This window comes from Micromys minutus (assembly GCF_963924665.1).
Source record: "Micromys minutus genome assembly, chromosome: X".
NCBI lineage: Eukaryota > Metazoa > Chordata > Mammalia > Rodentia > Muridae > Micromys > Micromys minutus.
This window is the reverse complement of record NC_137970.1, coordinates 111,316,241-111,387,869: the sequence shown is the minus strand read 5'-3', so window position 1 is coordinate 111,387,869 and position 71,629 is coordinate 111,316,241. Positions and strand designations below refer to the sequence as shown.

Here is a 71,629-nt window from a genome sequence, read left to right as displayed (position 1 = left end):
CCTTTCTCCTGTGCAGGCATGAAGACCTGAGCTTATATTCCTTGAATACACAGGCACGCACACACCACTACCACCACCACCACCACTATCAACAACAACAATAAACCAGCAAAACAAAAAACAAACCACCACAACAAAAAAAAAGCTGGTGTGGTGGTGAGCATTTTGGAACCCCCAAACTCAGTTTGGATCAGAGATCCTAGCTACCAGGTCTAGCCTAATGGTTGAGCTCTGGGTTCAGTGAGATCCTGTTTATAACCAAGTGGAATGCAACCAAGGAAGACACCCAGTATTAATCCTTGGTCTCCATATGTATGCATAAGCATGTTTTTTAAAGGTAGACTTAGAAATGTTAAAGTCACTGTACTTAGTCGGGATGATTTGAATGGAAATGTGGAGTACCAAACTGATCATAGTGAATAAAAGACAAAATAGGAATATAGTAGCCCAAGGAGAAACGTGTAAAAGGCTTGTTTTTAATTTTAAAGCAGATTTCTCTTTAAAGAGTGCCTCTTTATTTTTATTTTTTTTAAAGATTTATTTATTATATATAAGTACACTGAAGCTGTTTTCAGACACACCAGAAGAGGGCATCAGATCCCATTACAGATGGTTGTGAGCCACCATGTGGTTGCTGGGAATTGAACTCAGGACCTCTGGAAGAGCAGTCAGTGCTCTTAACCACCGAGCCATCTCTCCAGCCCCTTAAATTTTAAAAATGAAAATTACCATGGTTGTACTCCAACATAAAGTATACAAAGAGAAATTTGTTTACAACTTCCCTGTGTTACTTGAGATCGGAACCCAGAGAAAACCAATCTACCACTAAGCTTTGTCCCCAAACATCTTTTTACACTTTATTTTGAGTCAGGGTATCTTTAAGTGATCAAGGATGTTCATGAATTTGTGCCCATTCGAACTCAAACTTTATAAAAATTAGTTTTATAGGCATTACACTGATAGGCATAGCTGGAGTCACAAATTTAAAATAACAGTTATAATTGCTGAATTTCTTGACAACAGTTGAGACAAGTGAAGAAGTTGGACTTAGTAAAGAACAAGTATAAGGCATCCTTAAGAAAGGAAGAGAAAGGAGAGGAAATGGCATATATTACTTAGGTGGGTGCTAGAGACAGACATGAAGTAGTGAACCATCTCTTGGGATTGCTTTTGCTGTTTAGTAAATCAGGGTCATCCTATGGTAAAAGCATTAACAATAGTTATTGTTAAGCTTTCCAGGCCTAGGATTTTACCAAGTTCATGTTTGCATGGTGCATGCCTATAAACATAAATACTTGGGAGGCTAAGGCCTGCCTGTGCAGCATGGCAAATACTTTCTCATAAAAAATGTCTTTTTACCCTATGATTTGTAGGATAATTGTATTTTATGTTACTGTAAAATTATAAATGAAGTATACTTAGTCATAATAGTTGTTAAAAATTGGAGATACATTGGGGAGTTGATTGTTAGCCTAGCATTCATGCTGTCCAACAATAACAACAAAAGAGAATAGAATTATAATTGTAATAGTAATGCTTTCCTTTTATATTTGTAGAATAATTATCAAAAACAGCAAAAAGCATTTAAACTGTCAACAAATAGTCAGGACCAGGCCCTGCAAAGAATTAGGGAAATGCATGAGAAATTCATAAAGGTATGTTACATGTGGTCTATAAAATGTCCTTAGAAAACTAAATATGTTTTAGGAATAATAAAGTTTTAACTACTTAATATTTTGAATTATTTATGAATGAAGTGACTGATATATCTGTAGGATCCTAATGACTTTGTAGGAATTATTTGAGACATGAAATGATAAATTGGAAATTTGACCTCAGATGTACATCATAGTTTATTAACACTATAATTATTCTGTTTAACTAAATATAGCACATCTATACATCATTTCTACAGAATCTTTCATCTTTGTATCCTTGGATATTTGTTTCATAAGAAGTGCTTTTCTGTTTTAGGGTTTGATGAACTTGGAGACCAAGAGCTATAATTCACTTTTAGAAGCAGACAGTGAACTGAGAAAAGAAATGTCTGTGTTTAAAAGAAACCTCATGAAGCATACTCTGAAGTACTCTTTAGACTAATGAAAGCATGTTTATTTTTCACTTGCTGATACATATATAACAGCAAACTAAAAAAAAATGCTAACGTTTTTACCTCCTTCCATAAAACAGCAGTAGGGAATAGTTGCAAATGTTTGAAAGACTCTTTAATCCTTGTTATTCTGATGATTCTAAGAAAGAAGTTGAACCTGAGTGATGTAATATAATTACAGTTTTAGCTGGGAGGTATCCCTTTAGAATCAAATAGAATTCCTTTACTTTTGAACATCTTTAATCATTTTCTTGTTTAAGTGTAAGAACCTCTTTATATTAACTTCCAAATAAAATCTAAATGACTATGTGAGTGGCAAATACTCCTTTGTACTAAACTTCCACACACTATTGTAGTGATTTATTTGTTTATTTATTTATTTATTTATTTATTTATTTATTCATTCTTTCATTCATTTATTTATTCATTCTTTAACCCTTTTTTTTTTTTTTTTACAGTTCAGACTTTATCCCCTTCCTGGTCAACCCTCTTACTGTTCCACATCTCGTACCTTTTCCCTGCCATGTCCAAAAGGATGTCCTCACCCTACCAAACCTCTAGACTCCCTGGGGCCTCCAGTCCCTTGAGGGTTAGGTGCATCTTCTCTGACTGAACCCAGACCCAGCAGTCCTCTGCTGTATATGTGTTGGGGGGGGGGGGGCTCATATCAGCTGGTGTGTGCTGCCTTGTTGGTGATAGTGTCTGAGAAATCTTGGGGGTCCAAATTAATGGAGACTGCTGGTCCTCCTACATAGTTGCCCTCTTCCTCAGCTTCTTCCAGCTTTTCCCTAATTCAACCACAGGGTCAGAAGCTTCTGTCCCTTGGTTGGGTACAGATATCTGCATCTGAGTCTTTCAGCTGCTTGTTGGGTCTTTCAGAGGCAGTCATGATAGGTCCCTTTTTGTGAGTACTCCATAGCCTCAGTAATATTGTCAGGCCTTGGGGCCTCCACTTGAGCTGGATCCCACTTTGGGCCTGTCACTGGAGCTGGACCTTCTTTACTTCAGATTCTTCCCCATGGCCATCCCTGCAGTTCTTTCAGACAGGAACAATTCTGGGTCAGAGTTTTGACTATGGGATGGTAACCCCATCCCTAATTTGATGCCCTGTATTTCTACTGGAGATAAATTCTACAGGCTCTCCCCACTGTTGGGCATTTCATCTAAGGTCCCTCCCTTTGAGTCCTGAGCATCTGTCTCTCACCTCCCAGGTCTCTGGTACATTTAGAGAATCTCCCCCACCTTCTACCGCCCAAGGTTGCCTGTTTCCATTCTTTAAGCTTGCTCTTAGGGCTTCTATCCTGTCCACCCCAATACCTAATCACGATCCCCTCTTTCTTTCCCTGTTGCCTTTCCCACCCAGGTCCCTTCCCTCCCCATAGTGTTTGTTTTTTACCTTCTTAACCTTTCTAATTATTTTTTATTCATAAAGATAATAAAAATTTATATTTTGGATTCATTATCTTATCAATTCCCAAAGGTACGAGATACAAATATAGAAGGTACATTGGTTTGGTTTGATGTGATTTCATTTGATTTTTTGAGATAGGCACTTAATATGTTGTGTGTTGTCCAGGAGGGTCTACAATCTCTAGTTTCTGGGTGATCTCAGCATTCCATGTAGGTGCTATTACATACCTGGCTTACAATTTTCTTAAGAAACCAGTCCCACAAAATCTCCCGTAAACACTATATAATTAACCCTGTCAGCTTTGAGAAATGAAAATATTTCCTGTTGACTTGCAAAATTCATTAAAAGAAAGTATATTTGTGTCTTAAAACAAACTAAACTTCTAACTGTGAGCAAACAGGCGATTTTGCTGGCCAGCACTCCCTAGCTATTGTTTAATTTCATGACCTGCCACCACTGATAGGTGTGACAGATGTGCTCCTCAATAAAAGGACTGCCCAGCCCCCTCTCTCTGTTCCAGATGAAACCCTCACTCTCTGTTCCCATTGTTCTTGTTCTCCTGTTCGCGCGCCCCCCCCCCCCCCCCCCCCCCCCCCCCCCGTTCCCAGCTTCCCCTTCTATCTGTTCTCTGTCCCATTTTTTTTTCTGCCTTCATGGCTCTGCTTCTGTCTGCCTATCTGTCTCTACCCCTTCCCCAGTTTCTCACTTCCCTCCCCTCCTCCAATAAATCCCTTTTACACCACATCTGTTGCATGGTGTAATTTCTCAGGGGCACACCTTGGCATGGACCCACCAAAAGGTACCCCCTTGCCACATTATATTTCATAACACTAACACAATGAGTGCAACTGACAAAATCTGTAAGTATTAGTTTGAGACATGGATATTTGTACTTAATGTAAAGGCATCAAAATGTCATTTCATTGGTCTTGGCCTTCAGGTAAATGGCACCTACCCTTACTTAATGATTAAGAATACTTTACACGCATCTTCAAACAAATGATCAAGAATGACTTCTACTTTGATGTCTAGCAAATATATAGAAGTTTGATTTTTAGATTTATTCTTAAGCTGTTAACTTTTATTCTTCATTATTCAAAAATATTCATTTATACATAGAAAGAATTAAATGATTTTTTACCAAGTATTCAGTATTTAAACATTTCTTTTAAACCAATCATACTGTTTTTCTAAAATTACTTAAATGAATTAATCATTCCAAATAAGCTTTCAAGTGTCTTCCTCTCCTGCTGTCCATCTTATTTGAGATAGTGTTCCTCATTGAACCTGGAGCTACACTGGTACTTCTGCAAGTCCTGCATCTGCCTCTCTCCACCCTCCAGGGCTGGGTTACAGACAAGTGCTAATACACTTTTACTGTGAGTGCTGGGGATCTGAACTCAGGTCCTCATGTTTGTGCTGCAAGCATTTTACCCAGGTAGCCAAGTCCCTAGCTCCTATCCAAGTATTTTTAATTAACATTAGACATATTTTTAAAATAAAATTAATACCCTACTTTATGCTGTGAACTACAGACTTGTTTTTCTCCTTGCAATAATGTATGTCTATCTTTGCCCTTTGACTCACATAAATCCACAATCTTGCTTCAATGGCCATTGTTCATTTAATCCAGCGATAACAAAAGAAGAAGCAGCAGGAGCAGCAGCTGCCACAGGTCTTATCTGGAGCTCTAGGTGTTTATACCCTCTCTAGAGCTCCTAGGATTTCAAACTTAAACTATAACATTTCTGGGTTTTTAAAGAAACCAAAATTCTCGAACATTCCTTCCTATAGGGAGGATGCAAGATCCTACAACTCAGAACTAAAAAGTTTCAGGTTTTAGGAAGCTCAGAAAGCTGTAAAGTTTGCTGGGGCCCTCCCAAAGGTTGGAAAAGTGGCAAACAAATGCTGGGGTGAATAGATTATCTCTTTGGTGGAGCTGCCTGCTGTTTGAGAAGGGAGCTCCTGGGGACAAGGGTCACATGAGTCAGCACTCATGCTGGGGTGGCTTCTCTGTGATGCAGCAGCATTTGGAGTCATCCAGGTTCCTGTAAAGTACTCCCAAAAACTTACTGATTCACAAGGGAATACTTAGGTAGAACTATTTCTGTCACTGGTATTAATCTGGAGTCAATAGGCAGCCAAGTGGACTTGTGAAAGTTTCAGGTACATGGCTACTACTTGCTGATCTGGCCCTGCTCTGTAGGCCCAACCCCCTTGTTCTGTTATCTACTGTATATTTGTCTGACTCAGTTGGGCCAAGGAGTTACTTGGACCCTGCTTTATTTACCACAACCACTTTTCAAGTATAACAGAATCACCTAGTCCATCTGCCAACATGGGAGACACTATGTTTTGATACACAGTGCTCCCCAACAGAGGGATTATTAAAAGTCCAGAGCCATCCCCCAGGACAAGGGACAAATGATCCAGAAGATACTACTCTCTAGCCTAAGACAACCAGTGCCAGTATTTGTATATGTGTTTGCAACCATAGTTTGTGGCTGATAACCTTCACTGAGCCATTGGCATGACTCTAGTGGGAGTGGGGATAGAGGTTAAATGATAACTACATGTGTGAACATCCTTCAACTCGGGCCAGATGCTCCCTGAAAGTCCACATTTACTGTTCCTACTGGGAGCACATCTTATGAGCCACCTGGCAGAAAAAGTCCAAAATGGTGCTCCTTCAAAAGGATCCTGTTGCATCAGACTCTCAACTAGGGACCGGGTAACCTATTTTCAGTTAAGAAACCCCTAACTTATTAAACCCCTGATGGGAGACTGGCTGGGAGATTGGAATGGGCATGAACACGGAGAATGTGTTATATTTCAAGAGAGTTTCTATATAAAAATAAAGCCACATCCAGACCTTCCAGCATCTTTTTATGAGGAAATAAAAGTAACCCACTTCTCATCCCTGCCATAACAAGAAATCTGGGTTTGGTCCTGGTAGACACTATAGCCCAGAAGCTTAGGGTCTATTTTGGTCATGTATGTGAAGAAACTAATATGGAAGATCAATGGCCTTCTGAAATGCTTATTATGATATAAGGAACCCCATTCCTGCTACGGAGGTTTGACTCCCTAAAATTTCAGTTATTGGGGTTAGGTATGGTAGTAGCACATGCCTTAAAACTAGCACCCCAGAGGCAGGGGCGACTGAGTTTGAGGCCAGCCTGGTCTACACAGTGAGTTCCAGGTCTCCCAGAGCTACAAAATGAGACCCTGTCCAAAATGAAAACCAAACTAAAACTTCAGGTATTGGGGAAAACTGTCTTACCTAGCAGTAGTCTGATTTGACACTTCTGTTGGAAGCCCCATGTGCCTGAGCCAAAGATTCTCTAATGCAGTCACTTAGGAAACCCAATAGTGTGGATCTCCAGACCACTTTGAACCAAACATTGACCCCTTGTCTGATTCTCTCATCTCTGACAGGCCTGAAATAATGGCAATGCAGATATCAAGTACCATGCCTTCAATGGATGGACTATACTGAATATGTGGGAGCACAGCCCGGACTATACTTCCTCCCAGCTCATTAGGATTGTGTGTTTGGGGTCTATTCGTATAGCTTTCTTCCTGTTCTCACCGGAGAGGATCATATGAAAATCTTAAGTACTTGGAGTCTCAGCGTAAATGGTGTACCCTACAAATTGGCAACTAGAAAGGTAATGAGTGGCCATCTGAGTGTAAATCCATGATTGTGGCCCAGCCACCTGGAAAGAGGATGAGTCCTGAGACTACCATACTCTCATGTATATGTAAAACCATGGTACCAGAGTAAGGAACAGTTAAAATGATGATTATAATATATTGTGATATATGAAATTATTATTAACTGTACAGCACAGGTACAGTTGAAATTATTACTAATACAATCCCAAAAGCTCTTAGTATATACTGTTGGGTAACAGTTCCTCAGAGGATTAAAACATTCCACCCTGCAGGAAGCTCCTTAAGCAGGCAGATAAACAACTCAAAAGAGCTTCAGGAAACTCCTTAAGCAGGAAGGTAAACAACTCAAAAGAGGTTCAAGGAGTCCCCCAAACCGACAGCAGTCACTAGGCTCCTCCCTTCCAGTATCAGGAATAAAAGCTGAGAGTCCTCGGATGCAGAAAGCTGAGCTTCAAAAGATGAGTCTCTGTTGCTTGCCTGATAGAAGCAGAAACCAGCCAGCTGCCTTGCCGGGAAGAGGTTCAGACTCCCTGAGCCACGTGGAAACACACTCTCCAACCTGTTGAGCTGCCTGCCAGCTGTGCAGTGTGCTCCAGGTCCCCAGCTTTGTGAGCTCTCATCCACGCTGAGTCATTTCTGTGCCTGTAAGTAACTCCTCACCCATATTCCTGTAAGTAATCCCAATAAACCTCTTTGGTCCACCAAGTTGGCCTTCTACTATAGTCTGTTGTGGGTTCTCTCTGGAGTGAATAGATGAATATTTTGGACGATGGTGGGATCCCCACTTTAGTCTGCCATAGAATCTCTGAGGTGAGGAGGCAAGTGTCTCCCCAGGAAAATCTTTGTCATAAAACACCCATTAGCCTTACAACTTCAGTACTCAGTTTGCCCCAGAATTTCTTTTTTTCTGAGCAATAACACATATGCTGTTTGAAATCCAAACATCAACATCAGTTCTCTTCTACTGTATGGATCCCAGGACTCAAACTTAAGTTGGGTGGTAGATACACATGAAATCATTTAGTCAGGCCCAATTCTACCACAGTGGATGCAAGAGCCAAAATGTGGCCATTATTATTCCAGATTATTTATTCGCTTGTTTATTGTGTGTGTGTGAACAACTTAGTGAAATTGTTCTCCCTTTCTCCTGTCTGGATTCAGGCCTTGAACTCCAGTTGGCAGGCAGGGAAACAAGAAATTTGACTTGCTGAGCCTTCTTGCCAGCCCTGATTTTACCATCTTTAATGCATAAAACAGAAAATGGCTTAAAATTCAAATTATATGTATGGTTGTATGTATTTATTTTTATTTTCACATACACACACATTCTCATGCACACATTCTCAGTACACCTGTGTGGAGGTCAGAGAACAACTTGGAGAAACTGATTTTCTCTTTTATGTTTGCATACTGGGGATCAAACTAAGGTCTTTAGGCTTGGCAGTAGGCACGTATACACGCTGAACCATCTTGAACACCCTAATTTTACCACTTTGGATGTGTGCAGCAGAAAATGGCTTTAATTGTTTTTCATTTTATTTATTGGCAGTAGTGGGGCACATTTCACTTGCCACTGCACAGACATGGCAGCCAAGAGAACTTATAAGAATGGGTTCTGGGACTGGAGAGATCACTCAGTGGTTAAGAGCACTGACTGCCCTTCCAGAGGTCCTGAGTTCAATTCCCAGCAACCACATGGTGGCTCACAACCATCTGTAATGGGATCCCATACCCTCTTCTGGTGTGTCTGAAGACAGCTACAGTGTACTCATAAAAATAAATAAATAAATATTTTTTAAAAGAATGGGTTCCATACTTCTACACCATGAATTCAGGGACTCCCGCTCAGTTCATCAAGTTTGGTGACAAGTGTCTTTTTACCCCCCTCAGCTATCTCACTAGACCTAATTCTACTATATTGAAAAATATAACTGCCAAATGGTTTATTTATTTCTCCTCTGTGTGTTTGTATGTGAGTACAAGGGAAAAATGATGCCGAGGTCCAAGGACAAGTTGGAGAAATCAGTTCTCAATTTTCACTGTGGAGTTCTGGACTAAAATATAGGTTGTCAGGTTTTGTAGCGAACCCCTTTACCCACTGTAGCATCCTGATGACTGTAATTTCACCTTGAATGCATACAACAAAATTGTATATTTCTAAATGACATTTCCGTGTTGGGGTGTGGGGAGGTGTATTATGCACATGCCATGGCACACACAAGAAAGACAGTCAAAGAACTGGAGGAAATCGGATCACCTTTCCAGACTGTGTGGTTCTAGCCTTCGGTTCGGCAGCAAGTATGTAGTACCAGCTGAACCGTAGGGTTTGCCGGGGTGGCGGGTGGGAAGGAGCGTGGGGAGTATAGGGACATTGACCGGACTACTGTTTACTAGAATAGAGTTGTGGGATTCTGTTGAGTCTAGTGATTATATTTCATTGTTTTACTCAAATATTAGACGAACAAACACAAAACTCTTGAGGCTGATAAGTTAGAATAGAGCCCTCCCCCAGCAGGAGGTCGTGAAAAGCGGCTTTTGCCCTCTTCTTAGTTCCAGCTGCTCACACGTCTCCAGGTATGTGTCACTCTACAGAATGCGGGAGCATGAGCGAGGCGCTAAGATCTCTGCTACTATTGTTCACCCTCCACTTGGTGGCGTACCTGTACATCTTATGTCTGCCTCCCGAGGCTTCCACCTTTACCAGCCACTCCACCCTCCTGCTGGGCTGGGACTCAAACTTTTGGCTCCTCCCAGCTCCTCCTATTTGCCCTTTTTTGCCTCGTGTTTCGCGATCGCTGGCTCTGCCTCCCACGAAGGTGTCTCCGGGCCCTCCTTATTTATACTTCAAAACGGCACAGGACACAGGACAATGTCCACACCTCTATGGACTTCTTACAATAGAGACGGCGCGCAAGACCGAAACAGCGATGGCCAACAACAACCTTAACCGCTGGCTCAACGCTGACGCGGCTGATCCTTCCAACTCCAGCTTATCGCCTGGCACTACTCCGCCACCATCTTCCAGCAACCCCCAAGTGCTCGGCCACCAGGCTCCCGGTGCCTCCAGCCGCATGGAGGACTTCTCGTCCAGTTCTGCGGGAGAAGCGAACGGCTGCAATAATGGTCAGTTGGGGGCAAGTGGCTCGGCGGTGTCCCGTGAAGCTCCCCAGGAGCCTTTAGGGGCTGACGCGGAACTTCAGGTCCACCCAGGGAATGGCGCACATAGCCTGCAGCAGAAGCCTAAACAACAGAAGGCGAGCAGCTCTAGCTCCCAGGCCACTTCTGAGCGCTACAAGACTGAGCTGTGCCGGCCCTTTGAGGAAAGCGGCATTTGCAGGTACGGTCACAAGTGCCAGTTCGCGCATGGCTACCACGAACTGCGTACCCTGTCAAGGCACCCCAAGTACAAGACGGAGCCTTGCCGCACCTTCCACAGCGTTGGCTACTGCCCCTATGGCACTCGCTGCCACTTTATTCACAACCAGCCTGAGCAGCAACCTGTGCTTTCCGGGAGCACCTCCGAGGAGCCTAACTCCTTCGATGGCTCCAGTGCGCAGCATTTGGGCGTTAACGGGGAACAGCAGCCCAGACTGCAGAGTGACAGCCCTTCAGGCTTCCTGTCAGGCAACAGCCATGCCCTCCAGTCACCTCTGCTGCTCAACCAGCAGGCGCTGAACCCAGACAGGCTTCTGTCCTCATCGAACCCTGAAGCCGACAACTCCGAGATGATGCGCTGTTCCACTTCTATGTTCTACGATTCTGGCAAAAGCCCGAGCACCAACCACGACAACAATGTTTTCCGCCAGGAGCTGGGTGCCTTCTCGCCTGTGGCATTCCAGAACCCTAACTTTGCTACCTCGACTCCCACTGCCTCCTATAACAACCAGCAGCAGCAGCAGCAGCAGCAGCAGCTTCAGCAGCAGCAGCAGCTTCAGCAACTTCAGCAGCAGCAACTTCAGCAGCTTCAGCAGCAGCAGCAGCAGCTTCAGCAACTTCAGCAGCTGCAGCTCCAGCTGCAGCTTCAGCAACAACAGCAGCAGCTCCAGCTGCAGCTTCAGCAGCAGCAGCAGCAGCAGCAGCTTCAGCAGCAGCAGCAGCAGATGGGCCTGACGACTTCTGCGCAGTTCCAGATGCCCCTTACCGGACCTCTGTCTTCAGCCACCATCTTCGACCAGGCTGGTGTTGGCCCCGCAGCTCAACAGAATGCTGCCATGGCTCCTGGGAATGCCCTCGCTCCTGGTGCTGCCGTGACTCCTGGAGCTGCCCTCGTTCCTGGGACTGCCATGGCTCCTGCGGCTATCATAACTCCTGGGGCTGTAATGACTCTTGGGGCTGCCATGGCTACAGGGGCTGCCATGGCTGCTGGGGTTACCCTCACTCCTGGAGCTGCCATGGCTTTTGGGGCTGCCCTCGTTCTTGGGGCTGCAGCCCTCACCCCTAGGGCTGCCATGGCTCTTGGGGCTGCCCTCAATTCTGGAACTACCATGGCTCCCGGGGGTGCCCTCGCTCCTGGGGCTACCATGGCTTCCCGGGGTGCCCTCGCTCCTGGGGATACCATGGCTCCCAGGGATGCCCTCGCTCATGGGGCTACCATGACTCCTGGGGGTGCCCTCGCTCGTGGGGCTACCATGGCTCCTGGGGGTGCCCTCGCTCCTGGGGATACCATGGCTCCTGGGGGTGCCCTCGCTCCTGGGGCTACCATGGCTTCCCGGGGTGCCCTCGCTCCTGGGGATACCATGGCTCCCAGGGATGCCCTCGCTCGTGGGGCTACCATGACTCCTGGGGGTGCCCTCGCTCGTGGGGCTACCATGGCTCCTGGGGGTGCCCTCGCCCCTGGGGCTACCATGGCTCCTGGGGGTGCCCTCACTCCTGGGGCTACCATGGCTCCTGGGGGTGCCCTTGCTCGTCGGGCTACCATGGCTCCTGGGGGTGCCCTCGCTCGTGGGGCTACCATGGCTCCTGGGGGTGCCCTCGCTCCTGGGGCTACCATGGCTCCTGGGGGTGCCCTCGCTCCTGGGGCTACCATGGCTCCGGGGGCTACCATGGCTCCTGGGGGTGCCCTTGCTCGTCGGGCTACCATGGCTCCTGGGGGTGCCCTCGCTCCTGGGGCTACCATGGCTCCAGGGGCTGCCCTCGCTCCTGGTTCTGCCATGGTTCATGGGTCTACCATGGCTCCGGGGGCTACCATGGCTCCTGGGGGTGCCTTTGCTCGTGGGGCTGCCGCCCTAGCTCCTGGGGCCACCACCCTTGCTCCTGGGGCTGCCGCCCTAGCTCCTGGGGCCACCGCCCTTGCTCCTGGGGCTGCCGCCCTAGCTCCTGGGGCTGCTACCCTCGCACCCAGGATTTCCCTGGCTCCCGGGACTGCCATCACTCCCAGGGCTGCCATGGCTCCTGGAGTTGCCATTGCTCCTAGGGTTGCCACCGCCTCTGCTGGCGTGGACAGTGCATACACAACCACTACCACTGCTGCAGAGGATGCCGCACCACACTTCGTCTTCCAACTGCCGGTTGTCGAGTCCGAGTCTGATTCCGAGTCACTAGAGTTCGACGTGGTCACCAGCACTCTGGATTCCCTGCTTGGCACAGATGACGATGATGAAGACGACTTACTGAGGGATTCCTCGAGCGTCTGCAGCACCGATGGCTCCGAAAACGGCAACAACTCCAGCCACCGTCTGCCCATCTTCAGCCGCATCTCAGACTCTGACAAATGAAGCAAAAAAAAAAAGATGCCAGTGGTGAGGAAGAGGTGGTATTGGGGAAAATCTGTCGCTGTTTCTCTCTTGTTGAAAGCAATGCGGTTGGGGGGAGGAGGTGTGACAAAACCACAGGCCAATTTGAAGGGCTTGCTGAAAGCTTAGACTCAGAACTATTAAGGTTGGGGAGAACTCCATTCCTGTTTTGGTTTTCTTGTCTTGGTTATTATTTTCGTTGTTATTATGGAGTTTAATTCTTGTTGAAAGAAAAAGGGAAATGCAAGGAACTTTTTGTGTTAAGCAATGTGTAGTTGTGACGAAGATAAACACAACAACACAAAAACATCATGTTTTTGTGAGACACAATTTTTAAAAAGTCAGCCTAGTAACATTCTTTTGCCTTGATAACCTTAGTCACATCCCTGATGTGGGAATTCTTACCTTGAAGTGAATGGCTTAGAATTGTCTTAGACCAGCGTCAGCAAAGCAAGTGCCCCCTCCCTTGCTATAGTTTTAGAATTTGACAATTGATAATAACCCTTAGCTCCTCCAGAGTCTGTTGTTATTTCTGTCTGCTTTTGTAAACAAGGTTAGAAATATCTTGGTGGGGGAGAGAAGCTTGCCTTCCAAAGTTTGATACTAGTTTCCTTGCAACCACTTGGTGTGGATGATTAGCTTAGAGCCATTAAATGGGCTCTCTGGAAGCATGGAGAAGAAATTAGCTTAAGTTGTCAGAGAGTAACTGCTCACGTGAATGTTTTAGGTAGATTTCCACTGCTGTGCCACAAGCCAATATAAAGAAAACCGTTTATGAGCTTGTGAGGAATATATGCTGAAAGTTTTGCTGTGCTGTGACCATCTAGCTGATGAAGAGCAATAAATATATTCTTATATTATCCTTATCATTATTAACTGATAGGATGTAAATATTATGTTCTTTCCATGGTTATATACATATATGTGTATATATGGGCAGAGTGGACCCATTAGAGTTAGTATAGGACTTAGGCAGACACCAAATTCTTCAGTTACAAGTAACACTATGCACAGGTCCCTTTCCTGTGTTCAGGTGTTTTTGTTTTGTTTTGTGATACAGCAAACCTAACCAGGGCTATCTCTGTGGATACATATCTGATATTGACTCTCCTTCCCTTAGACTCCTTCACTAGCTGAATTGGTGTAGGATCAAAGGTGTAGGACCCCACAAATCACTTCCATCCATTAACTTAAGATATTGCATCATTTCATTAATTTCCTTCCATGTTTATATAAATTTCAAAATAGCACTATTTTAAGAAAATTATTTATTTGTGGTGTGAGAATGTGTGGAGCCAGAAGGCCAGAAACACTGTTTGTGGGAATAAGGTATTTAAAGATCTTGGGGATTGAACTCTGGTCATCAGACTTGTCAGCAGGTACCTTTACTCTGTTAAATGAAGTTAGTAACCATTTCTGCTCCATCAGATTCTTGTCACTACAGTTTCAGGTCTAGGTGACTTGTTCAAATAGGAATGCAAAGATTTATGGGCTGAAGAGATGGCTCTGAGGTTAAGGACACTGATTGCTTTTCCCTGGCACCCTATAGAATCTCCACGGTCACACAGTAGCTCCCATGGGCCTGTAACTCTAATTCTAGAAGATCAGATGCCCTCTTCTGCCCTCCACTAGCACCAGGCACATGGGATATATAGATATATATGCAGACAAAACGACTATACATAGAAAATACTTTTTAAGTGCTAATGTGATCAGTGCTGCTTAGTAAGCAGCATCATTATCCTTATTTTGATGGGAAGGACAGGGTCTCAGTGTGTAACCTTGACTGACTTGGACCTTACTATTTAAACCAGGCTGGCCTCTAACTTCTAAAGATTTACCTGCCCCTTTGATTGTTTTCTCATTTGGGAGGGGGTGCATTGGTGCAGAGGGCTTAGCACGATCTTGGCACTACTAGCACTAGCAACATTAGGTCATCCCAATGAATTATGAGGCCTCTTTTTGCTGACCCTTAGAGTCTAACATCCTGTTTCTCTCCCTTGGCCCATATTATTCACTGTCTGCTTATTATTCAAGCCACTACATTCTATTTCTTGGCCCACATAGGCTTGTAGCTATATCATAATGCAAAATGTATTTAGTCTAACTTTAAAAATCTATACAGTTTCTATTGTCTCAATACTAATTAAAAGTCTCTCCCTCCCTCCCCCTCTCCCTCCCTCCTTCTCCCTCCCTCCCTCCCTCCCTTTCCCTTCCTCTCTCTCTCCCTCCCCCTCTCTCTCCCTCCCTCCCCCCTCTCTCCCTCCCCCCTCTCTCTGTTCTTTTTAATTTTTTTTAATTTTATTTTTTATTTATTTCCTTTACATCCCATTCACTGTTTCCCTCCCAGACACCCCCTTCCACAGCCCTTACCAATCCCTCCCTTTCACCTCTGAACAGATGAGGGCCCCCTGGGTATCTCCCCACCCTGGCACTTTAGGTCTTGGCAAGGCTAGGCACTTCCTCTCCCACTGAGACCAGCTGAGGCAAACCAGCTAGAAGAACATATCCCACAGACAGGCAACAACTTTTGGGACAGGCTCCTAGCTGTTCAAGACCCATGTGAAGACAGTGTATGGCAGTTTTACTAGGACAGTTTTACAGAGAGCTTAGCTAGGTAATGTCTTGCCCTGAAGTCACCACTTCCTTTATTCTATTTAGTGCTGGGGACAGCATACCATGACAGGGACTGCCAGCAGTAGGTGGAGATGGAGACATCTCAGAAGTCTGAGGCAGCTCCTTGTAAAAAAAAAAAAAAAGATGGTGTCTGGGACCCTGAGAAGCAGGAGACACATCCTTCCAGGGATCTGCCATCTGAAATAAGGGACTGCCTGCAGTAGGACAGGATGGAGACATCTCAGTATCCCGAAGCAGCTCTTTGTAAAAAACAGTTGTTCCCATTTCTCCTAACCTTAGTCCTGGACAATGGCTGTATAGATTTCATTTGTGTGTGACTGCTTTTCCGTTGGCCTTGGTGTGCATAATTATTCTACTATATCTGACTTTCCTATTTCTTTCTACTTCTGCTCTGGTGGATTTTGTGAAACTAGATGCTACTTGATGTAATGATTCTTAAACAATTAAAAATTGAGGCACAGGGGCACAGCACAGCACAGTCCTAATAGCCCATGTGCATGCTGTGTGTTCTCATCTTAGAAACAATGTAAAATCGTACTATGGTAGTTCCAGATTAATATGACTTGCAAAGAAAGTTTGAAGATGTTATTAGAAAATGAATTAGAGCCAACATTGGGACCCCAAGAAAGGAAAATTTATTGAAATTATAGAACAAGTTTTGCACAACATTTGAGAGTGGTTTCTGGATAAGAAAGAATAGAATGCATGAAATTATATACTAGTAAAACTAAGTCAAAACACTGGAATTCTTAGGATCGTCATTGTGTACAATGTACAGGAACAGAAAGCTAGAGGAACTACTGAGTTAAGAGTTAATGTGATTGTCTCTGGCCACAGCCTGGCAGATTTGCCCATGTCATTTATCATTGGAGCTTCACAAGAAAATGCAAGGAGCTGACATCGGAGCTCTGAGCTCTGAAGTATAGATAAGTTAAAGTTTAAATAATGACAAGCTTACAATTATTATTATTATTTTGGCCACAGGCCTGGGAATAGGGGAAGCTTGAAACTTTGGGGAAAATTTGTAATTCTTTTTTCTTTTTTCTTTTCCTTAGATATTCTCTGTATTTACATTTCAGATGTTATCCTCTTCCCCCCACTCCCAGTGCCTCCATGAAGATGCTCCCTCTCCCAACTACCCTCTCCCCCAGCGCCTTGGCATTCCCTTACACTGGGGAAACGAGCCTTCGATGGACCAAAGGCTTCTCCTCCCATATATGCCAGAGAATGCTATCCTCTGCTACATATGCACCTGGAGCCATGGGTCTCTCGTTGTTTGGCATTCCTCAGAGGCTCTTCCAGATCCATACTGATACAGAGGAGGATGCTTGCAGCTAATCATCAGACTGAGCAAATGATATTCTTAATTCTTTGTGAGAAGTGGTTATTCTTTTAAATTTGATTTGCCAATGATTATACAGTGTATTGTTTATCTGCATGCTTTTGAAATATCAATAAAAGACTGGGGCAAGAGAAAGGCAAGTAAATGAATGAGCAAGAGAGTAAATGAAAAAACAAGCAAATGTGAGAGCATGTATGAGTGTGTGTGTGTGTGTGTGTGTGTGTGTGTGAGAGAGAGAGAGAGAGAGAGAGAGAGCATATGAAGAGTGAGTGAAGAGAATGTGAGTTGTGTATGGAGAGTGAGTGTGTGTGTGAGTGAAAGGAGAGTGCATGTTGTGTGTGTGAGTTCTGTGTGAGGTGTATATGAAGAGTGTGAGAGTGAAAGGGCAACAAACAGGTGTATGAGTGTAGAAGTTCAAGAAAGGAAAAGCACAAAGAAGAAAAGCAGAGATCGCAAGAGAATGCAGAGTGTGTGCAACCTTAGGCTTCGGGTGAGCAAGCGAGAAAGAAAGAGAACACACAGAGAGAGACAGGAGAGAGAGTAACTTTAAGCCTTGAAAAATTGCCTGTCAGCTTGTACCCAAAAAGTAGTCTGTTTATTTATTATGCGCCTTCCACACATCCCTGTTTCCAGTTGAGAACTCCGATTCTGGGGGTGGGGATTTAGCTCAGTGGTAGAGCACTTGCCTAGCAAGCATGAGGCCCTGGTTCGGTCCTCTCTCTCTCATGAGCTCTCCCTCTTAGCTGAGGAGCTATTGGTTGTTGATAGCAACTAGAAGAGGGAGAAACAGATTTCCTTAAGGATGTAGCCCCCCCCCCCATAGGTCAGTCATGCTTCTGTGGATGTCTCTACACCTATGAATATCTAGGTAGTCCAAATTAGACTGTGTTTTTGACATTAGGACGTCAACTGTATTATAGAAGAGGGAGAAGAGGAGGGGGAGGAGGAAGACATGAGGTTAGGAGGGGTAAAGAAAGTAGGGGGATGAACCTGGGGAAAGTTAGAGGGAAGGGTAGGTTCAAATATGATCAAAATACATTAGGTACATTCATGAAGGTTTAAAAAACTTATTAACACATTATACTAAAAAAAATCACATTCCATGGTGGGGCAGAGTAAAGCCATTATACATCCATGCCAGTGGTAAGTCCCTTGCTGAATCACTCGTTCTTCCCTCTCCGGTGGATTGCCATTTACAGCCTGTAAAGCTGGGCTGAAGAAATCACTTCCAGCAGTCAAGCTTCCTCAGTAATGCTTGCACTTCCTTCATTTGTTTTTCAATTCCTGATAGTAGTGGGAAGCTCAGCTGGTGATAACCAAGGGTCACTAACAGGTTGTATAAGCCAAGGATTTCATTCCTTCATATTGCCTCAGGCTATAAAGCCTTTATCTTAAGGAGAACTTAAGCACATTACTTAATTTCTATTTCCACATTGCTCAGACGGATTCCATCCATCCTTACGTCCATCAAGAGATAGGTTGCAAGAAGCCCTTTCATTGTTTGTTAAAAATTCTCCCTTAAAGAAAGCAGTTCAAAAACAGAGAATACCCTGAGCTAGGCCAATACCAAAGCCAGGCCTGCATGCTGCTTTTCATCTCCCCAGTGGTAAAAGTTAGACCTAAAGGATGTCTTCTGTCACCCTTACCTTGTTCTCCCCCCTACCCTCAGCCCTTACTGTCTACTTCATCTCATGGGTTTCAAGTTTTGGGTCTCCAGAAGTGCTCTTTAACACAGATCCATTTCGCACCATCATGCCTCTAAGTCCAACTGATTTTATGAAATGACAAGCTGATACCTTCATGTCATCTCCCCACCTCACTTATCCTGCCAAATCAGAATAATGATGACAACCATATCCACATATCTTCTCTCTGTCAAGGTTCTCCCCTTAACAAGTGCAGCTACTTTATGGCTAGAGAATGTTCTGTTGTGGGGTGAAAGGTTCTGAATGGACGGTGTCATGGAATAAAATGTAGGAAGTATGTGGGTGGTATCATAAAAAGCAAAGGATTTATTCTGGGAAGATTAAGTAGAACAGATAATTAGATTTAATGGACTGTTCTACGGTTATATTGACATAATCTCTTGTGGCTAGAATTGATATAAAAGCTTAAACAGACACTGGTGGGTATTTATAACCACTACTTCTAGCTCACTGAATTCCATCCAAAAGAGAAGGAAAACCAAGTTGTGTACTGTGATTTACACAAAGCTACCTACTTACAAATCTACTCCTAGCAAAGTACTAGGCAAAGAACTGGCTACAAAAGCCCCTCACCCTCTCATGGAGCGGCAAGATGTTTCATCATAACAGGCTTTGCACTGTGCCATTCTATGGAATTTAACACTATTAGCAGTTCACTGAATGTCTGATTCCCAAACTTACCATTCAGCATCTGGTGAGAGAAATTGCTCCAGACCTAAAAATAAAACTGAACTTCCAGAGTGTGGCTATTGGTACTTTGCTGGAAGCAAACCAGTGACATCTTTGGAAGTTACCAACCTGTGTACTATCCATGCTAAACATGTGATGATTATGCCAAAAGCCATTGAATTAGCTCTGTATCTAGTGAATGTCTCAAGACTGCACCATGAAGGGGAAAGTTTCATAGTCATATTTTTTTCCATTGGCTTTTTTTTTCACTAGTACTAAATATTAGATAATTTCTTCCCATGGAGTGCAAGGGTATGTAAGTATATGGTTTGCTAGGAGAAAAAGTAAGGGAGAAAAATCAGATAGCAGCAATTCCTTTTTTTTAGTATAAATGCTGAATGAATGTAAAGCATAAATGCACATCAGAATGTTAGAGTGAAAAATTTAGCTGTTCAATATTATAATAATGATAAATAAGCTTGTGAGCTATTGAGATGGCTCCACAGTTAAGAGCACTGGCTAGTTTTCCAACATCTATATGGTGTCTCACAATCATCTATAACCCCTGTCCTAGGGAATCCAGTGACCTCTTCTAACCGCCACAAGCACCAGACACACACATGGTACATGCATATATATGCATGCAAAACACTTGTAGGCATAAAATAACTAAATCGTAAAAAGTAAATGTTATCTTTAACAAAAGAATGCATCAATTAAATTTATATTTTAAAAAAAGACTAGAAAATCATGGACAGAAATATAGTGGTAAATCTCAGAAGGAGAATTGTTCCTCTGAGAACGGATAGGTTCCTTTATAACAGTTGAATAAATGTATCTGGCCTGACCTCTTAGGCTACTTGAGTAGGATTATATTTTAACAGAATTCAGCATGTTAGACCATTATGTTGGGATAATAAAATGTATAATGTCATGTGCTTCTTGAGACTATTTAAAGACCAAATTAGAAGTTAGTCTGCACATGTTTGTACATATAAATAATTAGATAGGTTCCAAGCATTCCAGCTCTAGACAATGAAAAATTTTGTGTTTTAAAGTTTTTTTGATTATTTTGTCTCTACATAATCTACACCTATCTAGAAGTCTAATAGTGATCACAATGGACAACAGAATCATAAAATATTCATAGACTAATTAATCTAATGATATTATTACTACAGAAATGAATACATAAGTAGTAAGTAGCCTTCAGAAGTTTTGAAGTTTTGGAATAATTAGTTCTAGTGAAATTCTACAGAAGAACAAAATGTGCCTTAAGCCATTTGTGCTACTGTACAAAAATATATGAGACCAGATAATGTTTGAAGGATAGAAATTTCTTTAATCATACACCTGGCATCTAAGGACCCTAAATTTGTTAGCAGTACAGTTGTCTAATAAGGGTTGCTCTACTTCTTAACACAACATTTTAAATAATGTGCCTTCTGGATGGGAGGAAATTCAGGTTCTTAAATGCTACAAGGCAGAATGGTAAAAATAATGACTTCTCCCCATCTAGCCTTTTAGAAGTTCCATTCACAAAGGTTCTACCCTCATGAGTTAAATCACTCCCCAAAGGACTCACCTCTTTACACCATTAGATCTCTGGCTAAGTTTCAACACGAATTTAGAAGGGAACAAAACTATAGTGTCCTTTGCTACAGAAGAAGGAATGTTGCCCATGTTGCCTAATCCATGAAATCTCCAAACACACAGGGCCTGAAGGGAGACTTTGAAAATAACTGTCTTAGCTGGGCAGTGGTAGTGTATGCCTTTAATCCTAGTACTCAAGCAGAAGAAACAGGCAAATCTCTGAGTTTGATGTAAGCCGGATCTATAGGCTGAGTTCAAGAATGTCTTGGACTCTAAGACTTGATTTTTATCAGTGGGACTCTCAAGGCTAAGATGACGACTCTTGGTTTGATAGCCTGTTAGAAAAAGAGATTTAGGTTGGGATTCAGATTCTTCCTCCCTTCACCCTGTGTGTTTCTCCAAGCTAGTTTATCTCCATATGGAAGTGTCACATGTTTGTTGTCATACTCAGAAGCCAGACTACTGCTTATCACTTTCTAGTTCCTGCAAGATGCTGTAAGACTTATCTTTCTCTTCTGAAATGTGGGAGCCAATACTGGAGGCTGTTCCACTGGCTTTGGTAGAATCAGATCAAATGTTTTTCTCAGCTATGTATAAAGTTTGAGGCTAGTCAGGGCTACATAAGATCCTATCTCAAAATTCAACAATATAAACAGAAACATTTGTAAAGTTATTTCCAAATATACAAAAAGAGCTTGCAAATAATGGCACGGGGAAAAAGGACTAGAAAACAAAGTATAAGCACTCATGAGATTAAAAAAAATTAATAAAACTGTGGGGAAAAATCAGTATCCATCTAATAGCCTGTAATTTATTTACTGAGGTCAACAAAATTGTAGCAACCAAGCTGACATCAAATAGAGGACATACAAATGCATTGTGTGTGCCTCATGAGAAACAGAAACAAAACTAGCAAACCAATTCAGTTATTTCAATTATCCCCACAAATAGCTTCTGTGACCAAAGTAGTTTGCTCCAGGAATTATTTCATTTTCTTCATTCTCACATAATTAGTCTCTTGTGTTCTTCCTTTTTATTTTGGACCTGACTCACAAAATCATTTTTATAGACATGCTATATACTTTGAGCATATTCCACAATGAAAATATGAAAAAGCCTCAATATAGAAAATCTCAAGGAAAGAAAAAGGAACAGCATTGTTCAGAACTTAATCCTAAACTAAACAAAGAACAAAATAAGAAAAAAGATCCGTCTAGTTTCTGACACAAATATAGGCACAAAATAATGAACAAATAACACTAACCCACATTCAAAACCCACTAAATTATGGTCAGCACACATTTACCGCCAGATAGTTCATTTTCTTTAACATGAGGAACACACACAAGTTTTATTCAGCATATTACCTTCAGGGGAAAGGCATATGATTATTCACATATATAGAAATACAATTTAATACGTGGTAATATATTTATGAATTAAAATACAACAAAACAAAGAACAAGCAAAAGTCTCTTAGAAGTTAAAAATAGAAGGTAAACATTAAAAGGTGAAACTATCAAAAACCTACATAAAGCATCATTAACAGAACCCACAGAAGCATGTTCTTAACAATGGCAGTATCAAATATTGATGGTCTATCATTTATAATAAAGCATCTTGTCCATATAATCAAAAAATGGAAAAAGAGAAAGTTACATTTTCCAAAGTAATTTACAGATTAATACAAGTCCTCATCTTAATGACAGTGACATTTTAAAAAGAACCAGAAAAACATTGCCCTAAACAATGTCTCATTTAACATATCCTAGAACTACAAAAGAAAACTTTCAAGGCAAACTAAAGAGACAAACAAATTAGTAGGCAATAACAAAGAATCACAAATCCCACAGCTATGATGATGCCTGAGTGGGTAAAAGCACTTGTTGCTTTTGCAGAGGACAAGGGTTTGATTCTCAGCACCTAGATGGTGGCTCACAATTATATGTAATTCCAGTCTAAAGGGAGCGATTCTGATGCTAACTTCTTGTTCTGTAACTGGGTCTTGATTTGTCAGTAAAGAGAGTCAGGGACTAATTGCTGGACAGTAGGTGCAGGTGGGACTTCCAGGTTCCAGGAGAGAAAGGCAGACACAAGGAAGGAGAGATGGTTTGTTTCTGCTATGCTTTAGAGGGAGAAGAACACGGCAACTATGAGAGGTCTCAGGGGGAGCTGGGGCTTGTGGCTACTACTACAGGCCGGTGGCCAGGGATATTTGACAGGGGCTAGGTGGGACTAGCCACTAAGTTTAGGGCAGGTGGAAATACAGAGATAATAAATAGATAAGGGCACGATTTTCCGGGCAGGAGATATCTGAGCTTAGCAATTATTCCAAGAAGGCAAGTTGTAAAGTAACAAACTGTGTGTGTGTGTGTGTGTGTGTGTGTGTGTGTGTGTGTGTGTTTTATCCTCAGATTCAAGGGAAGCTGGGAAGGGAGTGGTCACCTCCTGGAGAAAAGGAGAGTAAAAACAAAAATAGAAGTTGTTTGGGGCTGGTAGCATGGCCGATCCCAGAACAGAAGGCGCTAGCATAAAACTACATGCAGGACCAGGCCCTGTGGATTTGATGTCCATGGGCATCTGGTCCATATGTGGCACACATGCACACGTGTAGGCAAAATACTTATATACGTGAAATAGAAAATAAATGAACACAAAATTTTAAAGAAGAATCACAAATACCAGAGGGAAGAATGGACAACTGTCAAAAGAATCATGATGGCCTCCAAATTACCTGGTGCTCAGTGGTCAACGTGCTTACCCAGCATGCCAAGACCTCAGTTTTGCTTCTAGGCTCTACAAGAAAACAAAAATAAGATATATAAATCAGTAAGAAGTTTAATATCAACCAAGTTTAAAATAAAAAAAAAAAACACAGAAGCAGATATTTTGACAAAATGGAAAAACATATGGTTACTACAAGTTATCAGAAGCCAAAAGTGTGCGTGATGAGAAAAATGAAAGGACTCCAAGAAATATCACTTCCCCAAACATTAAAATAGCAAAATTTAGAAATTCGATCAATACCAAGTGATCATGAGTACAGATAACAGTGTTCTGGTTCCTTAAATTATATTCTTTATCCAAGGTGCCCCCTGCCAACTAAGCAGAGTACAGACTAGGAGGAGGAAATAGCCCATAAGGCCAGGGAGGGGTACGTCATAGTTGTCCCAGTTGTGCCAAGGGGAAAAGTGATAGTTCAATTCCAACCCTGTCCTTCTCAACTAGTTACTTTTATACAATTGATGAACCTAAACCTGTCCATTTTCAGAGAGGGAGGCTGCAGGTCTTTCTCAGCCTGTTGGAAATTGTTTAAAGGTAATGGTGCCTGCTGTCTGGCCTGGCAAGGACCAAATGATGGATAGAAATGACTGACTCCCTCAAGGTATCCTCTAACCTATACGCAATCGCTATATGCGTCACCACAAATTAATGTAAACTTTTATTATTTTTTTAAAATTTACTTTTCCAGACAGGGTTTCTTTGAGTAGCTCTGAGTACCACCACTGCCTGGCTTTTTTTTTCCTCTTTAATTTTTAAAATTATTTTTAATTATATGTATGAGAGGGTATGTTCACATGAACACAGGTGCCCATAAAACTCCAAGGTGTCAGAATCTCTCTGGAGCTGGGGTTACAGGGAATTAATAAGTCCTCTGATGTGCTAGGAATCAAACTCAGGTCCTTAGGGAAGAATGGCTTGCGCTGTTAACCACTGAGCTGCCTCTCTAGCCCCAAATGTAAATTTTAAGCCAGTTCTAACAGGCTGGTTAATAGCCACATTCATTCACCCAAAATGGTCTTTTCCCATAAGCTGTACCTCACCCTGTACCAAACCACATAATCCATGTTGCACCCAGTTGGACTTGTACCTTCTCCTGCCTTCTCCCGCACATCCCTCCGCTTGTTGAGGGGGCCTGCCTCCAGCTCACAAAGCCCTGACTCTTTCCTGCCCAGCCACTGTCCACATCCAAGCCCCGCCCCTCAAAGAGCAGCCCCACCACGGGTGCCCCTCCCATACCCGGATTTTTGCTACACTCACGAAAGGGCCTAGCAACACACACACACGCATGCGCGTAGCATTCATCCAATCAAAGAGGCTCCCAGTTGAGCCGTTCCTGCTTAAATTCGGCTTACCTCAGCCTTTCCTCGCAGTCGCGAAGCCGCTCGTCGGTGGAGCTGACCGTCTTCGCTTCTCCTCGAAGGCCGCTGAAGCTGACCAGAGGTGTGAAGGTGATTAACCTGGTTCAGCCAAGAGGGTTAGTTTAGCCGGGAAGGGGGGATGAAGGTGAGGAGGGGGAAGAGTGAAAAGGAAGGATTCTGAGGAGAAAAGTAAGAGGGAAGGAATGTGAGAATGCAAGAGAAGGAAGTAGGGGAGGAATGGGCGCCCTTGAGAGAGGACTTGTCCCGGTCGCCATTTTGTCTGTCAGACAAATCCCCTTGGCGTTACTCGAGGCCGCCAAGGTGGTGGTGGATGTAGCCGAGGTCTCCAGTGGCAGAATTGAGGCAGTGGTAAACCTTGCCAAAGTTGCCGAGGGGAAAATGGAGGCTGTGATGAGCCTTGCCGAACTTGCCGAGGGGAAAATGGAGACCATGGTAAACCTTGCTGAGGTCGCCAATGGCAAAATGGAGACCATGGTGAGTCTTGCCGAGGTCACCAGTGGCAAAAGTGAGGCCGAGGTAAACCTTGCTAAGGTTGCCGAGGAGAAAATGAAGGCCGTGGTGAGCCTTGCTGAACTTGCTGCAGGGAAAGTGGAGGCAGTGGTGGACCAAGCCGAGATCGCCAATGGTAAAATGGAGGCCGTGGTAAACCTTGCTGAGGTTGTGGAGGGGGGTGGGGAAGGAGGTGATGGTGGACCAAGCCGAGGTCGCCAATAGCAAAATGGAGGCTGTGGTAAACCTTGGTGAGGTTGCGGAGTGGGGGAAAGGAGGAGATGGTGGACCAAGCCGAGGTTGCCAATGGCAAAATGGAGGCTGTGGTAAACCTTGCTGAGGTTGCGGAGTGGGGGAAAGGAGGAGATGGTGGACCAAGCCGAGGTCGCCAATGGCAAAATGGAGGCCGTGGTAAACCTTGGTGAGGTTGCGGAGGGGGGGTGGGGAAGGAGGTGATGGTGGACCAAGCCGAGGTTGCCAATGGCAAAATGGAGGCCGTGGTAAACCTTGGTGAGGTTGCGGAGGGGGGGTGGGGAAGGAGGTGATGGTGGACCAAGCCGAGGTCGCCAATGGCAAAATGGAGGCTGTGGTAAACCTTGCTGAGGTTGCGGAGTGGGGGAAAGGAGGAGATGGTGGACCAAGCCGAGGTCGCCAATGGCAAAATGGAGGCTGTGGTAAACCTTGCTGAGGTTGCGGAGTGGGGGAAAGGAGGAGATGGTGGACCAAGCCGAGGTCGCCAATGGCAAAATGGAGGCCGTGGTAAACCTTGGTGAGGTTGCGGAGTGGGAGAAAGGAGGAGATGGTGGACCAAGCCGAGGTCGCCAATGGCAAAATGGAGGCTGTGGTAAACCTTGCTGAGGTTGCGGAGTGGGGGAAAGGAGGAGATGGTGGACCAAGCCGAGGTCGCCAATGGCAAAATGGAGGCTGTGGTAAACCTTGCTGAGGTTGCGGAGTGGGGGAAAGGAGGAGATGGTGGACCAAGCCGAGGTCGCCAATGGCAAAATGGAGGCCGTGGTAAACCTTGGTGAGGTTGCGGAGTGGGAGAAAGGAGGAGATGGTGGACCAAGCCGAGGTCGCCAATGGCAAAATGGAGGCTGTGGTAAACCTTGCTGAGGTTGCGGAGTGGGGGAAAGGAGGAGATGGTGGACCAAGCCGAGGTCGCCAATGGCAAAATGGAGGCCGTGGTAAACCTTGGTGAGGTTGCGGAGGGGGGGTGGGGAAGGAGGTGATGGTGGACCAAGCCGAGGTCGCCAATGGCAAAATGGAGGCTGTGGTAAACCTTGGTGAGGTTGCGGAGTGGGGGAAAGGAGGAGATGGTGGACCAAGCCGAGGTCGCCAATGGCAAAATGGAGGCCGTGGTAAACCTTGCTGAGGTTGCGGAAGGGGGAAAGGAGGTGATGGTGGACCAAGCCGAGGTCGCCAATGGCAAAATGGAGGCCGTGGTAAACCTTGCTGAGGTTGCGGAGTGGGGGAAAGGAGGTGATGGTGGACCAAGCCGCGGTCGCCAATGGCAAAATGGAGGCCGTGGTAAACCTTGCTGAGGTTGCGGAGTGGGGGAAAGGAGGTGATGGTGGACCAAGCCGAGGTCGCCAGTGGTAAAATGGAGGCCGTGGTAAACCTTGCTGAGGTTGCGGAGTGGGGGAAAGGAGGTGATGGTGGACCAAGCCGAGGTTGCCAATGGTAAAATGGAGGCCGTGGTAAACCTTGCTGAGGTTGCGGAGTGGGGGAGGATATAATTAGGACTTTAGGCCAAAGTATTTCGATCTGTCCAGCTCTCAATCTGGAGCGTCAGATCTTTATTTATTAATAACTTTCCTAATATATGTCTATATTCACTCTGTCTGGTGTACAGATGTCTATTGATAAGAACCTAGCTCTGTCAGTAGAGCATCAGACTCTTAATTTCAGGGTCGTGAGTTTTTGATTGGGCATCACCTGTTGTGGTAAATATTAAAAAGTAATCTGTTGCCACCAGTCCTGCTCCATCTCTCTCTTAGTCTGGAACTTTGTCTACTGGTTCCCGCACGGAGCCATAGGCCACCATGCTGAAACTGCTCACCCCAGCTGCTCCTCTACCAGCTGAGATCTTAGCTCACATTCTCCACACTCCAATATAAACATGACTCCATAATGATTAACTTATCAAACAATGTTTATATGTTAAATTCTCAATCCATGAACCCTCTACACAATAAGCTTACAACCAATAGACAAAGATATAAACTGCCCATCTATATGAGATAAATTAGACCCATAGAAACCCTTAGGAACATTCATAGCAACCTCATTAAGCTAGAGATCTGCTGAGAGAAACATACACATCTGCCTCCAACTCCTCCATCAAGCTCTTCTCCTTCCTCTTCTTCTCCAGCCTCTTTCCCCACCTACCTCTCCACTGTCCAATCATGTATTACCTTAACATAAACCTACACCCCAGAGCTACTGGAGCTAAGAATTGGGAGGAACTGGGTGTGAGTTGAAGCTGGGAAGGAGTTGGGGGTGAGTATGAGCTCAGAACGGGCTGGGGTGAGGAGCTGGGGAGATGTAAAAAAGGAAGAACCAGATTTTGGGACTGGGGAATCTAGTGGTAAGTAGTTGGGAATGGGTTAGGAGGTTAGAGTAGCTAGGAAGGCATGGTGTAAGGAATACCTGGGGAGAGACTAGAAGCAAGGGAGCAGCTACTGGTGAGGATGAGTTAGGAGGTTAGAAGGAGATGGAGAGAAGTTAAGGGTAAGGAGGAGCTGGGGTAAGGCTAGGAGGAAGGTGGAACTATGATGGGAGGATGATCTGGGGAGGGGCTGTATGTGAGAAAATGCTGAGGAGGTGTGGGTAACAAGGAGGAAATAGAGGAGGGAGGGGCATATAGCCAGGACCTAGGGAGGTCTTAAGGATTAGGTTTCTAGGGGTGGCCTGGATAGTGGATACAGGTGAGGAAGAAGTTGGGGGGGGGGCTTGGAAAGGGTTAAGGGAAGGAGCACCTAGAAGCAAGGAGGACCTAAGGTGATGAGGAGCTAAGGGTTTGGGAAGAGCTTGTGAGGATGAGAACCTGGGCGACATGAGATGTAGAAATGAGGAACTGAGAGTAGTTAGAAGCAGGGAAGAACTAAGAGAAAAGTATGGTCAGGGAGAAATTACTGGGGATGGGTAAAGGATGGGGAGGAACTGGGAAGGGTGCGAGGTGAGGTGAAACTGGAGAGATGATAGACGCAAGGAACACCTAGTGGTTTAGGGGAGTTGGGAAGAGATTGGAGGGACAGAGTCACTGGGGAGAGATGGGGTAGAAAGAAACCAGAGGGCAATGATAGGCTAGACTGAGTAGGGAGTAAATCCTTAGAAGTTGAAGAGGATTTGACAAAATAAAAGAATGTAAGAGCTAGTGTCAAGGAGGAATTCAGTGCTAGGAAAGAACTAGAGGTGAATCTGGAGTATGGGGCCCCAAAGCTACTGGAGCTGAGTAGAATTGGGTAGCTAGGAGTGGCAAAGGGTTCCAGGGAAGGGGGTCCTAGGGGCTCTGGTAGAGTTTGGGAGTATGGAGGAGCTGTAGAAAAGGTGGAGTCCAAAATGAGACCAAAATTTAGAAGGGGACAAAGAATAGCAAGTGAATGGGGAGGGTGTGGCCTAGAATGGAAGAAAGAGCTCTTTACTGTATAACCAAGATGGATTCAAATTGGTGAGTCTCTGGCCTAAAACTTCTGCATACTGGGATCAGAGGAATGTACTACCACACTGAGCTTTTTTTGTTTTACTTTTGTAAGATAAGCCTAGGTTGGCCTAGCTTGGGTAGGCCTTAAAGTTACAATCTTCTGTCCTTGCAGTCTTTAGTATCTCAATTTACTAAGACCTTCCTCCACTTTAGAGGTAGGGTTGTACTTGGGAGAAACCAAGGGCTTCTTACTTGCCAGGCATGAGCTGTACTTTTAAGCTACATCCCCAGTGCTGAAAAACTTTTTGCTTTTAATATTTATTTGGTTAGGAGCAGATTTTTTGCATGCTCATGTTCTATTTTCAATCAGCATATATCTTTGAAAATGATACACAAACTATATACAAACTTACATATTTGCTCAAATTTATCAAGAACTGGTGAAGGGGTACAAATGTGGTCCAAGTTAAACCACCATTCTTTTAACTTCTTTTTACATTGACAATTGACAAGTTGTTTACCTGAGATCCACTAAAGTAAAAGAAAAAACCAAAAAAACAAAAAACAAAAAACAAACAAACAGCATTATTCAAATAAGAACATCTTGATTTATATGATAATTTTCTAAGTTAATTTAAATAATGCCTTTGGTTTAAGATGGCTTGAGAAATTTGTTTTTCTTTGTGTGCTTTAAAACAGAAAACATACAATTATGTTTCCCTGTGGATGTGGAGGAAGGGACCCTGAAGAATTTGAAAACACTCCAAGAAGGGACCCTGAAGAATTTGGAAGCCCACCAACAGAGGAAGAACCTGTAGGAGTCTATCACTTTGATGATGACTCTCAGCACCCCAGTGCTTCACAGAGGAGTGACATTGAAGGTATAAGGTGTCAGATGTTGGGGGCTAGCAGGCTGCCTCAGGGGATGAAAGTGTTTGCTATGCTAGCTAGAGAGGACCTGAGTTTGATCCCCAGAACCCACACAGTAGAAGGAAAGAATCTACTCCAGAAAACTGTCCTCTGATTGCCACATTGATGTGTATGTATGCATATAATATTATTTTTTAAAAAAATGAAAGCTTCTAAATGTTGAGTATTGATGACACCTTCTAGTTCTTTTGTTTTGAATCTAATACACATAAAATTTTGTTAGTTTTTTTCCATGTACTTTGCTTTTATCTGATCTTAATATCCCCATATCCAAGTTCTAGAAATCCATGTAGTCTTGCCTTTGAAGTTCTAACATGTTAATCGGTAAGTAGTATATAACTTGCTATATAATTTTATTCGAGAAAGACTTGGAAATTTGTTTCTATGAATGGGCATTAATTGAGGTCTAACTTCATCTAACTGTCAAAGAATATTTTATATTCATGTATCCAATACAAAACCTTAAGTTCTCAAATGTCTGTGAAAGAACATAAAATATAATGTTTCATCGCAATTTCTATTCTCTTTTAGGTTTTCCAAGACAGGGTTTTTCTGTGTTATAGCCCTGGCTGTCTTGGACTTCTTTGCAGACTGGTCTCAAATTCACAGAGATCTGCCTGTCTCTGCCCCCCCCCCCAGCCCAAGTGCTGGGATTAAAAGTGTGCACTACTGTACCTGGCTTAATTTCAATTTCTTAAAGTAACATTTAATTTCAAAAATGTTTTTCTTTTCCTTGTCAACAGAACTGAGTTCAACAGCTGATTCACATGGGAAGAGAAGTTCTATAGAACTGTTTACAGATCCGGGGTAAAATATTAAAAATTATGTTTGTTGAATAATGTACATAAAAATGTTTGCTTTGTTTATGTATCATGTAGCATATATAAACAATTTAACATAAACATACATAAAATATTTGATATTTGCCATTTACCCAAACTATTCTCCCTTTTTAACCCTTAAACAGGGTTTGATATCCACCAGAGGGTTTTATGCATGCTTAGGAAATGTTCTATTACTGAACTACAGTGCCAGCTTTAATATTTTTTTAAATGTGGTTTCTTCATAGGGAAAAGGTAGAGGTTATTCTTGGAAAAATTGGAGGTATGTTTTTGGATATCTTTATATTTTTATAAAATTGTTTAAAACTACATAAAATTTGCAAAAATATGTTAGCCAGTGTATTATATATCTGCTCTTCAATGTCTTGTTTTCATAATATTTTTCATAAATCTTTGTGATGAGCATCGTAGATATTCTTTGGTAAATGTTTCCATGATGAGAGAAGTAAAAGCGATGTTTTTAGACATATGTGACTTTAATGGAATTTTAAAAGAAGAGAAGAGTAAAAGTATACTTCCTTGAACAGATGAAGTGATGTACAATTACTGTGTATTTTCTTTTACTGTCTATATTAGGTTTTTAAATTCAATTTATTTCCTAGGTTTTATACTGTATTCCTTTCTTTAGGGTAGGCAGTATAAAATTGAAGCTTCTAAAATAATTTCTTATTATTTTTGTTCTAATAAATTAAAGTATAATGTGAAACTTTTATAGACGGTAAGAAATTTAAAATATGAGCCCAAACCCCTTGTGTTTTAAGAACAATGTAAGATCAGTTATACTAGCTTTCTTGGAGAGAATATTCACTGTTCTACACTGAACTACAGCCTCAACTCCTCACTGACAGTCTCTTACAAGTAATTTTAGTAGAGAAATGTCAGTTTGAACATGTTAAACACTTAGATCTTGCTTTCTGCTAAATTATTGCTGTGCCAAAATGGGGAGTGGGAAATGGCCTGGAACTTGGTATGTAGGACAGGCTGGCCACAGATTGAATTAGTGGTGTATACTACCATTCCTGGCTACCACAAAATATTTGACATTTAAATTTTTGTATGAAGTGCTTGCCCGTACATCAGGGTAAAAATGCTGTATAGAAGCTTTATGAAATATAAAGGATAACCAAAGCATACTAAGAAAACACAATAGGCAAGCATTTACTAACTGAACTAAAGCCCCAATTCCTCACTGACAGTCTCTTACAAGTAATTTTAGTAATTTAATTAAACCTGTTTTTGGTTTTAGTGACAGGGTTTCTCTGTGGCTTTGGCTCTCCTGGAACTCACTCTGTAGACCTGGTTGGCCTGAAACTAACAGAGGTCTACCTGCCTCTGCCTCTCAGGTGCTAGGTTTAACCATTTTTAAATCTATTTTTTAATAAACTATTTTTTTCTCTCAAACAATAACTCAGGCAAGCATGCCCCTCCAGTATAGAATGTTTTATAATTTTATTTAATTATTTTCCCCCTTTGTTTTGTTCATTCGTTCATTTTTATCATCTCTCCAAACATTATCAGTTAGAAAAGGCCTAATCGTGATGTGGTTGTTCAAAATGATTGGGACTAGAAATATTTCAAATTTCGAAGTTTTAAATTTGGAATGTTTTCATAGAACTTGCTGATGGAACAGATCCGGTCAGAAAATTCAAAATAACCAGATGTTCAAAGTATGAGATTTGTATGCTATCATGTTGACAGTATTTTAAAATTTAGTTATAAATGTCTTTGCTATTGGTGAGTGTACATTACTCAAATTTATAATTATTTGAATGTGTAGGAACAAAATAATTTTTGATGTTGAATTCTAATCAACATTAATTTTAATATAGTTGACATTAACAGTGCTCTTAGTGCTAAGAGACTAAGAATGGAGACAACTGCCAGACAATCTTTTGAGGGAGTTGAGCAGAAAATGAAAGAAGTTTGGAACTCACATGAAGATGCAATGTAAGTTTTTTTTTTAAGAATCATGTTTATATCAACTTTAATATATACAGATATAAATCACTCAAAAAAGCTATCATCTTTCATTTATTTGGGAGTCTAGTGAAAATGTTTGACTTTGAGTTTTCTCTAGGAAAGTACCTCTGTGACCTCCTGCTTTATAGAGCTGCTTCATAGAAGCCAGTGAAGATGTTTTTCTCCTTTAAGTAACAATTGAGGTTTATTACTCTGAGGTATTCACTCTTGAAATTAGTTGGATAAATTTTAGATGAATAGAACCTAATATTTGTTAGCTAGTTAACCATGGCTGACAGTGTAGAGAAATGTCAGTTTGAACATGTTAAACACTTAGATCTTGCTTTCTACTAAATTATTGCTGTGCCAAAATGGGGAGTGGGCAAATTGCTGAAATGTTTGTACTTGTAAATCATTTGATATTTTTGTGAGAATCTATATTCAGAAGAAAACTGAAAAATGAACTATTTAAAGATAATATTTTTTGAAAATTGATATGTGTGGTAGAACTTCCCTAGTTTTCAAAAGCTCCTGCATGAAAGGGACATTTATGGTAGGAAAAGTATTTCTGGAATCAATATAAACCTAATTTTCTTTCTGAGGTTTCCATCAAAATATTCAACTATTATTTACCCTTTATACTATAAGTGTGTCAATTCAATTTTTTCTGAAATTTTGTTTTTATGATAGTATAAGTAAAAACATTATTATTGAATGTTTTTATAATAGTATGAGGTGAAACACTGCTATGTTTTATAGGACACGGCTTAACGAAGAATCTGCCCAGGCATTTGCAAATCTGTTTGAGCAATGGAATGAAGATTTTAAGAAATTTAGAGAACAACATCAGAAACTGGTGGTTAGTATCTCAATTGCTATTAATCTATTATAAGTAAAGCTCAAGTAAGAATAGTAGAGCTATTTGAGTTGAATGAAATCCATACAGGCTTGTTTAGAGATTGAAATGTCTAAGAATGAGCAACTTCTTGAAGATTATTTCCTACCTTGTGTGGGGGTAATTTTAGGATGCTGAGGAAGGGGAAATAGCATGTGAGGAGTAAAAGAGTAGCTTCACATAGACATAATGCTCACTAAAGGAAAATAATAAGGGCAGTAATCTTAAAATGTCTTTTTCTGAGCTCAGAATAGTATTGCTTTCTAAATTTATAGTTTTAGTGTTTAAGCTAAACTTGACAGAGGGAATGTTTGCCTGCATGTACACAGCCCACTGCAACAACCAGAACTTATCAAATTGTTAATACAGTTTTTTTCTTTTTTATTTGTAGAATGATTTTCAGCAACAGGAGAAGATTTTTCAACAATCTAGACTTATTCAGAATCAAAGACTGAAAACAATTAAAGAAGTACATGAACAGTTCTTACAGGTGAGTTTATATGATAATATTATGTTCCTTTAAAAATTTCAGTTTTCCTTACCAGAATAAGATAGTTTCCATTTTGAATGAATTGTTCCTAATTGATGTGATAATTAGATCTGTAGCATTCTAATGGTTAATATAGTGAGATACAGTCTTATAAAACAGAAATATAAATTTTGCTATTAATTAATTTAAAAAAATCTCATTTTATAGATTATTTTCTCTTTTAGTAAATTCATATCACATTAGATCACACTGACTTTTGGTACTAAGTATACTGTAGCCTGATGTTTGAGAAAATTACTAGAACTATTCACAATTAGGATGTTTGCTAAGAAGACCCTGCTTTGTTTCTATATTTCTTATTTTCTTTTTCTTAAGACAAAGTGTATGTACTGCAGAGGCTAGTAGCTTTCAAGCTCTCAGTCCTTTCAGTTGTGCTTACAAGCTTTTTGATCCTGTGCTCAAATCTCCCCTCTCCTCTCCTCGTATTGACCTTAGTATTCCCTCAAACCATTTCTTGAGCAGAGAGTGCCCATGAATCGTCTATAATTATATTGACTGACATCTGAGTTATTTTGCATCTCAACAGTAGGAATTTAGGTATTTTTGTATAGGATTGTATTTTTTAATTTGAAATAATGTGTATTCAATGTTTAAAACTCACTTTTGAAATTTTATTTGAGAATTTTAAAACTTGAGGTAGAAAGGTAATGGCATAGGGATAAACTAGCCTTTTGTATTTTAGAATTTGGAAGAACTGGAGAGAAGGAATGATGTTCTGCTTACTGGGACACAAAGTGAACTTAAAGAGGAAATAAATAAGCTGCGGAGAAAAATTATGAAAGAATCTGTAAGTTGTATTTCAAACTAGAAAAATGAATTAATGAAAAGTACTTCCTGGTAGGTAAATATGACTAAAAAATTATCCTTGTTCTCTCTTTTTTTCTCTTTTTGTATAGTAAAAGCAGGAGATGGTGAATGTCTGTCAGTCTCTCCAGTGCATACTCTTTGGATGGGAAGAATATTTGAAGAAAGAAATTAAACTGGAGCGATACAGTTTAGATGCCAGCTAGGAACCATACTTTAAGACAAATATTAGTATAAATGATAAGATCTTTAGTCATTAGTTTGTTTCTCTCATCCTTTATTTAGAATAAAATCCAGTTATGTTAGTATCAACTATTTCTATATGTCAAGGATTTACCTATTTTGTTAAAATACAGTGAATTTTTCTTTATGATGCTGTTGAGTTTTTACCAATAAAAATGATTAAAGTTTAGATATTAGCTTCAGTATATTTATCACTCCCAAAGGAACAACATTCAGGTATAGAAAGTTACATTGGTTTTATTTCATTAATGTTTCTGGCATGGTCTTAGCATGTTTGTCATGATGGTGTCTAACACTAATCCAAAAAGAAATTTAGATATAATCTCAGATAATCCCCAAACCTCAGCCTCCAAAGTACCTGAGACAACAGGCAGGCACCACTATACCTACTTTACATGGTTCTTTAAAGAAAACTCCTTCAATCAGTTTTATGTACTTGTTAAATTGCTTAGCCCATTCTAAGAAAATGTATTAAAGAGCATGAGTTTATGTCTTAGCACTAAACAGTTAAGACATTAATCAAGCTGACTATATATACTAGGTTTTGCTTTTCTTTTTTTCCCTCTTATTATTGGATATTTTATGTATTTACATTTCAAATGTTATCTTCTTTCCTGGTCCCCCCAGACCCCCTCCTCCTGCTTCTATGAGGATGCTCCCCCTCACACCCACTCCCACCTCACCACCCTGGCATTTTCTTATACTGGGGAAAAGAGCCTTCACATGACCAAGGGCTTCTCCTATTGATGCCAGACAATACCATCCTCTGCTACATATGTGACTGGAGACATGGGATCTTCCATGTACACTTTTCGGTGGTTTAGTCCCAGGGAGCTCTGGGGTGGGGTTGGGGGTCTGGTTGGTTGATACTGTTTTTCTTATGGGGTTTCAAACCTCTTCAGCTCCTCCAATCCTTTCTCTAACTCCTCCATTGGGGTCCCCATGCTCAGTATGATGGTTAGCTGCAAGCATCTTAATCTGTATCAGTAGGGCTCTCTGGCAGAGTCTCAGGAGACATCCATATCAGACACATGTCAGCAAGTACTTCTTGGCATCAGCAATAGTGTCTGGGTTTGATGACTGCATATGGGAAGGATCTCCAGGTGGTGCAGTCTCTGGATGGCTTTTCTTTCAGTCACTGCTCCATTCTTTGTTCCTGTATTTCCTCCTGTAAGTACTTTGTTCCCCTTTCTAAGAAGGACTGAAGCATCCACACTTGGTCTTGAGCTTCATGTGGTCTGTGAATTGTATCTTGGGTATTCCAAGCTTTTGGGCTAATATCCACTTATCAGTGAGTGCATACCATGTGTATTCTTTTGTGATTGAGTTACCTCACTCAGGGTGATATTTTCTAGTTCCATCCATTTGCCTAAAAATTTCATAAAGTCATTGTTTCTAATAACGAAGGAGTACTCCATTATGTAAACAACCACATTTTCTGTATCCATTCCTCTGATGAAAGACATCTGAGTTCTTTCTAGCTTCTGGCTATTATAAATAAGGCTCCTATGAACATAGTGGAGCATGTGTCCTTGATATATGTTGGAGCATCTTTTGTGTATATGCCCAGGACTGGTATAGCTGGTCCTATATACTGGTAGTACTATACACAAATTTCTTAGAAACCACCAGACTGATTTCCAGAGTGGTTGTACCAGCTTGTAATTCCACCAACAATGGAGGAGTATTCCTTTCTCCACATCCTCGCCAGCATCTGCTGTACTGTAACCTGAGTTTTTTGTAGACCAGATTAGCCTCAAACTCATATACTCAAACTTCCTCTGCTTTCCAAGTGCTAGGATTAAAGGCATGTATCAGTATGCCTTGCCTACATACTAGTTTTAAGACATTCGCAAATTTCATTTCCACAGGGCATCAAAATGTCATTGGGATTGGTCTGCTGTTAAATAGCATGTCCCCTTAGTAGTGATTGGGTAGTGATTATCATGATTCTGAAATAGTAATGATTATCATGAAGGCAGGGCACTTCCAGCACTCAGGAATCAGAATCATGCTGATCTATTGAGTTTGAGGCCAGCTTGGTCTACCTAAAGCAATTTCTAGGACAGCCAGGGCTACAAAGTGAAGTCCTATCTCAAAAAGGATATCATGAGCATAGCTACTTTTTTAATGTTTAAGGATGTTATACCTGTCTTCAAAGATGAAATTTCAACTCATGGAAACAGATATAGAAACCCACAGCCAAATATATACAAAGCTTGAGAAATCCTGCAGAAGAGGGAGAGGAAAAATTTTAGGAAACGGGTGAAGGTCACCACAAGATAACCCACAGAATCAACTAACTTGTGCTCATAGGGGCTCACAGAGACTGAGCCTACAACTAGGGAGCCTGCATGGGCCTAACCTTGGCCCTCTGCACATATGTTACAACTGTGTAGCTTGATCTTCTTGTGGAACTTCTAACAGTGGGAGCAGGGGCTATTTCTAACTGTTGCCTGTCTTTGGAACCCTTTCTTCCTACTGGTTGCATTCTCTAGCATTAATAGGAGATGGGGTACCTAGTCTTAGTCTAATTTTATATACCATGGCTTCTGGATATCCATAGGAGGACTGCCCTTTTCTGAAGAGAAATAAAGTGGATTGGAGGAGGGAGGGGTAGAGGAACTGAGAAGAAAGGAGGGAGGGGAAACTAGTTTGGATGTAAAATAAATAAATTTCCTAGAATAACATTTCAAAGACTTGAATATTAATGTTATCAAATATTTACGTTTTGTTTTTAAAATTCATCAAATATGAAGTTTCATAACGTGCTTTTTAAAATGTGCATGTTGTGCCAGGAGGCCTTGGTTTACACCTTTAATCCCAAATCAGTGGGGGAGGCAGAGGGAAGTGGCTCTCTGAGCTGTAAGGCCAGCCTGGACTACAGAGTAAGTTCTAGGACACCCAGGGCTACATAGAGAAACCCTGTCTCAAAAGGACAAAAACTAAACAAAACAAAAATCATTTTTCCAGAGAAACTTAACAAAAATGTAGTTTAATAAATGTGAAACTTTAAACATTTTTTTAATTAGTAGGGCTATATTTCAAGTTTTACTAAGTTACAGAGGTAAAATAAGTACATAAGAATGCTTTTCCTTATCCAGCTATCCCACTTCTGGGCATATACCCCAGAGACACTCCAATATACAACAAAGATATATGCACCACAATGTTCATAGAAGCTCTATTTATAATAACCAGAAGCTGGAAAGAACCCAGATGTCCTTCAGTAGATGAATGGATACAAAAATTGTGGTACATTTACACAATGGAGTACTACTCAGCCACCAGAAACAATGACTTAATCAAATTCTTAAGAAAATGGTTGCATCTAGAGAATATCATCCTGAGTGAGATAACCCAGTCACAAAAGAACAGACATGATATGCAGTCACTGATAGTGGGATGCTAACCCCAGAGGCTCGGACTTCCCCAGAAACAACTCATGGACTGTGTGAAGTTCAAGGGAAAAAAAAGAAAAAAAAAACATTATGCTCAATCTTTACACACCAAGAAAACGTTGACTAATTCTGGGTTACATCCTGTTTTACATGTACTTTTTGCTCATTGTAACTAGTACGACCTTAATGCAGAGTATCAAACCTTAAAAAAAAGTGCCAAGCACTGACAAAAATGTATTTGTATACATTTATGCAAATATGCTTAAAATTTGTTCTTTTATCTTTTTTTAAAATAAAGTTAAAAAAATAAAAATAAAATAAAATAATATTCTCCGCCCCCCTCCCAAAAAAAGAATGCTTTTCCTTTTAAGGTATATTATCTTTCTTCACTATGCCTGTTCTTCCTATGTATAAATAACATGCTTCTTACTCCCCTAATTTATCAACAGACATATGGCATATAAGCAGTCCATGCCTTTGAAAATGCTCCTCACTTCAGCAAATCCACCTTCCTCTTTACCTCTACTGAGTTGACTTAAATGGCAACTTTTAAAAATCTGTTTGCTATATCCCTACCACACCCTTCTGTGACATTGCCTGAAAGGTAATAAGGCCTTTCCCAAATGAACCCCCAGACATTTGTGTTGTGTGCTGGAGACATTGCTGTATGGAGTAAGAGTATGTTGTAGCCATTGTCTGTGACTGTCTCATTGAATAGTATGCCCTACTGCAAGAATGGAGCCATGTTAATGATAACACCACAGTGTAAATGGCCAGTTGTTATCTGGGCAGCCAAGCATTCAGCCTCTTAAATCTCCAAACCATCCAAAATAGCAATTTAGGGAGTAACTAAATAAAGGGGTACATATTGTGTAGTTTAGTATACTGGTTCAGGATATAGGTGAAAGTACCTGGGTAGGAATAGCTTACTGCTAAATATTCCTGAAGTCAGGAACCTAAGAAACAGTGATGTGAGCCAAGTTCCATTAAAACCTGGACATTCGTGCTTTTGATTTCATTCCAATGTCTAGATTACATCCTGATACATAATACACAGTTATTAATAATTTACTCAAGATTGAACCAGTTCATGCCTATGATCTTAAAAGCCCATAGAACTATGGGGAGTGCCTACTAAAAATACAAGGCAAATTCATAATCAAGCTCACTCAGGGCCAGGAGTATACAGTAGAATATTGACTCTTAGGACAGTATTAGAGTCCACCATTACTGTCCATAGGCTTCACAACACGGCAGTCACCTGGGTACATGCTGTTAAGAGAAATCAAGGAATCTCATGGTGTAGACCAGTGGGATCCTGAGAACAGTCCCCAGCTTGACTAAGCAACTTCCCTTCCTTCATAGTATTTGGATTTACTCCAATTCTTGTCCATGGATAGGCAGTACCTACCTCTTTCACAAAGGGGATTATGGAAAATGATGCATACCCCATACAGCAATGGTTTTGTTTTACAAAAAACACCAGCAAATAAACAACTAATAATATACAGAACAATTTCATTCCTAGAGACTGAACGGCAAATTAATCACAGGTAAATAGTATTGATGCTCAGAAAACAGCTTTATTGAAGGTATTAATGGGCAGTCTGCCTCAACCACCATACTTCCAACAAAATTACAGGGCATTTCCAAGGAAAAAACGTATTGAACATGTATTTTGGCTTACTATTGCTATTACTATTCCACAGACTATTGCATTAAATCATGCCCTTCACTACCCATACAAGTAACACTGAAAAAGGAACACAGAGGTTTGGTTCCTACTATGCTTGTACTGGGGTCATTGAAACTGCTCTCCAGAAATAGTTGGATTGAATGCTCTGCACTGCAACCACATTGACAACATCATCTGGTTGTGGCACATATCCAGAAGGAAGTTTAAGAGACTCCAAGGTGAAAAAGATAGTGTCTTCCAACACCCCAGTTCTTCCATCTGTCTTGGTAACATGGACCTGTGATTTAAAAAAAAAAAAATGGCAGCAATGAGTGTAGAAAATCATAATCCATGGTCATAGACTCTGCCCGTCTCTCTGGCCTTAAGCAGCAGACTCCTGCATTTCACCACAGATTCCCACCTTGCTTTCCATGTTAGCAATATCTAGGTGCTATGTAAACCGAGGACCCCCCCACTCCACCCAACCCCCGCCTAGGTGCAACCTCTTAACAGTCAATCAAAGCAGTCTCTGAGAATGAGCACCAGAACAAAACTGACCGAATTTTGTTCTAAATAGTTACTCACAATGGTGTTATTTTGTAGTTAAAGCTTAAAAAGAGTGAGAAAGTAATGCAGTGGTAACATTTACCTTTGCTTCCACGGTTGCCTTAGAAGCACATTCCTTCATTTTTCCGATGGTGCAAAACAAATGTCAGCCAACTTGTTTTCAGGTTTTACTACCCATATCATAGTCACATGTTAGTGAGGAGTTCAAGTGACACTCCACTCATTTTTCTTAATAATTCCAAGAAACCTGATTATTGGTTTTTTGTTTTTGTTTTGTTTTGGTTTTTGGTTTTGTTGCTCTTAGAACGTTCTAATGCCTCCCAGATAAACCATACAAAGTTCAATTTTTATCATTATGTACTATGTTAGGCTTATCATTTCCTTGTAGAATTACAGTGTTTTTATTCGCTTTACATCCTGACCAGCACCCCCCTCTCCTCCCTGTCTCACCCTCCCAAATCCCTCTACCTATTGCTCTTTTTCTCAGAGAAAGGGATCCCCCACTCCCCCACCCCCTGGCTACCACCCTACCCTGGGACATCTGGGACCAGGGACATCAAGTACTAGCACCACCAGGAATATCCTTTCCCACTGAGGCCTAACCAGACAGTCCAGTTAGGGGGAAGGGGATCCAATGGCAAAGAACAGAGACAGTCCTGTTCTACTTATAAAGGGAACCACGTGAATACCAAGCTGTATATCTGCTACAAATGGGGGACCTAGGTCCAGCCCCTGCATGCTTTCTGGTTGGTGGTTCAGTCTCCGTGAGCCCCCATGGGTTCATGTTAGTTTCTTCTTGTGTCTTTGAGCACTCCAACTTGCTCACTTCTATTCCCCCCCTCCCACCATACTCCCCGGGCTCCAAGTGATGTTTGATGATGGGTCGCTGCATCTGCCTCCATTCACTTATTTTGACCACTCATTTATTTTTGGTTTCCTAACACTTGTAATATAATCACAAGCAGCCAAAAAAAAAAAAAAAAAAAAAAAAAAAATCACTAAATGAAAGATAAGCAGAAACAAAAGACAAGTGGAACCCACACAGAGAAAGTACCTCATTTACATGACAATGTTTCAGAGGCTTCACCAAGACTGCCCTTCTGCTCTGTGGGTCTTGCTCCTCAGAAAACTCAATTTCTACCAGGTCACCATTATAAGGCTGAAAATCTGTAACAGTCATGGAAGAAACTCAAGTTAAAGGAGGGAATGTAACATTTCACCATTTCCTGGAATGTTAGCCCTGACACAGTTTCTGTTACACATAAAGTATATTTTGAACATTTAGAACCCTAGGGTTGGAGAAATAGCTCAGAAAGTTTTACTGCTGTTGCAGAGAACTCAGGTTTACCTCCCAGTGTCCCCTGGGTTATCTGTAGTTTCTTCGGGTTTCTGCGGGTACCCAGATACACGTGGCATAAGCTTGCACCAAAGCACACATACATATAAATAGAGGCACTGTTTTGTAAAAGATGAGGGCTGGAGAAGTGGTTCTTCGGCTAAAGGTTCTTGCTGTTCTGGTAGCACATCTGGGTTCAGTTTCCACACCCACATGAAGGTTAGAGATTCTTGGAACTTCTAGTTCCAGAGCCTCTGTAGGCATTCGAACAATGCCTACACATAACATGCAGTCAAACTTCTCACATACACATAACATTTTTAAAAGATTAAAATAAATAAAAGTATCTGGAATATCATGAGGTAAAATACCTGCAATACAGGAACAGAAAGGAAATAACATTCACCACTCAGCATAGGGTAAAACATGATTGTTTTTTCTTCTTTACATTCTTTTGGTTTCTCATTGAAGAAATTATTGAGGCTATAGCTTAGCAAGAACCAGGATTTGATTTTGAGCAACAAACAGATAATAAAAAATAATAATGAAGAACTGTTTGCCATTTTCACTGGGTTTCATGGTATTTATTTAATAGCACTTATTCTGACAATTGTAGATATGACTGGCTGAGGCCTTTAAGACTAGTTCCTAGTGCTAGGGATCAGCAACACCTTCTTTTTGACACTGTCTTTTCTTATCCTAGAACAGCCTGCTACTATGACTAACCCTATTTCACAGAAGTAAGCCTTTCCGCCTATGCCTTGGGTCCTATCCTCTATTTATAGCTCAGAGACCTGACTCCATCATTTCTTCCTGCTCTCTTCATCACCTTTAGTCATATCCTTTGCACTACAAACAAGTCCAAGTCCCTTTCATTCTGAGAAGAGTATTTCTAACATTCTTCCTGTTGTTGACAACTTCCTTGTTGGCATAGTGGCAGGCTAATAAACTGTCTTTGGAACTTAACAATCACAGGGACCCTTTTTTCTCAAAACTGTTCCTTCTGACCTATCCTCAGATGGTTCCACAGACCCTGGACAACAAGGAAACAGCCAACTCTAAGATTGGACAAACATCCCTACTCCCACTTTTCTAGATTCTCTAGAAACGTCACCCCAAAACAAGTGTGAAGCAGTAAGAGATTACAATGACCCTATTTCTGTTCCACCATTGCCTATAATTTTTATTTTTAATTAAACCAAAATAGAGGAATGTTGGGATTCTGTAAACCCCACCCTACAGTTACCTGGCAACAGCCAGATATATCCCATCCCACAGTTACCTGGAAGCAGCCAGGTATGTTCTGCCCCACAGTTACCTGGCACTATAAAAGGAGCTGCTTGCCCCCTCCTCTCTTTCTTGCCCTCTTGCCCTCTCTCATCCTTGCTTTCCCCCCTTGCCCCTCCCCTCTCCATTCCCTTCCCCTGCTCCACATGCTCATGGCCAGCCTCTACTTCTCTACTCCTCCTCCCTCTCTGCCCTACCACCCTCTTAACTCCCCTCCCCATGCCCTGAATAAACTCTATTCTGTACTATACTGTCATGTGGCTGGTCCCTCAGGGGGAAGGGATTCCCAACATGGATTCCCAAGAGGCATCCCCCTTGCCCCCATGCCTCACCACACTTCCATGGGCAATATCGCCCCCCCCCCACCTGCCCAACACACACACTCTTTTCATGTTTTTCCTAACATTGGTGCCGAAACCCAGGACTTCTTTTTTTTTTTTCAGCACTAGTAATTGTAATACAAAAACCCCTCTCATCAAATAAGCATGTTCCAAATTAGACCCTGAAGATGATGGCCACACCCAATTGGCGATATTTCAAATGGGTGAAACCTAATTTTACATTTAAAAATGTGAGTTGTACCTTTACAAGCAATGTCTAGAGAGAAGGACAATTCGTGATCATTGTAGTCAGTGTCACCCAGTAGAGATGTAATACAGCCAAGCAAGACTCTCATGTGAGATTCTGATGGTTCTCCGCCATGGTCATCAGAGAAAGCATCCACCTGTATAATAAATAAACTAATTTTAAAATGTTACTTCAAACAAGTCAAAGGTAAAAAATTAAATAAATAAAAATTCTGAAACCCACCACCCTAAAAATTATTGTTCAAGCAATAGTTCAAATAATGGTCATATACAACTGACACATATATTGGCCTACACTATCAAAATAATGCTTGAGCTTCATATCATCTTTACTGTAGTTTTAGAGTAGACTAAGAGAATTGAGAAGAAAATACAGAGAGTTGCCACACACTCATATTGATTATAACTGATAAGCCAGCATCAACACTCTTTATAAAATCCAAAGTTTACATTAAGGCTCAGGCCTTTGTACTGTACAATCATAAATTTTAAAATTTTCTTCTAAAAACATTATTTGCATGTCTGCCAGACTTAAAGTAAGTCATGGTGTGTGATAAAAAAAATTTAAATTGGTCCCTGGAGTTCCAAAGGAAAAGAATTAAGATGAAGAATATTAAGAATACAGTAAAGGTTTTCCCAAAGTGATGTCTGACCTGGGCTGTGAAAGAAAAGATTCTCTGGTAAGTTGAGCTGGGACATATGTTTGTCTCTGTGTGTCTATGTATCTACATATGTATTTGTGTGAAGGTCACTGAACTAGAAAAGGGATCATGACACAGGAGGAAGAGTGTTTAAGAGAACAAGGGAAAGACAAGGTACGAGAATGCATGTGACATAAAAGCAGAAAGGGGGAGGGGAGGACGGCAAGGAGCACACAGTAAGCACTAGGGGGGCAGTGGGGACAGGGGGAAAGAAGGGCAAAGCATAATGGTATGTAATCATGAAAATGTTAAAACTCATTTTATATTTTGTGTATGAGTGTTTTGCCAGCAGGTATGTATGTGCACCATTGTTGCTGAAATGTCTTCCCATGGAGAGAAGTGAACACCATATACCCCTTCTCCTAAGATCCCAATGACAAACGGAGAGAGGATTCCACCAGAGTTTGCTCTCAGGAACCAATGAGTTTATTAGGCTTCCTTGCAGAGCATAGGTAAGGGGGTTACTTATAGGGGTGTGGGCACTCCTTCTCCAGTCAGCCACACCTGGAAAAACCTTACCTAGCAGGGAAGAGTGTTTCCTATAGCTGCATAGATGAAACCATCTCCCAACCCCTAATCAGTCTTCCCTGCCCTACATATTGACTCTAGCCTCTTCCCCAGGTCTTATGCAGAGTTGATTGTTGGTAGAGAGCAGTTGGATATTTAGGTGGAAAGGGTGGAGTGGCTGAACAGGTAACAAGCCCAACTGGAATGACTTTGAATGTGCCCCCTTTTGAAAGGATTTGGAGTTACAGATGGTTGCGAAGCCATGTTGGGGCTGGGAACTGAACCTTGGTCCTCTGCAAAAGCAACAAGTGTTCTTAACGGCTAAGCCAGTCTCCAGGCTAATTTAAATAGACTCAACAACAACAACAACAGTAATAAAAACTAACAATCAGGAAAAAGGAGAACATAGGGTTAGAGTTAGGCAGAAAGCTAGGGAGACATCAAGGAAACAAAAGAAGGGTAAATAAATCAATGCTAAGATTCCAGAGCAGAGCATCTGGGTAGACAAAAGAATGTGGAGATAAATGAGAGAAAAGAAATCTAATGGCCATATGCCACCTTAAATATGATCAGTGCTATCTGATCTTGGAAGCTAAGCAGGGTTAGGTCTAGTTCACTGGGGTGGAAGATAATAAGCAAGAGCTGTAGGGTCTAACACTACAGTTAATTTTGGACTTTACTTCAAATAATACAAAAGCATCTACGTTTTTATTTCTTAGAATTATAGTCATCTTTATCTTATGTTTTGTTTTTCTCATTATAAAAACAACATATGTTCAGCATATAAGATGGAAAGAAGACAAAAAATCAAGAAAATCATGTATAATTTTGAAATCTATCCCCTGGTCAATAACCACTGGCCATGTTCTCAAGATGTGACCAAGAGGACATCTTGGCCTGATCTTACCATGACTCCATTTTGTGTCTGCTCAAGCAATTTTCATTCCTAATTCCACGAACAGTCACATCTGCCTCGGCCACACAGATTAGAGGCTTTCTAGGACCCTGACCATGGCCTACTTGTATAATCTAAGTGCCTATTGAAGGCATAACCAATATTAATCTAGTGGTTTTTCTCCTGCCCTATATACCTGACAAAGTCATTGCAGGTTTTTACTTTTATAAACTGTACCACTGAGCTTCGGTGCCAAGAGAACAGTGTAGTAACAACCTACTCTTCATTGTCAGCTAATGAAGGACTCACATTTGGTTTTATATGGTAGTAGTCTATAACTTCCTTCTCTGGACTTGCTCCACATAATTTACCTACACACCCTTTTAAAGAAAAATGTAATACCACACATGTATAATAAATATATAAAAAATGGGCACAAATAGGCCAGTTTATTTTAACTTTTTAAAGGATATCATGGCATCCTATAAAAAGGATGTACTGGCTGGTTTTGTGTCAACTTGACACAAGCTGGAGCTATCACAGAGAAAGGAGCCTCAGTTGGGGAAATGCCTCCATGAAATCCAGCTATAAGGCATTTTCTCAACTAGTGATCAAGGGTAGGAGGGCCCAGCCCATTGTGGGTGGTTCCATCCCTGGACTGGTAGACTTGGGTTCTATAAGAAAGCAGGCTGAGCAAGCCAGGGGAAGCAAGCCAGTAAGTGACATCCCTCCATGGCCTCTGCATCAGCTCCTGCTTCCTGACCTGCTTGAGTTCCAGTCCTGACTTCCTCTGGTGATGAACAACGATATGGAAGTGGAAACTGAATAAACCCTTTCCTCCTCAACTTGCTTCTTGGTCATGATCTTAATACATACATGTAGGATCAGCTATCAGCAAAATTTTATGATCAAAAGTTTCCATTGAGAGTTCCCACAGTTACAGTGACCCCGGGCTTCATTGTTCTCTGACCCAGCTTAGGTCCTCCTCTAACATCTGCTGTGGCTCCTGAAGCCTGCAGGGCCCCTGAATGCCCTAATGGAAGTGATACCCTGCGGAAGGGAAAAGTTTAAAGAAACAATCCTATTGGGAGGCCACAAAGGGGGCTGTGCTGAGACTGGAAAGGCAGCCATGCATGGCCAGTAGTCCAGAATCTCAAGGAAGTCTGTGCAACCTGGGGCGGCAGACCAGCCTTTGTTAGCTTGCAAACTTGCCTGCCTTGTTCTCCTTACCAAGCCCTCTGAAAGAAGAAGACACCATTGCAGAGATTCAACATTGTCCTATTTTTCCTCACTCATCCCTGAGCCCTCTAACCCCTAGCCTCAGGCTTCACCCAGAGCTGAAGCTGCTGTCTCCATCCTGGCCCAACTGTCTTTGCTGCGGATTGGCCAGAATGCACCCAGCTGGGCTCATCCTGCCTCTTTAAAAATTTCCCTCAGGGTATGGAATAAACTGAGGCTGTTGGTGTGAAGTTTTCTCTGAACAGTCTTGGTCTTTGGGACATTCTGTGTTTGGACTGTTTAGAAAGCTTCATCAGCTTTTTATTGATTGATTTATTTACCTATTTTTAATTTATGTATTCTTCTCTTATAAATTACATCCTTACCACAGTATCCCTCCACTCTTCCCAGTCTCCCTCAGCTCAGCCCTTTTGTGTCTAGTCTTATTGAAAAGGACTTTTTTTGGTTCGTTTCTCTGAGGCAGGGTTTCTCTTTGTAGCCCTGACTGTCCTGGAACAATCTCTGTAGTCCAGGCTGACCTCGAATTCATAGAGATCCTCCTGCTTCTGCTTCCCAAGTGCTGTGTAAATGACTCTTACATAGCTGTTTGCTCTGAATTGCAAGGCCCATTTCTCAAGTCATCACCGATGCTGGGGGACACTTTGATGACAGAGCTGCCTTTGAGTCACCTGCGATCCTATGACTAATCTGTCTGTAAGACTCCAATAAGCTCCGAAATTAGACTTGGCTGGAGTCATTTCTTGGGTCCGTCTCTGGTGTTCTATCTGGAGTGAGTAGATTTTAGATCCTACATCCCTAGGGGAAAAAAGCAAGTAAGGGTGACTCAGTTCATGGTTTTCGATGTGACTGTCTAGAAAGAAAAAGCGTTGGTTTGCCCTAGTCTTGTAAAATGTCTGTGTTGGAGGAAGCTGTGGCTGGAAGGTGTTTATGCCTGTACTGGTAGAACTCGGGGGCCCACATTGGGGTCTTCTATAATTGTTCTCCACCTAGCCTTTAAGGCTAGGCTCTCTCACCAAAGCAGAATGCCAAAACTGGCTAGACTGGCTGGCCAGCAAGCCTCAGGAACTCCCCTGTCTCTGCTTCTCCAGCAGTAGGATTAAAGGTCACACTGCAAGTGGGTGCTGGCTTAGGCCACTGTGCAGTAAGCGCTTCGCAGGCTGAGTCATTCCTCTGGACCGCCTTACTCTTCTGAAAGTTGATGGCACTTCAGTAAGCTCCTAAACAATTAATGGCTTTTTCATCCTCCAGATGTAGCTACAGACATAACTCATTGCAAAGGAGTAACTGGAATTGTGGTAATCCTGATTTATGGGGCTTATTAATTAAATTTGGTTTGGGGGAAGGAAATGAGTGAGAATTTCATGCATTATGAATTCATTTGCACGTTTTCAATTTGGAAGACCCTAGATTCGCCAGCTATTTAATCTCCATCTCTAGCTGTCAAGACCAATTTCATGGTTATTTAGTAACTCACTCAGTTTTACCCATAAATCAAGTACCAGGTTCCCATCTCTCTGCCTCCAATGAGTAGCTATGTGGATGATCCACTGCACCCTCTGACCTCAGTGTTCTGTCTTCACACTAACAAACAGTCAAATTACAAGTGGAAGCCCTACTCGGTTTTCTCCCCCTTATCCTCCTCTTCCTCCTCCTCTTCCTCCTCTTGTTTCTTCTCTTCCTCCTTCTCTTAGTGTGTGCTTGTGTGTGTGGTTGTGCTCAAGTTCGAGGTTGGTGGGTTAGAGACAGGGTTTCTTTATGTAGCCTTGTCTGTCCTGGAACCAGCTCTGTAAAGCAGGCTTACATCAAACTCAAGGAGATCTGCCTGCCTCTGGATCCCAAGTGCCAGGATTAAAGGTGTGTTTCATCACTGTCTGGCTTTTCACATCTTAGAGAGCTAAAACTTTCAAAGACTGACAATACTTCCACTCTTGCCAACCCTGAGAAATAGGGAGTCTCACATCCTGCTACTGGTGTCAATTAGTAATAATAATAGTCTTCATTTGCATATATCAATCAAAATAAGTATCTGAACTGGGGTGCTAGATTCAGATTCTGTAAATCCAAAAAGGTTTTAAACTGGGAAACTCCATAGTAAGTAAATTATACTTCATTAAGGTTATTTTTAATTAATTAAGGTATATTTTTGTTTATTTAGTAATTAAATAGCATAGACCTATTATTTGCATTATAAGAGAAAGTTACAGGATAATATAAACTCTAATAATTATTGTTAAATACTGAGGAATAGCTCATGCAATTTGCACGTTTCTAAATAGATAGTACTACAAAATAGAACGGGTGTCCCATGCAATTCCCTAAACTAGACTTCAGCTTCCATCCAGCGCAACATGTCCACTTAAGAAGGGCTGAAAACTGGAAGTCACAGTAAAGGAACTAAGAAACAGAGAAAGGATGCAGTATATACAAGTCTTACTGTGACTTTGTTCAATCCACGAGTGCGTTGTTCTTCCACAGCTGCAGGAAGTTTCTGTTCAACTTTCAGAGAGCTGTCACCAGTCCTGATGTCAGCACTGAAGTGGGTGTGCTCAGTGATCCCCTCATAGTGACTACGGAACCCTGCCACAACTTGCTGTTTGCTTTGTAACATGTTATCATCTAAAAGATGAGTAAAGACAAATTTAACATATAAATTATTTTCAAGTGCAAATACCCACTACAAATAAGTCCTACCAGAGAAGCTGTGGTAAATAATTATCTAAGTCTGAAAATAAAGTGATTTTGATGTAAGATAGAAATTAGGTTAGTGAGCAATGATTAAGCATACAGGACTCTGGGGGGAGAGTGACAAGGTTTAAATCTCTCTCTCTCTCTCTCTCTCTCTCTCTCTCTGTGTGTGTGTGTATGTGTGTGTGTGCATTTGTGTGTGGTAGGGGAGTCCTTTGTTTGTTCAATCTGGGTGTGTCAGAGTATGAGTTCTGCTGAGCCACCAACTAGCTTGTGCACTTTCTGCTGTCTGCCTCCGTGACTTGGCTATAGCACAGACATGGGAATACTGGACCTTCTCTTATTAGTACAGAGATACCCCAGCCACATTTCTAATCACTTACCGGACTCTCACTAACAAAATGCTAACCTTCAAAATAATCCATTTTACCAGTGATCAGTGACAGACTCCAGGGCCTGTGTTTAGGCTACAAAGGGAGTGAGTAAACTTTGATTCCTGTCTCTTTACTGGTCACAGATATAAAATTAGTCTGGCTTTTGATATAGGTTGGTCTTAAACATCATGAATAAGCTAATGTATTAGAAGCTTGGGCCTCATTGTAGGAGTGTTTAGAGTGAAACCTTTGGATTAGGAAGGCTCTAACCTCACTAGCTGAGTACTTTATTTATGAATTTGTATATAGCTCATGAATTTGGGAGTAAAGGCCTTCATCATAAAATTGATCTTTTTCTCTTCCCCCTCCTGACTGTTAGGATTTGAGAAGCTCTGATCCACTCCATCTTCCCCTCCAGGATGTTCTGTCTTGCCAGAATCCCAGAAACAACATCAAGTGACCGCTGATTGAACTGTATGAAAATATAAGGCACAAGAAGCGTTTCTTCTTTTAAGTTAACTTGTCTCAGGTATTTTTTTCACAGTAACAGAAAACTGGTTCATAGATACAAACATGTGCTCAGTTAAGAAACAAAATCAGTGGGCTAGCAAAATGGCTCATTGGGTAGAGGTACTTGTCCCCAAGCCTGACAAGTTGAATTTAATCCCATGATCCTACAAAATGACAGGTGAAACCTGACTCCTGAGGTGCACAGTTATACTCATATGCATCAAAATAAATTGATAATTTTAAGATAGAGTAATTAAGATAAACTACTACTGTAAAAACAAAAGGGAATCTTCCTGTAACCTAAAGTAAACTAAACAAGTGAGTCGATGGAAACCTGGCTTAATGTGGAGACCTGGTCTCAATTTTGTTAAAGTGCAAATGTGGGGCATAGACACCTCCCCTCTCCCACCCCCACCATCTACCCTTTCTCTGATTTCCTACCTCTGCCATCTTTGTTTAAGAACTATCTTATTATTTGTTCTTTAAGAATGTCATACAATATATTTTGATTAAACCTACCCCACCTGTTCCAGTTCCTCCCAGATCCAGCCCACCTCCCTGGGCACCCAACTCACTGGTCTCTCCCAGTTTTTCTTTTTAGCCCATGGAGTCCAATTTGTGCTGCCCAAATACTTTTGGGTCTAGAGCCTGCCCTGGAAGGTGGTCGACCTAGCAGCAGTCACATCCTTAAAGGAAATTGGTTCTCCCTCTCACCCCTCACTACCCCCTGCTTTCTTACCTTTCGACATAATTTGTTCTTTTTATTTTAAAGAAATTTTTAAAAGAAAAATGCATGCAAGTACATACACACACACCAGCATGCGCAAGTACACACACACACACACACACACACACACACACGTTTGTTGCTCCTGAGTGTATGTATGTAAACCACGTGCCCTCAGAGCTCAGAGAACAGAAGAATACTTGAGGTCCAAGAACTAGAGTTAATTGGGCAGTTGTAAGCAACAGTGTGGCATTGGGAATTGAACCCTGGCCATCTAAGAGCAGTAAGTGCTCCAAATTGCTGAGTCATCTTTGTAGCCCCCATTGTTTTAAATGCCTTAGTCATTCCTTTGGGCAGGGGAGTTCTGGAGTGAGTCCATGCAAGACTATCCAGCAGGTGGCATACGAGGGCGCGGGGCAAGGAACTGGCTATGCCCTGCTCTGGAGATAAAATGGCACTGCTCTGACCACGTACGAGTTTTCTAAGTTCCTCGGACTCTGGACCAGAGATGGAAAATCTAAGAGAAGGTCTCTTTGGACAAAGAATTAGTGCAGTACCTTCCAAGAGCCTCTGCTGCTCTTCTCTCGCCGCCTTTGGGTCCACTTTCCTTTGAAAGAGGGCACGAAGTCCGGAAATTAGCCTGTGCATAGTTCGTTGTCTGAGCAAGCGTGGGCGCCAGGTGGTACGAGAAACAAGGCTTCCTTCTATGTAGTCTTCTGTTTCTCAGGAGAGCCCTAATCGCAGCAACTCTAACAGACACGATTCTCCTTCCGTTCTCTTTACATACAGCCTCTCTAGTCTGAGACTCCCACAGAGGGCAGAACTACCCGTGGAGTGCCAGGGCATCTGCTCAACCAGCCAATAGGAGAGTAGTTTACTCAAGGAAAGCCACTGACCTATGGCAAATAGGAAGGATGCACTTTACAACTTGTCTCTGAAATCCCAGTAGCCCGTCTAAAATGGCCTCCACCCATACAATTTTATAGGTTCACGTTTTTATTGTTGTATTGTTTCGTTGGTAAGGTTTTTTCCCTGTGTTTTTGAAACAGGATTTCATTCTAACCTAGGCTGCCGCAAACTCTTGACAATCTCCCGTCTCAGCTTCCTGAGTGCTGGGATTATAGGCCCGAGTTATATCACATCCTACTGGACCATTTCTACTGGAGGAAAAACACAGGAAACAGACATCGCTGTTTGTTTATAGCAAGAGATTACTGCTTTAAACATGTTTTTTTTTTTTTTAAAGCCATGGTTTCCTGACTAGAACTCCAGAAGCTCTGGAAAGAACAGCAAGAATGAAGAAACGGAGTTGCACTGGGAACGCATTTCAGTAGATGACTGGATTAACAAAAGCTAGTATGTGCCTCTCGTCCCATAGCCAAGCCATGTGCTGAAAGGGTGGGCCCAGCCTCTGCTGTCAGGAGCAAGTAGGAGGCCGTAGGAGGCCCAAAAGGTGGAGGATAATATTTTAGAGGAAAAACAAAACAAAACCAAAACCCAAAATAATAATAATAATAATAATAATAATAATAAAGAAAAGAAAGAAAACGAAACAACAACAAAACCCTAAGAACTTCTGGCATTGAACAGGACATGCAGCTCAAAAGAGATCTTATTTGCTTTGTCAGATGGTCCTGCTACAACCAGCTACAATGACAAAAGTCTCTATTCTATAAATGGCCAAAACAAAACAAAAAACCCATGCCTCTTGTCATTAATCAGACCATCAAATAGCTGCCCAGCTGCTCAAACTCAGCCACAAGTGCATGTCAGCTCATAACACCATAAGCTGGTGGTCTGCCTACCTTCCTTATGTCATAAGACTGGGGAGGGGGAGGAATGGGGTGTCCTGTTTCGTCATCAAGGACACCAGGACAGGGAAGCTGGTCCACAGGAGGACATAGACCACCACTCTCTTAACACAGATTAAATCTATCTTTATAAAGTCACCCAAGTTAAGATGGTGGACATTCTGAGGATGATGACAAGTAATATAGGCCACCCTGGGTCCCCGAATCTGGGGCTCACAATGCTAAGCTGCAGAAGACTAAGGCTAAAGAACTTGCTACTAAACAGACTCAAATATACATTGCTGATTTTGCTGTGTGTGTATGTGTAGTGTGGGTGTGTTCAAGACAGTTTCTCTGTGTAGCCATGGCCAGCCTGAAACTTGTACTGTAGACCAGGTTGGCCTTGAACTCAGAGATCTACCTGCCTCTGCCTCCTGAGTGCTGGAATTCAAGTCCTGCACTACCACTGCTTGACTTGAATTTCCTGTACATAAGTATATTTTAAAAATTCATTCCAAAATTGACATGCATGTCTAACAATGGAATATTATCCATAAAAATTAATAAAACACGAAACAATGCTGGCACATGCCTTGAATCCCAGCATTTTACATAGGCTACATAGAGAAACCCTGTCTCAAGAACCACCTCCTCCCCCCTCAAAAAAAAGGAAGAGGAAGGATAAAAATCTAAAGTACAATGATGTACTGTATCATATCTACTTAAATGTTCTCAATTTTTTAAAAAGACAAGCATTAACAAGTGTCGGCAAGTATATAAAGCAGTTATAATGCTCACCCATTGTGAATGAGCTTGTTTAAATGGAAAGCAGCTGAAACAACCTTTCCCCTGGGCTGGGCTCTTTCTCAGAAAGCTAAAAGCAGAGTGACCACATGCTCTGGTGACTTCATTGCTAGACATATTTCCAAGAGAACGAGACTGTATGACCACGTATTCACACATTTACAAACTGAACTTTGAACATTTTGTTCTAGGTGGAAGAAGTCAGTTACAAATACCAAATACTAACTCTAACTCAGGCATGATGGTGGAATATTCTTGTTGTCCCAGTACTTAAGAGGTGGAGACAAAAAGATTGCTGAGCGCCTCAGGCTAGCCTGCAATATATGACAATTACTCAGAGAGGGAGGGAGAGACAGACAGATGTTTCTCTCTCTCTCTCTCTCTCTCTCTCTCTCTCTCTCTCTCTCTCTCTCTCTCTCTCTTTCATGAGAGGATCTCACTCTGTAGGCTGGTTGTGGCAATCCTCCTGCATCACCCTCCTAGTACTGAAATAACAGAAGTAAGCTACCAGGCCCAGTTTCAGTTTTATGGTTTAAAAAGATGAACTTTGCACTATGAGGATAACATGTTGTTGTCTTAGTCACTTCTATTACTGTGAAGAGACACCATAACCAAGACAACTCTTTGAAAAGAGATCACTTAGTCGAGGCTGGCCTACAGTTTCAGAAGCTTAGTCCATTATCATCGTGGCAGGGAGCATGGCAGCAGGCAGACACGGATTACTGGAAAAGTTGTTGAAAGAATGAACTCAATTCTGCTAGCACACACGAAATCCTAGGTTCAATCACTTGTACTAAAGGGAAAAAATCAGTGGGTAAAAGGTGTTTGCCACGAAGCCTGGAGACCTGATTTTCATCCTTGAGCCCACACAGTGAAAGAAGGGAAGCAGCTCCTCAAAACTGTCTTTTCACCTGCATATGTGTGTGACTATTCACATGAGCACATTTGTGTGTGTGTGTGTGTGTGTGTGTGTGTGTGTGTGTGTGTGTGTGCTTTCATACACATGTGCTCATATGGACACACATACATATATACACACACCAGAGAGAGAGAAGGGGGGGAGAAATACAGATAAATAAATGAATAAATAATGATTCAAAGAAAATCATGTTCTGCCTAAGCTCTTGGCACACTTGCAGTTGCTGCTAGAAGTCCGGTGCTTGTAGGCTTGGGGTCATGTGGGCACACAGTCTAGCAGGTATTATAGCTGCCAGAATCACAGCTTCACAGGGAGCTCAGTGGGGCTCTGCCCCGTCTTTCCCACAGCAAGGATATAAAGGTAGGCGAGGCATCAGAGCTCCTCACGTTCTTAAAATTTACATTAATTGACTAAATGTTCATACACATATATGTGTGTACATAGAGTGCCTATGGAAGTCAGAAGATGTTCTGACATGTAGAGTTGATTTTTCTCCTTCTTTCATGAGGGTCCTGGGGATTGAAGTCAGCCTATTAGACTTGGCAGTAAGGGTGCCAAAAATATAAACTTTTTAGCATTTGGGCTATAAACAAAAGAACACTCTGAGAAAGGAAATGAAAGAAAACCCCAAATTTCTTCAACAGCCAAAGCATCTAATCACTGTTTTTATTTTCATTTTTCAGACAGGAGTCTGTGCAGACTACCTTAGCCTGGAATTCACAGAGATCTGACTGCTTCTGGCTCCTGACTACCAAAATTTAGAATGTGTTTCAACATGTCCTGTGGACTAAGAGTTTTTAAAACAGAACAGTGTTTTAATAGCATGTTCCCTTATGATTTAATTGTTAATGTGTTAAGAAGAGGTTGATAATAACAAAAATGCTTTAGAAATACAAATTAGTGTTTGTAGTGTCTGAGAAGGAGAAAATAAGATGTGAACAGTAAGGGAACTGAGTCGCACACTGGTTGAGGCCTTTGCTTTGAATATTAGCAGCTTTGGTTGATTTGATTCCGTTGACTCTTGCAAGATGAACTATAAGGCATTATTTCACAGAACAAAGTATGATATTTTACAGTTATCATGGTTCTCAGTACTGGTCTTTTCCTCATACCATCAAGAAGTAAAACAGAATTTTTTTTTTCTATTTAGCAACAAAGCATGTGTGTTTGCTGACTGTCGGTTGCTACAGCCCTGCAGATGTGGCTTACCTTTGCTTTTCCTTGAACCAGACGCCGTAGGGCAAACTGAAATTTGCTAAACATCAACTTCTAAATTGTTGGCCTTCTTTTATTTTAAAAGATTTTGTTTAGGACAGGGCAATGAAAATTGGGTATAGTAGGGTTAAAAATCCATGGGAACACAACACGGTTAAGGATTTTTGGCCATTTTCTTTGAAGTGAAACATTTTTTAAAATATTTGATGCTTTATTCCAGTTGGGGTGGGTTTTTAAAAAGATTTATTTATTGAAGATGTACTGTACTTGTTCTTATATAATAACCACCAGTTATATCCATGTTTGTGTGTTTGTTTTTTATTCATTTTACATCCTGATCACAGCCCCATTCCCTGCTCTTGCCCCTGTCCCACCCTTATCAATTCCTCCCTCCATTGCCCCCTCCCCTTCTCTGAGGAGACAACAGGGGTGGAGGGTGGGGTGGGACACGGCCCTTGGGACCTCCACACCCCAGAACATCAAGACCCAGTAGGACTAAGTACATTCTCTCCCACTGAGGCCCAACCAGGCAGTCCAGGTAGAGGAAGGGAATCCAATGGCAAGCAACAGAGTCAGAGACAGCTGCCCCTTCAATTGTTAGGGGACCCACATGAAGGCCAAGCTGCACATCTGCTCCAAGTATGTAGGGGGTCTTGATTGTTTTTAGTGACTGAATACTATTCTATGGTATATTTGGACCAATATTGTTTATCCAATCTTTCTTCTTTTAGCCCTGCTTAACTTTTTTTTTATACATACATTTTTAAATGTCTCAGCTGCAGAATGAAAGCATTTATTTTTTTTTTGAGGTTTCGACTCTCAAACATAGTTTTAAAAACTCGTAACGAGGTTGGAGAGATGGCTTGGCAGTTAAGTGTTCACTGATCTTCATGAGGACTTAGGCTTAGTTCTAAGACTCCATATCAGTAAGTCCACAACCACCTGTACCTCCAGTTCTAGGGGACTGGACATTCTGTGGCCTCCCTCAGTGTGCCTCAACGTGTACTAAGCACACACATGGGGCACAATAAACTCACACAGGTTTGAATACATACACATAAATTAAACCAGCTGGGTCTGCTGGTGAAGGCCTTTAATCCCAGCACTCAGAAAGCAGAGGTAGGTGAATTTGTGAGTTTGAAACCAGACTGGTCTACAAAGTGACTATATATATATATTGACTATATATATATATGACTATATATATATATACACATAATGAGACTATATAGAGAAACCCTGTCTCAAAAAGCCAAAATAATAATAGTAACAACAACATATAAACCTTTAAAGGCATAAGACAGATAGTCTATTTCACTCATCCTTACTTTTACTCATTTAATTTTTTTCATCATAGAATGACAGTGTTCTTTTGACATTTTAAAGAGTCTATCAGCTGTTCAAAATTTCTCCTTAACTCTGAAGGGATGTATTAATGAATGTATAATCTGTATTATCTCTATGTTTTCTCAATCTTTCAGGTTTCTCCTTAAGAAGAAAAATAACCAAACAAAATCTCTACCTTGTAAGCAGGACTATTATCCATGTATATGTAAATGTTCTGCTCCTTGTAAACAGGTGGCTGGAAAAATCATAGAACAAATGTGATGGTAAACAGGCATTTTGAGAGGACCCAGGTATTCAAGTACGAACTTGTAAACACTGAAAAGGCACCAGAGTGAGTGCTTTTAACTTAGAACTATAAGGAAGCATGAGAATTTATTGTTTTAGAAAATACATAGGACTTTCACTGTGTTTGGTTTAGTTTATAAAACCTACAAGTAGGTGAAAAAGTATAGGGCCACTTAAGCACACTAGCGTGGGGGGCGTCATAAACAAGGCACAAATGTAAATTCAAGGCAACTGTGTTTAGCAACCAGGATAAACAGATTAAAAGAAGCCTTTTCAGAAATACAGGAACTGTGTTGAAATTTGCCAACAAGGAAATACACAGCTCCAATAAATATACTAGAAAAAGTACCCTTATTAAAAAATATCTTTTATTACATTTCTATGTGAATTCACGAAAGATCCAGTCTGTTGCGTGGCCACATTTCCTGAGAAGACTGTAGAAGGGCCAACCTATCTATAGAGCAGCGTTTCTGGATATGACTTCTGTACAATGTCAGCAAAATGGTCAGTACTTGCCAACACTCCATTATCCTAGAGGATTCACAAGAGTAAATACACCTTCTAAACTGTCCTCAGGCCTGGGCCCTGAGAAGCAAGGAAGGCCATGGAGATTAACTCACAATGTGTGCTACTGTGTGACATTGGTATAGTGACAGCCTAGGCTCCGAGGAGACTGTTCATGAGAAACCCAGACTCAAAACCAAAGAGTTCCAGGCCACAACCTCCTCAGAGAGTAAAAGGGGGGAGGGGGTTCTTTACACAATGTTTGAGGTGGGGCCCTTAAAAAAGGCTCCAGGCCATGACCTCCTCAGGGTGCAAAGGGGGGTGTCCTTTACCTGGCCTTTGAAGTCTGGACCTTAAACCTTAAACATCTCCAAGCCATGGTCTCAAAGTGCAAAGGGGTCAGAGAAGGGACTGGATTTAGCCCTTTAAAAGACCTTCAAGTCTTGTCTGTTTGCAAGTACTCAGCGGGTGGTTGGGGGTTGCCATCTCATACTTCCTGAAGCCCTAAGCAAAAGGGCAGAGCTGAACAGCTGCTGGTCTAGCGCCAAGGGCTCCTTGGGGGTCGAGGGGCGGAGAGCAACTAAGGGGGTGGAGCAAAGGAAGCTTCAGGGACCTGGGATCCCTAGGGCTTAGCTTCCGGCCGCAAAGGTTGGCGCCATATGGCGGAGAGAGCTAACTCTGCCTCGGGTGAGCAGGTGAGCCAGGCTAATGGCAGTGACTAAGGCTCTTTCCACTGTGGCGAAGGCAGTGTCCCTGTCTGGCCTGGCAGTGCGCGCAGCTCCTACGGCGCCTTCTGCAAGGGGCTCACGCGCACTCTGCTCACCTTCTTCCACCTGGCCTGGCGCCTGCGCGTGAACTTCCCTTACTTCTACATGGTGGCCTCTGTGATGCTCAACGTCCGCCTGCAGGTGCGGATCGAGTGAGCAAACGCCCGTCGACGCGGCGGAGAGGGCCATCCGCGCCTTCCGCGCCATCCTGGCGGCCTCAGGAAGGACGGCGAGGCCCCATGGTGCCTCGAGACTGCGGCGGGGGGCGCAGGCGGCCCGACCCGGGCCCCTCCATTTTAGGTCTCTCCGGAGGGCCTAAGGAACCACATCCCACACCGCAAAATCCTTCACAGCCCAGCCCTTTCCCTCTGCATCCAGAGAATCACCAGAGTCTGGAGAACCTGTTGCCTCCCCCATTGGCCAAAACTGGGAGAGCCCAAAAAGAAGGGATGCTGCCACAGAACTTGGTTTACCTGTGCCTGAAGGTAGGCGACCACAGGTTGGAATGAGGGCAGATGGGTATGTGGTCATGGCACCTAAATATTCAGACAACTGTGGATAGAGAAAACAGCCGGGCACACCTGCTGCCTAGCCAAGCTGAGAAACTAAAAAGGTAGGCGAGGCTCTTCCACGTTCCCTAGTAGTGTGATTCCTAGATAGGGTGATGGGGTCATGGTATCTTGGAGGGTCAGCTCATCACCAGCACACAGACAGGGAGCCCCACCCACCCACCTTCCAGGCATCCCATCCGTTTTTTATGCAGAGGATTCATAACATGTCACCTGAACCCTGAAAGGGAGAGGGTTGGGCCAGTGAGCTCCCAGGAAGGCCCTAGACCTTATCCATCCATCTCTACGTAAGTCTCTACCTAAGTCAGGTGAGCAGAAAAAAAAATGAACAGTTCTTTTTCAGCCAATCAGCAGGCCTGTCCCTTCCTGTCAGGAGGCCAAAGGATACTCTCTGCAGCTGTGCACAGCCCTTCCCTCCCAAATTGCCTCCAGTACTGTTGGGGATGGGGGCAGGGGACTGGACTCAGCCACTTATTCCCCTAACCCGGTCTGGGGACATTCCTGAGGCTCTGCATCTGCAGAGAAGAACAGGAAATAGTTGATTCAGGCCATTTCTCCCACCTCACAAGCTGTGTTTCCCATCCTCCCTCTCTGCTCAGGCTCCCTGAAGCACCTGTAATAACACTCCTGAGACCCAGAAGCCCATCTACCTGTCATAAGCAGCATGGCTACTGTGCGCCACTGGATGTGGAGAAGTGGGAAGGACTCAAGAAACAGGCAGCTGCTCTCAGAATAGGGTCGAGAAGGGAAAAGCACAGGAGGCCCAAGTGATGTCTCTTTCTTTCTCAGGCATTGGTCTTCTGGGAGATGGTTCAGCCCTTCTCTAAACATTTCAACTTGGATCCTAGAGGTGCCACTGTTCCTGTAGCAGCCTGGGTAGCAGCAGAGTCAAGAGCCTGCCTAGAAGAAGGGCCTTTCTGGTGAGAATAATGGGGTGAGGTGGCTCAGGTCTCCTGGCCCCTCCACAGAAAGTACGGACCACTGGACACTGCTATGTCCTCGAAACACTGTGGGGGAGATGTGTTCTCCTAGCTCCTGAACTGGATGGGGCTCAAAGAATTGCGATTTGCCCTTGTTACACAGAGAAGAGGAGAGAGATCAGGCTGATCTAAACCAGCATTCCTCCATCCTCTCTGCAGTTTTTTCATGACCTGGCAGGACAATGGGGTTGGGAGGGAATGGAGAGCTACCAAGGGGCCAAGGGAGAAAGAGAGGTCATGGGATAGGAGAGCTGGGCATATGCATTTCCTTGGAGTGGTCTGGGAGTCATGTTGAAGGTGAGAATAGTTATGGTGGTGACAGAGAAAGGAGTCTCAACCCCCATGGTGAGAGAACCAAACTTCTCACCTCACTAGAGTTTCACTATGGGCTCCTCCTGAGCAGTTCTCTGGTGTAGACCTCTCCATTTAGTGATAGAATATGAGTGACAATGACATTGTAGTCCAAGATAAGGATGCCAGCAGGAGAGGAAAGAGACTGAAAGCATTGCTATAGTTTGTGTCCCTGGGATTGGGACCTCATCTGCAGAATCTTGGGTGGGCTGAGGACAACACAGGAGTCCTGGATGAAGTTTATAAATCGCCAGGAATGACCCAAGGGACACCCATTTTCTATTTCCCTCAGTTCCTCTGGCACTGGTAGTTTAAGGCCCATGGATAGTACTTGAAGGGAAACTTTCAGCACTCTGGGCAGTCTCAGGGACAGAATGGTCTGGCTGCCCATTCAAAGTCAGGGACCCGATGAAAATCTCTCTCTCAAATTTCAGGTACACAGATGGGCACATAGCCATTGAATGTCACCTGCTGTTACCCACAGCATGCGACATATAGCATTCTTGCTTCTGATAAGTTTCACGGAGTGGTCTGTGTATGGATGAATTCATGGGTGTGAACATGGTTTTTGGGGGATCGTACTGTTGAGGAGGAGAGTCACAGGTGTCCTGTCCTTCCTTAGAAAGAGCACCTTGGTCTATTGGGAGAAATTCAGTTGAGTTCCCTTCCTCTTAGACCTCACCCTACAGGGAAACCCAACCCTGTCCATGCTCAGGTCTATGCTGTGAGATCAGAGGAAGTGGTATTAGGCCTTTGGGCCCAGTGGTGTCAGCCAGGAGAGGGGCAGAGCTAGGATTCAGCTTTGACTTCATGTCCCATTCTGGCCCTGATTAGTCTATGAGCTTCAGCTTTCCCATCCCCTTGGCTACTTTTGTTTTTCCATGTGCCCTCGCTGTATAATATCATGGTGCACTTTATTTGCAGTCTGTATTGTGTGCAGGGGAGCTTCATCTAATTTAGAGAATTAACCTGGATGACATTACCATGATTGATGGCACTCTATGTGACCAGCTCTGTCTGATCAGAGATGTGGCTTCTGAAGTTTCATGTGTTGCTATCTCACAAAGTTAAAAGAAACTCCTTGAGTTCTGTACAGAGAACACTGCCTGGTTCCCCCTTGTTTCTGTTGGGTGCCATACCACTTCCTGGGTGGGACATGGGACAACAAGCTCCAAGCCAAGAGGGCAATCCAGGGCTGAGCAAGGAACCTCTTCTCTTCAGAACCTCCTTCCAGATCACCCTTTACAGGGGTACAACCCTCTGATACCACACACACACATTCTCCCTCCCTCCCTCCCTCTCTCTGTCTCTGTCTGTCTGTCTGTCTGTCTGTCTGTCTGTCTGTCTGTCTCTCTCTCTCTCTCTCTCTCTCTCTCTCTCTCTCTCTCTCTCTCTCTCTCTCTTTCTCAATGTGCAACAGTTGAGCCAGGCTCAGAAGGTTCAGAATGTTCCAGATGGTCTCATTCACACTGTTCAGAGATAGAACATGAATCAAAGACTTCTCTCTCATTCTAGGGTCTGGAGTCAAGGTGTTGAATACAAGTTGAACTTCGAGAGTAAGAGTAAAAGAAACCCAACCCTACAGGCCACTGTGTGCATTCCTTAGTCCTCTCTGCAGTATCAGGTGTAAAGAGCTTACTGCCTTTTGGCTGACAGCTTGCTAGGAATGGCTGAGAAGATAAAGCACGCAGCAGGTGCTGGAGCTGGATGCTGGTTTATCTCTCCTGGCCTTAGCTCTGGGCTCTCTGAGTGCCATTCTAAGAGATTACCTGAAGAGTCAGGAATTCTTGTGCTGAGTTGAGGTGTGGCTCATTAAGAGGGCAGGGGGCTCAGTGGGGAGGAGGCCAGAGGAAAGCAAACTGTAAGGCTGTAAAAAGAGTTCCCTCAGCAGGGAAACAGGAAGTAGTAAGGCAATAGACTAGGGAGGAAGGGAGCAAAAACTTGTGAGAAGTGCAGGAAGCCATGGAGGAGGGCATGATGTACAAATGCATTGTGGGAGATGGGAGTGAGTCAGGAGATGTTTCTGGAAGGGTAGAAATAGGAGAAGCTGGGCAGGAAGTTCAAGCTTACTGCAGAGCAGGACAGGAGGCTCTGGGGAACTCTAGAGCGGGGTTGGAGGTTCTGACTTACTACAGTGTGGGGCAGGAGGCAGGGGGAACTGTAGACCCCTTGGAAGGTAAAGATCTCAGAGAAAAGACAAAAAAACCTGAAGAGGTGCCCAAGAGGTTCTTGTAGTACAATAGGAGGATGGGCTAGGGGTGGAGGAGTCCAGGAAGCAGAGGAAGGCAGAGGAAAGGAGAAGGCAGGGAGCTCAAAAAAAAAAAAAAAAAAAAAAAAAAAATCCCAGGTTCTGGGGAAAGGCATAGTGGGCTGCGGACATGGTAGAATGTGTAAAAAGGGGAGGAGCCTAGAAGAAAGGGTACATTGGGAATCAAGCAGGAGGTTCATAAAGAAGGGTCAAACACTAGGGGGGCAGGCTGCCAGGTCAAGAGGAAGTGACAGATGAGAGGAGGTTGCCAGAGTAGGGCAGGCTACAGGACACCCTGAGTTCCAGAAGGTTATGAGACTCAGGAAGATTGCAGGATGCTCAGGAATTATATATCCTCAGCCAGGACAGAGGATCAGAAGAGAGTATGAATCTGCTAACAGAGCATGAGGCTCACAGGTCATATCAAAAGCTGGAGGACAGGGAGGAGGCATGCAGAGCCAGAGAGCACTACTTTAGGGGGAGAAGAAATCCAGGACTGAAAGCCATGCTGCTCTGGGAATGTGGTATACAAGAGACAAGACAGACACTGAGAAAGAAGCTGGGATGAAGCTAGGAGGTTCAGGGGGTTGGGAGAAGGTGAAAGTTTGGGAGTTACATAACAGACTGCAGGAGAGAGTGGGAGGCACACAGGGAGGGAGGAGCTAAAAGCAGCCCTAGGGATGGAGACCTAGCAGGAAGCTGATCTGGACAGGGAATAACCTGGGGATTGTGAGGGCAGTGGACTGAAGAGAGAGGCAGACTGTCATGGAGAATATGAGGCTGGGCTGTGGTATGAGTAAGAAGAGTATAAGGCAGTGTAGATGACTGGGTAAAGGCCAATGCCTGGTTTGAGGTGTCAGGAACTTGTGGGAAAGGGGCAATTGGCAGTGATGAAGGCCGGAGTCTCAGCAAATCTGGGTCAGAGACTGGGGTAAGTGAGAAGTCCAGGTGTCAGGGTGGTAAAGGGAGATTGGAAAGATTTGGAGAAGTCTGGGAGGATAGGGAGACTTCATAAAAGGACAGGAAGTTCAGGGTGTGTCAACGGGGACAAGAAGCAATGGAGGAAGGCGGGCTTGTTGATTATATATATATATATATATATATATATATATATATATATATATATATTCCTAGCAAATGGAAGGCATAGGCAGGTAGATCTCTGAGTTTGAAGACATCCAGGTGTACAGAAAGAGTTCTAGGATAGCCAGGGCTACACCAAGAACCCCTGTCATAAAAAACCAGGCAAAATAATAGTAATGATGATGATAATAACAATTATATTATTATTAGCAACAGAGGGACAAAATCTGAGCAGGAGGGTAGGAGACTATGGTTGATGTAGCAGGTTCCAAGAGGTTCCAAGGGACATGAGCAGATGAGTAGTTTAGGGAAGATATCAGGGAGTTGTAGGCTGGGCAGGAGAGCTGAATATTCCTCAGTTGCTCAAGAGTGTCCAGGAAGACAGATGCTGAGGATATGGGCCTAGACCAGAGAAGAATGGGAATATGAAAAAGTAGAATCTTGGGAAGTATTAGTGGGATCATAGTGAAGAAGGCAGGAGACAGGGATTGTAAGAAATGAAGGCAAAATGCAGGAAGGGACAGGGTGGGCAGATGTCATGGGGAGGGGCGGGAGGTTGGAAGTGATGGCAGAGGTCTAGAAGATTGGAAATATTCTATCTTGAGGTAGGATTCTCAAGAAATGGTAGGAGTCTCAGACAAGTAGGAAAGATGGGAGAAAAATGATGTTCCTGTGGAGACTAGGACACTGGTTTGCAGAAGCAGTTCCAGGGTGTCTAGGAATCCCAGTTCCCCAGGCCAGGAAACACCAGTGACAGCTTGATAATGGATGGTAGGGATGTAGAGAGGTGACCATTTGCCTAAGGACTTGGTAGCTGGCTGGGTAATGGTCAGCATTCGGTTTGAAGTGTTGGAGGCTCCAGAGTAACTGAGCAAATGGCTGGGAAGGAGGTACTGGTCTCCAGAGTCGAGGTTCAGAGATGAAGGGAAGGCAGAGTTCCAGGAGGGAAGAAGTCTGGGGAAGTATGTTGTCTCGGGAGAACAGGAGGTTCAGGGAGTACCTAGGAGTCCAGAGGAAGACTGGATTTTGAGAGGAAGGGGAGGGGCCTAGGAGGAAAAGGGGATGGCTAGGCTGAGTGTAGGTTCCTAGAGTGGAAGAGCAGATTCTGGGTACTGAGGAGTTTGTAAGGAACAGCAGGCTTTGGTAGAGGGGGCACAGTACTGTTGAGGAGTGCAGGGTACACACAAAGAGTACAAAAGACTGGAGAATAAGATAGGAGATGAGAAGTCTAGGTGGTCAGAAGGACAGGGTAGTGCACAAGGGCCAAGGAGGAGAAGAGAAGGCCATGGGAGAGTGTCTGAGGGCTGCAGCAAAGAGGATACTCAACGAGATGGGAAGGAGTCAGTCCAGCGAGGCTGATGTTTGACATGTAAGCTTGGGGCTTGAGGGGAAAGCATGCTGCATGTTTCAGAGGAGATGATGAAACACAGAGAGTATGCACTATTCTGGGTTTATAAAAAGGGTGACGATGAGGTATGGTGAGGACGGTACCCATTTAAAAGAAATGTCAAAAGCTGGTAGGGGCAGGAAGCTCTCTTCAGGGGAATGGGAAGCTCACATAGGCAGTAAAATGGAAGACAGAGGCCTAGGCAGGACTGGGTTGTGTGCAAGTAAACAGGAAGCCGTGACAGAGAGGAGGATTTAGCCTGGAGGCTAAGTGAATCAGGATGAAGAGTAGAGGGAGAAATCACGTAGTTTAGAAGGTAGAGGTTCACAGACAAAAGGAGCCTGTTGTAGAAACATTCATTGGCTTAAGAATGGGGCCATAATTTCAGATAGAAAAGGAGGATCTGGGGCTGCACATCTTTCAGCACTCAGGACCACTCTCTGCTCCTCCACAGACCTGAAGTTTGATTCAAAGGATCCACATGAGGCTCACAACGCTGTGAAACTTCAGTCCCAGAGCAACCAGCGATGTCTTCTACTACGCTGGGACCACTGTGTACTCTCTGCTAAGTTCATGCACACAGGCAAAGTGGCTACTGAAAGAAAATTCATGATTTTTAAGAAAGGAAATTTTACTAATAAGGGAGAGTTTAGTTTATGCCTAGGAAGCTTGGAACAGGGGCAAGAACATGTTGTGTTGTGGGAATTTGAATGAGAGCTAGAGGATCAAGGGAAGTGGAGAGGGAGTCATGGGCAGTTTGGGATGCTATAGGAACCTAAGAAGCCTAGAGGAGACAAGAGAGAAGTTGCTGATGGAGGTGGGACAAAGCATGAATTGGAGGCTTAGGTTTGGGAAATCTTGTGAGGAAGGCAAGATGCAAAGTTTGGGCAGGAGGGCAGGGGAATACAGTGAGGGTAGCAGACTCCAAGAGGTCCCAAGGGTCAAGGGGAGTAAGCAGACTGGAACGGATATTAGGAAAGTTGTAGGCTGGGGATGAGGAGCGAGTGTTTCTGAAGATTGTTGTATGAGGCTACAGGAAGGCAGAAGGATGCTGATAGAAGAATCAGAAGAGGGAGAAGCAGAAGCCTGGGGAAACATGTTAGTAGGTGGATGGGGAGGAGGACAGGCGAAATAGGGATTGCAAGAAACTAAGGGGGAGATGTACGAGGACAGGATATGATTCATGTCATCTATAGGATCGGGAGGTTGGAAGTGATGACAAGAGTCTGGAAGATTGGAAATGCAGTGTCAGGGTGGGGTGCTTGGTAAAGGGTAGGAATCTAGGGCAGTTAAGAAGTTTGTGAGGACGGAAAGAGGTTCATGGGAAGAGTAGGAGACTGACTGGGTTTCAGAAGCAGCCCCAGGGTGTTTGGGTTCTGGATGTCAGCCTGGAAATCTAGTTTAAGCTTGGGATGCAGAAAGGAAGAAGATAGATCAGATGGTTACAGTAGACTGGGTAAAAACCAACATCTGGCTTGAAATGGTATAAGTTCTGTGGTACAAGAGCAAATGGCTGGGGTGGAAGGTTAAGGTCTTAGGTCTCGTTGACCAGAGGCTGGGGGGGGGGCCCAGAAATGTAGGAATTGGCTCTGTGTAGAGGGGCCTAAAGAGGGCCAACGTCTGGGGAAGATGACTAGACTCTACTTAGGACAGGAGGCTCAGGATGTGCCTGAGAGGACAGAGAAAGTCAGGATTTAGAGAGAAATTGGAGTACACTAGGATGATAACAGTATGGCCTGCTGTGAGTGTAGGTTACCAGACCAGAGAGGAAGAGGGTAGGGGCTGTAGAGGCTGTGAGGATGTGCAGTAATCTTGTGAGAGTGTAGAATCCTGAGAGAAAGTCAGAGACTGAGGGAACAATGCTGCCGAACAGAAGACGACAATCACTCATAGTACAGAAGACTAGAGACTGAGATGCTGGAGGCATGGAGGGAAGGAAGGCAAGGGTTGGGGAAGAGGAGGCTAATGGGAAAGTAGATGGCTAGGGGAGGGCAGGAAAGTCCAGGAATAAGGCAGCTGCCTACAGTGGAATCAGGGTGGAGAGAGAATACAGAATACCAGGGGAACTCAAGTGTTATACATGGAGGTAAGGAGCCTTAGGGGAATATAGGATGGGATGTGGCAGGGCGAATAACCTTTGATCTAGAAATAACCCAGGAAGGTTTCCAGTAGGGTGGGCTGGGACAGGAATGAGTGCTGGAGGGGAGAGTCCCAGCCTTAGGGGAGAATCAGAACTGGGCGAGATGAGCAGGAAGCCAAGGAAGAGGCTAGTGGGAAGGGGGTGGTTTGGATGGATGGTATGTCTCACAGCAGGAGAGACATAAAGGAGGCTAGAAAGGAGGACAGGAGGATGTGGAGGTATGAGTCACTGAAGAAGGAAAGAAGGGTGAGGATAAGAACAGGCTGATAGGCAACATGGTAGGAGGTCTGGCTTTGGACAGAAGGCTGAGGATGAGGTTGGAGAACATGTGAGGTTAAATGGGACTGATGTAAAAGCCTCATAAAAAAGTTTGAAGCCACCTGGAGGAAAGAAGGTTGCATAAAGTTCAGACAGACTAGCAGAGTCTCATGCTGGAAATGTGGCTCAGAGGTCAGGACAGCTGTCTACGCTTCCAGAAGTCCAAGGTTCAATTTAAGACCTAAATGGAGTCTCAAATGCAGTGGCATCTCCTGTCCCAAGGGCTCTACTATTCTCTTCCAGCCTACCCGGGGACCAGAAGTACTGTTACCTACAACACAGGCACTTGAAGAGTTAGTCACAGAACACTTTGAATAGTTTTAAGGAATAGGAAATGTTTCTAACAGTAGAAAAGATGTCCTTTAATTTCAGTGACAGTTGGAACAGTGAGTGCTGGACCAGGGCAGGACAATAAATAGGGAATATGAGGCTGTGGGATAGCAGGGGCCTTGGGAGATCAGGAAGCCAAGGGCAGCTTAGGATGCTATAGGAGGAGCCCAGGTTAGAGAGGGGGAAGGGACCTGCTGAGGGGTTGGAGGCTCAGGGAACAATGTGTCTAGGGAGGAGAACAAAATACACTGGTAGGTTCTGAGGCTTGGAAAAGGTACAAAGTCTGGGAAGAAGATGGGAAGTTCCCAGAGAGGCTGCCAGGTGGCCCCAAGTTCCAAGGTTCAGCAGTAGAGGATCAAATAGGAGGCTCTCTCGGAGGGTTGAGGATTGGTGATGGGTGCAATATGACCTGGAGAAGACCAGGAGCCTGTGGGAGGTGGGCAATGGGAGTATGAAGGGGAATATGAAAGGGCTGAGGAAGATGAAGGGAAAGAGGGCCTGAGACACAGTAGAAGAGCAAGAGGCTGAGAGGGAAGGAATATAGGGGCAACAGAGGCTCAACAGCTGTCAGGAGGGGTAAGAGGCCAGAGGTGGTGGCAGAAATGCAGGATTGGAAATGCTGGGAACAGGATGATCAGAGAACGGTAGGGGATGGAACAAGTGACAGTGATGGGAAGGAGACCAGGAAGGATTCGGGGGAGTAGGATACTGGGTGTAGTCTCGAGATCTATAGGAATCTGAGTGTGGAGTCTGGAAAATCCGGAGGGGCATTGGGAAGTGGGAAGCAAAACACTGGACTGGAGGTTGGGTGACGGCACACATCACTAGCTGGTGAAAAGGCAAATTCTAACGTGAGCTTTGAACAAACTGGCTGACGATGAGAAAGGGTGGAAATGGCTGGGGAGGAGGCAGGAAGGAGGACTGCAGGGAAGGAGACTGTGATAAGGCAGATGTCTAGGTATCTGGGCTAGGTTAGGGAAGCTGCGCAGGAGGGCAGAAGTCTGGGCATTTTTTTTTTTTTTTTTTTTTTTTTTTGCCCAGGAGAACAGGAAGCTTATCGCGAGCCTCTGAGGCCAGAGGAGGTCAGCATGCTGAGAGAGAGGGTAGTAGCCTGGAATGTGACAGGATAGCCAAAGTGAGGGTGAGTCCCCATATTGGAAGGGAGAGGCTGGAGTCGTTGGTAGTTACAGGGAAGTGGAGGGAGTTTCTGGAAGGTTGGAAACATGGGCAGAGAGTCAGAGAATCGATGAGAGCACAGTACTGCTAAGGAGGGCAGAGCTCTTCTCATGGGGAGGACACAAGACTGCCGAGTAAGGTAGGAAGTTTAGGGAGACATTAAAAGCCTAGGACGGAAGAAGAGCAGAAAGATGGCAGTGTGGGCAGGGAGAACAGAAGCTAAGGGATAAAAGCTCAAGAAAGGGCAGAGTTCTAGAGAATGGGGCAGCATTTCTGGCAGAATAGCAAGTGGACAGGGTACCAGGAGGTGAGGAGTCAGAGGGAAAAAGCAGGTCTGGGTTCTCCTGGGAGAATACTGAAGCAGGGACATTAACTGCCAGGCTGGAGTGGAAAGGAGGAAAGGGAATGAAGGATAGAGAAAAGGGTAGCAGCCAGGGAGAGAGTTGAAGCCCAGGAAGATGACAGGATGCTCTCTGAAGGATGGGAGAAGGCTCAGATGGATGGTGGCATGGCGGGAGAGACAGAAAGATTAGTGAGGAGGGCAGAAGGCACTGTAGAAGAAGGGCGAGGGTGTGGGCAGGAGAATGAGCTTTTGTTAGAAGACCATGGTGGACAAGTTGAGGAGCTCGCTCACTTAGGGGAGGCCGGAGGGCAGAAAGCTCATGAAAAGTGGGTACCAGCTGCAGGAAAGAGCTGCAGAATAGGGCCAAAGGCTCAGAGCAACTGCGGGAGTTTGCGGGTGAAGACATGGCTCAGCAATTATGACAACTTTCTGCTCCTCCACAGGGAATGGGTTTTATTCAAAGCACCCACATGGAGGATCATAACCATCTAAGAGTCCAGTCCCAGGGATCCAGTGTCATCTCCTGGTCTCCCCTGAGACCATGGATGCATTTTGTGTTCAGAACACATGTAGGCAAAACACCCATTCACAGAAAAATATTTTGTAAAGTATCTAGCATGGGTAATTTTTAACAATAGGGAAGAAGCCAGTTCACTCCAGTCATGACTGAAGCACAGAGTTCAGGAGGAGGATCTGGTGTAGGTGGGGCACTAATTAGGGGGTAGAGGAGGACATAGTGGAGGTACTAATGAGATTGAGGAAGGGAGCAGGCTGGGAATAAGGGCGGGGAATCAAAGACAGCTTAGGATACTATGTAAGGCAAAGAAGACTAGGCTAGAGAAGAGGGCAGATATCTCTTAAAGCAAGTCAGGATGTCAGTATCAAGGCGTGGGTTGGAGGCTCTGGAAAAACACTGGTGCCTGGAGAAGCAAGGGGCTCACAGCAAGAGCCAAGAGTCTCTGCACAGGATGGAAAGAGGTATGGTAAGATGGCGTGGTGCCTAAGGGAGGAGGGCAGGTGTGTGTGTGTGTGTGTGTGTGTGTGTGTGTGTGTGTGTGTGTAGGTGAGTAGGAGGCACTATGGGAGAAGAGGAGGGAAAAATGTGGGCAGGAGGGTAAGAGGTGCCAGGGGTTGGCAGGAAGATGAGGGAATCTGGGTCAACTGTGGAAGAGAAGACTGGGTTGAA

The 71,629-nt window shown here is 43.2% G+C and overlaps 4 protein-coding genes and 1 pseudogene across 5 annotated transcripts in view; 4 read left to right on the top strand and 1 right to left on the bottom strand.

Annotated features, from left to right (window-relative positions):
- The window catches only part of LOC308415205 (X-linked lymphocyte-regulated protein PM1-like), a gene marked incomplete at both ends in the record, with an annotated part of 15,083 nt that extends 12,983 nt beyond the window's left edge, over positions 1-2,100 (top strand). Inside the window, 2 exons of the mRNA XM_080910222.1 lie at positions 1,557-1,655; positions 1,975-2,100. Coding sequence (XP_080766348.1) covers positions 1,557-1,655; positions 1,975-2,100 — 225 coding nt within the window. The remainder of the gene's footprint in view (positions 1-1,556; positions 1,656-1,974) is intronic.
- An 8,026-nt stretch (positions 2,101-10,126) lies between these two features.
- On the top strand, positions 10,127-12,913 carry LOC308415204 (uncharacterized protein; the record flags this gene model as incomplete). The annotated part of the gene is made up of 2 exons (XM_080910221.1): positions 10,127-11,083; positions 11,291-12,913. 2 exons carry the CDS (start codon positions 10,127-10,129, stop codon positions 12,911-12,913), a joined length of 2,580 nt encoding a protein of 859 aa, XP_080766347.1.
- A 14,184-nt stretch (positions 12,914-27,097) lies between these two features.
- On the top strand, positions 27,098-37,619 carry LOC308415203 (synaptonemal complex protein 3-like; the record flags this gene model as incomplete). The annotated part of the gene is made up of 9 exons (XM_080910220.1): positions 27,098-27,165; positions 29,873-30,054; positions 30,847-30,910; positions 31,173-31,207; positions 32,775-32,892; positions 33,664-33,763; positions 34,191-34,289; positions 35,032-35,136; positions 37,536-37,619. 9 exons carry the CDS (start codon positions 27,098-27,100, stop codon positions 37,617-37,619), a joined length of 855 nt encoding a protein of 284 aa, XP_080766346.1.
- Positions 37,620-40,581: 2,962 nt separating this feature from the next.
- On the bottom strand, positions 40,582-52,535 carry LOC308415202 (cancer/testis antigen 55-like; the record flags this gene model as incomplete). The annotated part of the gene is made up of 5 exons (XM_080910219.1): positions 40,582-40,770; positions 42,094-42,206; positions 44,245-44,386; positions 50,026-50,207; positions 52,445-52,535. The coding sequence occupies 5 exons, from the start codon at positions 52,533-52,535 to the stop codon at positions 40,582-40,584; spliced, it is 717 nt and encodes a 238-aa protein (XP_080766345.1).
- Positions 52,536-59,459: 6,924 nt separating this feature from the next.
- LOC308414426 (small integral membrane protein 10-like protein 2A) lies at positions 59,460-59,674 on the top strand (annotated as a pseudogene). Its single transcript has one exon. The product of its transcript is annotated as a small integral membrane protein 10-like protein 2A (transcript).
- Positions 59,675-71,629: the final 11,955 nt, after the last annotated feature.